The sequence below is a fragment of the Montipora foliosa genome, chromosome 1 (assembly GCF_036669935.1).
Source record: "Montipora foliosa isolate CH-2021 chromosome 1, ASM3666993v2, whole genome shotgun sequence".
In the NCBI taxonomy this organism is placed as follows: domain Eukaryota; kingdom Metazoa; phylum Cnidaria; class Anthozoa; order Scleractinia; family Acroporidae; genus Montipora; species Montipora foliosa.
This window is the reverse complement of record NC_090869.1, coordinates 65,510,837-65,582,925: the sequence shown is the minus strand read 5'-3', so window position 1 is coordinate 65,582,925 and position 72,089 is coordinate 65,510,837. Positions and strand designations below refer to the sequence as shown.

Genomic DNA, 72,089 nt, shown 5'->3' with positions numbered 1-72,089 from the left:
AGGAATAAAGGACGTATACAAGGAATGCGAAGTAGCATAGTTTAACATTGTCTTAGACTTCCTTGGAGGATACAACCTTAAACTGGAGGAAAACCTCAACACACTGACAGAAGGCAAGAGAGAAACACTGTATCTACTCAAGAAAGCCCAAAAATGGATTATATCTCAGAACACTGAAATGCAGAATTTTAAAAACAAAAGAAAAAAAAAAGAAGAAAAAAAGGATGAAGGCCACAAATTAGCAATTACATCCCGCTTTGTTGGTCTGAGTGAGATATTGAGAAAGAAACAAATTAAAGATGCCATAATCATAAATAAAAGAGCATAATAAAAATAAAATCAGAATTGGAAAAGGGCCGTTATCCCAAGAAATTCCTAATGTTTACTTTAATCAAATGAAGTTAAGTTAGGGCTGTGACGAACACTGAAAGGAAGATTGTTCTAACTATCAACAATTCTGTTGAATTAGGAAAATTTAACATTACTGGCCTCGCAAAGTTTTTCGTCAATTTCAGGGAGTCAAAACCTCTTAAGAGTATAATGATCATCACTACTATACAAATGTAAATACTCACTCATGTCCAAGTTCAGATGTCCATTTACTAGCATCTGCTATAAAGCGTCTTTGTTGAATAGATCTCAAGTTCAGTTTTTTAAGCCTAGTTTCATAGTCACCATCTGACTTCAGGATTATTTTTGTCGCCCTTCTCATTCAATTTTATCAATGTTCTTCAGTGGGTGAGGAGACCAAACCACTGAGCAATACTCCAACTGTGACCTGACTAAGGAGCAGTATAAAGTCTTAAACCTCTTCACTTCACACAAACCCTTGCAAGTGCGTTTTATTAATCCCAACAATTTGTTGGTCTTACATACAGCGCGATCAATGTGAGAGTTCCATGTAAGACCTTTCGTTACAAGTACTCCTGGATCCTTAATCCTCTGTTTAAAGGTGAGTCTTGCATGAACAGGGTAGTATCAAAAGTCTGTTTTTTTTTTCATGAAATCCTCATGCGTTTACACTTTTTGAAGTTAGAGTCCATATCATTAAGCTGACTCCAGTTGTATAAGTTATCGATATTATGTTGAAATAAAGCATGGTCAGCGGCATTGTCAATTATGCGTGAGGTCTTGCAATTTAAGTCTGCATTTAAGGAAACTGTGTTCTCTGCATGGGCTAACCCATTCAGGTAAGTCGTTTATAAAAATGACAAAGAATAAAGGGCCAAGAATGGAGCCTTGGGGAACCCCAGAGTTAACCGTTTGCCAAGAAGAGTGATGCCCATCGATGACCACTCGCTGTTGTCTATCAGATAAGTAGTGCACACCATTTGAAGAGTGGACCAGATATTCCAAAGTTACATATTTTCTGCTGCAAAATGTTATGGCATACACAGTCAAATTCCTTTGAGAAGTCCAAGAAGACAACATCAGTTTGGTGACCTTCGTCTGATGCATGGACCAATGGTAGAAGGTAAGGACAAGCTGAGTAGAACACGATTTTCCATAAACAAATCCATGTTGCCATTCTGAAAGGTAGGGTGTCACATGATTTTAGAATGCGGAATATACAATCCTCTCCATACGTTTTGCTAGGATAGACATGCAGTAATGAAATTGGTCGGTAGTTTATTAGCAGTGCCTTCTCACCATCTTTGTGGACCGGTGTGATATTAGCACTCTTCCATAGTAAAAGCAAATGACCGTGTTGGAAGGAGAGGTTAAATAACATGTTCAAGGGCTTTGCCATTTCCTTGTAACAATCTTTCAAGATCCTTGCTGGGATGCAGCTCCAGTGGCCTTGTTGTGGTCAAGATTGTTCAAAATATTTTCCACTACCTTGTCTGTTGCCGTATCACTTGTCAGCTGATCTGGATTCACAACATCCATAACGTTAACTGATGGAATTGAAAGGACCAAAACTGTTTGAGGTCTGTTTTCAACTTACCAGATAGTCCCTTGAGAAAGCGATAATAGTTGGCATTGCTGAGTTGCATTGTGTGTTTTCTCAAGGAGACAAACCGCGTAGAACGTTCTTCAGATGGCGCTGATCTAATTTTCTTCCAGAGTCTCTTCTTCTTTCGCACAAGCTTCATTAAAGATTCGGCAGACAATAATAATTGAAGATTAAGTACCTTATTGCTTAGACTCCGGGCGTTAAGAAGCAAACATTTTGGATACTTGTTTTGTTTACCCCGACTTGCCATTGAAAAAAAAGCTGTCAGAGTTGCTATTTCGGTGTTCATCTACCAGGTCATCCTGAAGCAATAAAAAAGAGTCCGAAAAATTTGCTAGACCTCAGTCACAAAAAAACCACGGATTGTAAGAGCGCGCCAGTGCACCATAAATGCTATGATCCATTACAATTATATTACAGTTGATGTGATGCCAATAATTGCATTGTTCACAGAGAATTCCACTTGGGTTGCTTTTTACTAGTTTATCACAGATTATGCATGGAAATTTGTATTTCGGCTTGCACCTTGAGCGAGAGCCCGCGCCTGTGGAAGATTTTGAACAATCCGCGGTTCCTCCAGGCCTTCGATTGGGTTGAACATCGCCACATCTTAATATAACGTTTTCCAACCGGAATCTTGAGGTGCAGTTTGAATAATAGATGATGGGCCGCGATAAAAAGTGCCTTTTTGTCCAAAGATGGTGGCATGTAGGGGTGTAACGATTCATGTTCCTTTCGATTCGATTCGATTTCGATTATTGCCTTTCGGTTTCGATTATTTCGATTCGATTATGCAAAATATTAATGATTTTTAATTCTTGCAAGATGATACACAATGTAAACAACATACAACCCTAAACTCTCAATGCCCTTTGCAATGAAAACTCCAATAGACTTCGTTATTGCCGTTGCTCTGTTGCCCGACCGCGGCAACTTATTCTCCAGAACATCCTGAATTTTTGACTGTCCAGTTTCAGTACTGTTTTTGGTACCCGGCGAAGTTTTTGCCGTCTTTGACTGCAACACTTCTGACTTTTCATCAATGCTGTGTTGACTTTTTAAGTGTGCGCTCATGCTTGAGGTCGAACCGGCACAATACTTGAAAGTTGCGAAGCAAATTTTGCAGATAGTTTTAGACTTTTCTGTTGTTCCGTCTTCAGTCGGAAAACCATAATATTTCTACACTGCGGATCGAAAAGAAGTAGGCGGATTCACAATCGCTTGGTCATTCGTCGCCATGTTTGAGAACGTGACAATGAATACGCACATGGTTTGCCTTATTGGAAATTCTCAAGGGGTGGTAGAGGGGCAACATTTTTACCTAGCAACATGGCGCAAGAACTGCAAGTTAGCGTCTTTGATCGATTGTCAATGAAAAACGCACGTCTTATTGAGATCTAGATTCTAAGTTTACAATATAATGACTCACTGAGGGCACTTTTGGAAAGGTATGCAAAAAATCGAACCAAAATCGAAACGTGGAATCAAATAATCGTGAATCGAACCGAACGGTCATAATCGCGATTAATCGAGAATTCGATTAATCGTTACACCCCTAGTGGCATGTGCTGTTCGTCACGTGGAAAAGTGAAGTAAAATCTGGATCAGCATACGAACTACTATCTTGTGAAATAAAAACTCTAGAATTACTCTTCGCGAAAACTTGATTCAGCAGAGCAGTCACCATGCATGAGCGAGAAAAACGGTAGTAACTTCCAGAAATAAATAGTTTAAGCGGAGCTCATTGTAACACATCCCAGTGTGAGACAAATCCATCTTGGTTGAAAATTTCAACCACTTTACGTTTTTTAGCAGTTGCGACTCATCATAAGAGTTTTTTCAACCTATCTCAATTGACACTATGCGATTCTTAAATTTGCATACAGCTTGGATCTAATTGATCAATCAACCAAGCGACGCGAGCGAATCGAAAATCCTTGCCATCTTATTGGTTGATTAAAACGAGGGTCGCAACTCGCAGGACTATCAAGGAAGTGAAGCGAAGTGAATTGATTCAGAACTAGTGTTGTTATCAGTCTCTCCCCTCGTGACTTTTCACACACTAGAAATTAAAGTGTAATGTTACGAACGCAAAAATGTAAAATTACACTTTGTTACTGTGTAAACTATTACACCAAAAAAATCTTCTAAAATTACTCTATATGTAGGGTATTTTTACTCTTTTTAAAGGATAAAAGTTTGTGGGTATTATCAAGGATAAAATTACACAGTTGGTAGTGTACTTTTACACCAATCTTAATAGTAAAAGGCCAATTAATCTAAACTATGTTAGAGTGGTTTTTTGAACTCATACAGTTGTGGGCTTATAAATAGTAATTCATAAATATGATATACTGGGCCGAACAAACTGTCCTCAGGGCTTATTTATTTGTACGTAGTTCTCATTGCAGTCTGGCTCAATTTGTTACACTCTCTAGTTTAAGCAGAGTTAGTACTAACTCTGGTTTAAGTATGAATATATCAACGTTTCAAAGACATTCGAAGATGTATCTCTCGTGTCATTCTCTGAGTCGCTTTCTCTCTCTGAACTGGGCGAATGTACCGGATCATCTGAATCATCATGAGAAAGAATTTCGTTCTCTTTTCCTTCATCCGTTTCCTTAATAAGGTCAGGATGGTTGCGGGAAAAATGAGATGCAAAACTTGGAAAGAGTTTGTAAGTCTTGCTGTACCCAGGCCTACCACAAGTGACAAGACAATCTGGGTCGTGCGAATGCCGACTGCTAATGTGAGCCAGTAGCGGTAGTTTTTTTAAGCTCCTAAAAATCTGGTTCGTAACAAGCATAGATGTCAGCTGCACGGTGAAATTCAAAAGGTTTGTTTCCGGTTACAAATGTCACTTCGAACCATGTGATTGGCTGCGGTATTTACCTCTTTTGACAAAAAATTCCGGTCAAAAAGGCGACATAATTCTCCGCCAATCAAGATGCATCATTGAACAGCGATAAAGAAACTTGATGACCCTCTTTGTACTCCTTTTCATTTGGCCAGTCTTCGGAGAAGGTTTTGATTATGTGGAGGCCCTGTTTCTTGTGTTATTTTAAATTCAATGGCTACTCATGGATGCTCATATGTTAAACTATGGACAGTAGAGGAAGTAGGCGAATGGCTTACCAGTTTAGGTGCCCCGTACTACGAATATGCTGAATCCTTTCGTGGTGAGTAAACTGTGTTCGTTACTTCTACTGTTACCTTTTGAAGGTCATGATGTTCTCATCGCTCTTTGGTGTGCATTGTAGTCGATCCAAGTGTTTTTGGATCGACTACAATTCGCACCAAAGGACATTGTATTAAAATACATAAAAAAATACAAGCTGTTTTCTGTTACGTTGAAAACGCAAGAATTATTGCAGTGGTTTGACGTTCCTTAGATTTGAGACACAAATGGAAGGCACTGTTAGCTCGTTATGTCACCCAAATCAAGACCTTGGGTCCCGGCGACGGTCAGTTAGAATACTTCTCCCGGAAAATGATATGCCGGCGCGCAGAATATAGGTGAAATCTACCTAACTTCATAAACATAATGTTGTGGTATTCGGTCGTCGGCGAGGCGACCGCAACTTCCCGCCTTAAAATTTAATATAAATATATGTTTCTATCATGCATGGAAATTGAAAGTGGAGTTATACCGGTAGTGATTTGGGAGCATAACTTATTCGTAATGTTGGACCAAAATTGAAATTATATGTAAGGAAAATTGATTTCCTCGCGCGACAACAGCGCCAGGTAAGTGTAAAGGACTGGTACTACCCATGACTAACTTGGGGCGTGATATTACAAAAATGGCGGCTTTTTTTTTACTGAGATATGTTTAGAGGAAGACATACGTGTCACGAAGTGAAAACATTCGTGAAAGGCTAAATAGAAGAGAACTTCATGAGTAACCCATTGGTGAACCCAGACTGTGAAGTGCTGGCCAACCTATAGCCCAGATAACTTTATCTCTGTTTATTATTCCATTGGTTTAATTGGTGTACTTTGTCTACTTTTGCAATAATAATATTATTGTTTCATTCTTAGTTCGTTTTCTCTGGTTCAGATTCGGTTTTTTCCCACGGTCCACGGTCACCACACAGGCTAAATATAAAGTGTTGTTCAGTGGACTTGGACTGATTTTATTCAAATATTTGGCTCTTTGATTCAGGAAAGCAATGAATAGGAGAATAAAGAAATTAATAGAGCTGTGCAAGGTTAGATTACAATTCAGAACAAATATCCCTTAAAGATTTTAGTGTAAGGTCTCCATTTGTTCTTACTGATGAAGATACACCTATTTATTCCTCAGCAACATAGTGCGGCCAGCCAATCAACTACAGACAACCACTAGCAACACTTCAGTCTGCAGCGAAAGACAATTGACAGGTAAGAACTGTTCACTCCACGTTGTTTTCCTGTCCGACTTATTAGGCTAGTACTCCTATGGCAACAGTTTTTCCTTTGGAGTTTACCCTTTTTTTCTATAAGTTTAAGTCAAATCTGAACTTTCTACAGTTGTATGTCATTAATTCAAAGAAGATGATCTGGATTTGGGTTGTTTTAGGGTTGTTTTAAAGATGAAATGGAAGTAGTTGAATACAGAGGAGAACGAGAAAGAATTATGGAAAGCTATAACTTTCTTATGTAATCTTTATTCTTTTGGTCTTGAAGTTTTGTCTTGTGGTGTGTTTTTGTCATTATGTGGTGAGATTTGTTATTATGTCACGAGGTTTGATGATTAAGTGTTGTGTTCCATCGTGATGTGATAAAGTTTGATTGTTATGTATTTGTTTCTATCATGTGTTGAGGTCTTCTTTTGACCTACTCTAATTACATTACGTGTGGTGTGCTTCTTTTATGACATTGAAAGTAAAGTAGATCTCACCATGCAGATAATTTAAATGTTATAGTAAGTGTGCTATGTAGTATAATTTCCATCTGAACTGGCGGGTGGCGCACCTCGTACAGTTCGATGTAACTTGTAAAGTAGATCTAACCATGCAGTTCATTTAGTTGTTATATTGTACTATGTAGTATAATTTCGATCTGCACCGACGGGTGACACACCTCGTACAGTTCGATGTAACTTGAAAAGTAGATCTAACCATGCAGTTAATTTAGTTGTTATAGTGTACTATGTAGTATAATTTCCATCTGCACCGGCGGGTGGCACACCTCATACAGTTCGATGCAACTTGAAAAGTAGATCTAACCATGCAGTTAATTTAGTTGTTATAGTGTACTGTGTGGTATAATTTCCATCTGAACTGGCGGGTGGTGCACCTCATACAGTTCGATGTAACTTGTAAAGTAGATCTAACCATGCAGTTAATGTACGGTAGTTGTTATAGTGTACTATGTAGCATAATTTCCATCTGAACTGGCGGGTGGCGCACCTCATGCAGTTCGATGGAACTTGCACCTTTTATAATGTTTATAACATCTGTTCTTTTCCACTTCATTTTATATATGCAGGTTGTGCCTACTGAACAAGAGCTACCTGGGTTGAAGCAAGATTCTCCTCCATTTATCCTCCTTGCGGGCGAACTCCTGAATTATGATGAGAGGCGGGATGGGAGGCGATCATGATCGCACAAGATCGCAGAAGGTATAACGGAGTTCTGTTGCATTGACAGGAATCTTGTATGAATGGAAGATTTGGAGAGCGTGCTTCGGCAAGAAAATGTATGTATTTGTGCAGACTTGAGTATAATAAAAACAAACTAAACATTTAAGAGCAACGAGGTGACCTCACGCAATCCGCGATGGTCTGCGATCATATGGAAACCAACCTTAATGGCCCTAGGCTAAGTTATAAAAATGTGAATCTAGAGTTGTGCATTTTACGCTTGAGTTTGTTACCCATCGATGTAGCGTCATTTTACTTATAAATTGATTTTACTTATAAATTGATGATAAATAAACATAATTACACTTCATTTTATGGTTAAATTATACGTTTTTTGGGGGTAATTTCAAGTTTTTTAGATGGGGTAAAATTACACCTTCCAAAAAGGGTAACGGGGCTGGCAAGATCATTACACCGTCATTCGGGGTAATTTTACCCATCCTCTCTGATATTATTACCCTTGCTAGATGTGTAGGTTTACAAGTAAAAGGTTGTAAAATACCCATTTTACACTATTGCGAGTAAATGTACCATCCTTTTGAGAGTTAAACTACACTTAAGAAGTTGGTGTAATTATACACACAACTGAAAAAACGGATTGCGGGGCTGGCAACAATTTTACACCATTTTTAAGTGTAGTCTTACACTTTAATTTTTAGTGTGCAGGATTAATTTATGTACAACGCTTTATGTAATCACTTCCGGTATTAAAAGTTGAGGAATACTTTCTCATTTGATAACCGTTCCCATGATTAATGCATCAAATGTCAGACAAACATAGCTCGCGTTCAGTTCAAGCTAAGACCTCTTGTGATCAAGATCTTAAGAGGAGAGAAGTTAGAGGGAAATTCTCGTAGGATAATGAGGACCCGCGAACGTTGATAACGTTTGCTTTTGTTGATAGTTGTATTGTTACGTTAATTTGTACAAGTTATCAATATCATTGATGAAATGATATAACTGTGGATATGAAATCAAGTGAAGCTATGGTGCTCGCAGCTATGAACGCAATTTTTGCAATTGGGTAGAGAAGCCTGAAAAAATGAGGACTTCAACGGGGTTTGAACCCGTGACCTCGCGATACCGGTGCGACGCTCTAACCAACTGAGCTATGAAGCCACTGACGTTGGGAGCTGGTCATTTGTGGGTTCTAATGTTCCCGTGAGGAATGAATCAATGATGAAATGATATATGAAATGGATCATATATGAACTGCGGATATGAAATCAAGTGAAGCCGTTGAAGTCCTGAAATTTTCAGGCTTCTCTACGCAATTACAATTCAATCTTGGACAAAACTCGTTGGGAAAATGTGACGCTTTAATTTGTCTGTGTGATAGAGTCAATTCTTCCTACTTTCCCCCCTCCCCCCATTCCAATGTTGGTATGGGGGGAAGGGGGGAAGGACCAATATATTTTGTGAGTGCGTGCCAAATGATGCTTAAGCTAGAATTTTTCCCAAGAGTTTTGTCCAAGATTGTTCGTCTAATGCATGGACCAGTGGTGGTAGGTAAGAACAAGCTGTGTAGAACACGATTTTCCATAAACAAATCCATTCTGAAAGGTAGGGTGTCACATGATTGTAGACTGCGGAATATACAATCCTCTCCATACGTTTTGCTGGGATAAACAGTAATGAAATTGGTCGGTAGTTTATTAGCAGTGCCTTCTCACCATCTTTGTGGACCGGTGTGATATTAGCACTCTTTCATAGTAAAGGCAAATGAAGGAAGAGGAAGGAAGGAAGGAGAGGTTAAATAACATGTTCAAGGGCTTTGCCATTTCCTTGTAACAAGCTTTCAAGATCCTTGCTGGGATGCAGCTCCAGTGGCCTTGTTGTGGTCAAGATTGTTCAAAATATTTTCCACTACATTGTCTGTTGTTGTAACACTTGTCACTTGATCTGGATTCACAACATCAATAACGTTAACTGATGGAATTGAAAGGACCAAAACTGTTTGGGGTCTGTTTTCAACTTACCAGATAGTCCCTTGAGAAAGCGATAATAGTAAGCATTGATGGGTTGCTTTGTCTGTTTTCTCAAGGAGACAAACCACGTAGAAAGTTCTTCAGATCGCGCTGATTTAATTTTCTTCCAGAGTCTCTTCTTCTTTCGCACAAGCTTCATTACCCCTTTGTCAACCCATGGTGGGCTGGACCGACGTTTTACTTTCTTCATGAGCAGCTTAACTTGGGTCAGGAATGTTGGTCCCCGCTGTTTAGGTAAAAAAAATTACCTAAGTCTCAGTGGGAGTTGTAACAAGGCTCACATGAAAAAGGCAGAGCAAGAGATCATAAAGGGGGAGAAAGGTGTTAATCTCGACACGTTTGTTTGGCCGACTTCGTCATAAAGTTTTTAATAACGACAAATATTTCAAAGGACTTTAAATTAATTTTGAGTGACGTGTCAAAATAGTCCAGAGGCACAATAAATCAATTTGAAATATTTTCTGGCACGGCTTACAACGGCCAGCATCATGCAATTAAAAAATGGAAAATTATTTCTTAACTTTCAGGCTACCGAGATGCAACTTGTTTTGCCTGGCATACACTTTTCTCAACAGCAACGGTGAATTGGTTTTATTCTGATTTTAAAGCAAACCATTTTTAAGTTTTATACTTATGGAACTCGATAACTGAGGAATAAAACTCAACAGCTATGACAGAGGGGGTATAGAGTATTTTCGTTATCTATCCCATTCCGGACACAGCTAGTGGCCGCCGCACTGAATCCTTATAAACCCTGACTTCCTGTCAAAGGTCAAAGAACCTGGGGATGAACCTTCCCCCATGGCCCGGTTGTTCAAAAGCCGATTAGTACTAATCCCAGATTAAAAATTAAACAAGGAATTTATTTCTCTATTCGTGAATGCTGTTCAAAGCTAATATTCGACAAAACGTTTCATTAGAAGAAGTCAATCTTGAAAAACAAAAAAACAAGCAAAAGACACTTTCACCAGAAACTTGAAAACGTGAAACAAAAGTTTACGCTAATTCTGGATTAAGTTAATCGGCTTTCTAACAACCGAGCCCAGGTCTCCCCTGTAGGTTTCCACAGTCCCCAGGGTCTTGTGTGGGAACAGTTTCAATATGGCGGAGGTTTCGGAAGTCTTGGAAGTCACATGTCTATGTTTTGGATAAAAAAAACCAAACAGAAGGTTTAAGTCCACAAAGAGAAGAACCAGAGGATGAAAATGTTAGTGCCTAGGAATCGAGTCAAGACGTTGGAGGGAATAACAGGGAACTGAATTATCTTTTTATGGCTCCGAGAACACGATCGGGACGTATCATAAAAAGGTCGTTAGGGCTGTTCTCACCGCTGTGAAATACCCAGATGTTTTTGCGTTACTCGTGAAAATGCGGTTTTTAGCACGTCAAACGCGAAAAGCCCGATTTACGCTAAATGTCAAACGTGGTCTTTACCGCCCCCCCCCCCACCCCCCCATATCCCGCTCATCCCACCTTCGAACATCTGCTTCCCTAACCCTAACCCTAACCGAACCGTAAAATGAAAGCTAAAATTTTAAACGAGTGCTTAGGCTTAATCAGTAAACGAGTGCTATATTCTTCACACGGTCTCGGTAAAAAGAGTAGTTAACCGAACCGTAAAATAAAAGCTAAAGCTTTAAACAAGTGCTTAGGCCTAATCACTGAAACCAGTGCTTAGGCTTAATCAGTAAACGAGTGCTATATTCTTCTCAAGGTCTCGGTAAAAAGTCAAGTTAACCGAACCGTAAAATGAAAGCTAAAATTTTAAAAGAGTGCTTAGGCCTAATACTGAAACGAGCGCTTAGGCTTAATAAGTAAACGAGTGCACAAGATCTCTGTTTTCAGGTTTTCACGTTGTTAATAGGCTGATTTAGCAACAGAACGGGAACGTCAGTGTCGACAGCGCGCGCGCAGAAAAAACACCAATGAGAATTCAGAATAGAATAGACTCCACTCTTATCTTCTCTATTCTAAATTCTCATTGATAGTTTTGCTGCGCGCGACGTCGCCAGTGACGTTCCCGTTCTGTTGCTAAATCAGCCTAATACTGGTGACGCGCGCTCTTCCGAGTCCACAGTTCCAGTCTCTTGTCTGTCGAATTACTTAGGCTTTGACGCTTAAAGAACGAGGAATGCACAATACTGTGTCTTTATGAATTATCACAGCGTACCGCGTACCGCGTAGCCAGCACAAATAACATTGCTGCGCCATTTTGAATTCATTTGTTTATATAACGCTCTTACGAGTCCACAGTTCCACAGTCTCTTGTCTGTGGAATTGCTTAGGCTTTGACACTTTAAGAAAGAGGAATGTCACGGCGTACCGCGTACTGCGTAGCCAGCACATATAACATCGCTGCGCCATTTTGAAATTTAGTTCATTTGGAATTTAGTCCAAGTGGCGGGGTATTCTACAGTATTGTGCATTCCTATTTCTGGGTACCGCGTACCGCGTAGCCGGCTACGTGTAATATAGTTCGAGTGGCGGGGTATTCTGCAGTTAAGCCTAAATTCTGACAGTTCACATCAAACCAATTTCGAAAGAACCTTGACCGTAAATAATAAAGCACAAAAGAGACAACAAGCTTTCATTCAAATAATTTTTCACTGATATATTTCCAATTTTTTTTACCTTTGCAGAGTTGAGTCATAAAATGAATGTAACTTGCCAGACAACTTAGATCCGACTTCAGTAAACAGTGATGCATTGAAGGCGTTCCATTCCTCCAATGTTTGTTAAATCCATAAAAGAATTGCCATTTGACTTCAGTGTTGTATAATATACCAAGTTAGTAAAATATAAGAAACAAAGCGTACTTGATATCCAACGGCGAAAAATGAAATTGTTGTCGGAAACCATTACTCGTCGCTTTAAAGATTCCAGATATTTATTTCTCACCTCTTAAGTTGCTTATCCAATTGACGTTCCATTCTTGAGTTCCATAAGGGTATATTTTGTTTAAAGATGCACTAAAACGCCATTCGAGTTGCAATGACTTTCGACGCCATTGCAGGTGAACGAAATATTCTCCCGTGTGCACCGGAGAAATCTACGCATTACCCCAGCCCCCTCAAACCCATTCTCGTACCAAGAGGATTGCAGCTCTGGGTACGAGAATGCCTCAAACCTAACACAACACGTGCAGAAGACTCTATGCACAAAGACACCACTTAGCAGGAGAGTGACAGGCAGGACTTTTCATGACACGGAAAAAAATAAAAGAAATAAAACAACGCAGAAATATACCCATTTCCCGACTGGGATTGCCATTCGGCAATCCAGTAATTAGTAGGCACCGTAACACAGGCGAACACAGGCAATTAAAGCCAGTGTCATGAGTTCGCACATGTGCAGTTGATCGATCAAAACTTGAAAAAGTGGGGCCGACGTTTTCAAAGTTTGAGAGGGAAAAACAAAATGGCGTCCACAAGTGGTGGTGGCCACGATGGTAAGTGAGCGAGAGTTCTCCGGTCGGAAGAGAAACGTTTCAGGTGCCGTACAGAGAAGAAGACAATTGGAGACGTCTCACAAGAGGATTTATTTGGATGAGACAATTTTTCAGTCGTGGATTGAGGCCAAATTCGACGCAGGATACACTGGTGGCAGCGACACTGATGAGTGTGTACCTTCCCTGGTATATCGCAGAAGGTAATAAGAATCTATTGCCTACTCAATTTTGGCTAATCAATTTTTAACACTCTTTTTAATTTGCATATTTTGTATCGCACAGAGAATCACTGAATCAACTCGACTTGCGGCCAAAAGTTCTTTGCAAACAACTGGCTGTACTTGCGCAGGGTGAGGAAAACGCTGAAATTTTATCAGGTACACAAGAGAAAATGATTGTTCAGGTATTCGTTATCTTTCTGTAGTCAGCTGTCTTGCTATAGATTTTGATCATCTCTGTTTAATTATCATAGATCCATAAACAGTGATAAACAATTGACCACATTGGAGGAGTACTGATATTTGTTCTTCCCAGTTGAAGAACTTCATAACCGAGCGATACAGCTCCTCAATAAGGACAAATACAACGATGATAACGAAAGTGGGGAGTACTACTGAGTATTACCGGAATTTCTAATTCCATTATAATTCTCTTGATTACATGAAGATAATCAACACCCAAAATAATAGTGGCAAAATAATTCATAATAACTGAGGTTAGGCCTAACAAAAAAAGGCAGAGCAATACATTTATTATTTACTGTGAATCACAGCTACATTCCCTCTAGTTATTGTGTTCTTTTATTTCAAAATTTATAATAATACGGCATGATGTTCCGTAGAGTAGGTTTTGTCATTTCAGTACTGTTGTTTTGTACTTAAAATGTCCTGTTTGAAATCAAGTATGTGTCTACAATTTTCCTCACTCAGGGATGGCGCAGTGGTGAGAGCACTCGCCTCCCACCGATGTGGCCCGGGTTCGATTCCCAGACTCGGCGTCAGATGTGGGTTGAGTTTCATATCTTCATATAGGTATTGTTGGTGTAGTTTTTATTTTTAATTTCATCTCAGCTTACTATAATCTGAAACAAAGGGACCAAAAATAGCTCTGGCTTGAAAATTTTAGAACTAGAACCAATTATTAGTTTTTTCCACAACTGGGTATAGGCTGCTTTTTGGAAGGCCCTTGTTCTGTTATCTTCCCGATCATTCCTGATGTCTCCTATATTACGAATGCAAAGTTCTAATATATCAAGATCAAGACATAATTTAACAAAACGTGCTGATGTTGTTGTGCAAGTTCTCAGCTGACAGCATTTATTTTCAACTGCTTGTGGCATTTGGACTTCACCTGTAACATACACGTCACAACCAGTTGGGCACTCCCTGATGGGCCAGCATCAACTTCAGCTGGGTGTGGTAACTGTTACGGACAGTATGGTGTTACCCGTGACATCGGGTCACGTGAGTAACACGTCTTGCAAATCATGTGAGTTCGTAGTTCGTTCTCGTTCGAGTTGTTGTATGTACTGTGAGTAGTGGGTGTTTGATATTATATCGATGTGAAACTTCAAGATTTGAGCCTCTGAATCCAGCGAAACGCCCTATAACGTTACCTTCTCATACAGGTAAAAGTGCCGTTGCTGTGGTGCCTTCTACAGATGTTGTTTCCGTGTCTCTACCCTCCTCATCCAGATCATCCTCCATTATCAAGAGAGAATGGATGTGATCCATACTCCACATCCCTTTGCGAAGGTTTTCGACTTTCCAATTTCCTAACCATAGCTTCCCTGAGGGTACCACTAAATGCCTACCAAGAAACAGTACAAAGCAATTTTATTACTTTGCAGAATACCCCAAGCCAACTAGCGTTATCTGTTATCATTTTTTGGTACAAGAATACAAGGTGTTATCAGTGAGAAAACAAGACGTTTTCAATAAGAATATCACGCAGGGGAAATATGGAAACACAACTCACAAAAAAAAATATATGTAAGCTTGTATACTTTACACACATTTTAAGAAATAATGTTGATGGAGCTGGATTATGCTGCAACGTGTATATTTTCCTAACTCATAATTACTTGTGCTGTGATTCATTGTTTTCACACAAGGTTTTTGCACGAAGGTACAGTATACTCCCACCACAGGTAACCCAGGCTCACTGTGTGCGTCACGTAGGTATTAAAATATAGAGAACATATAAGGCGAAGTTTAGGTCTGAAAATTTGCTAGAAAATGGAAATAAAAATCGATAACACTTACCATGTGGTGTGCTGTTGTTGTCTTTAATACGTACACAAAGTCTCGGGAAAAATGGTCCCCGTTCACCTTCCTTCATAGTATAGTGACAAGGTAGGAGACAGAAGCCAGCTTAAGGACTCCGATCTACTCAAAACAAGCACGATTTTTTTCGTAAAAATCGAATCCAGTCGCTAAATAAACACGCCAGGTTCGTGGAACAGGAATTTCTCTAAGCCATGAATCCACTGAAGCACCTCCAGGTAGCAACGCGAAGCCACCAGGCTCCGTAGAACTTGTAAGTTGACCTGCTAAAATGGCGGCCCGAAAGCTTTGTCCTCGCGAAGTGCCCAATTCAAAATGGCACTGAACTCGGGACGCCTGGTGACGAGGGGAAAATATGTCCCCCTGGAGGGAGGAGAGTCCCAGATTGCTCAGTGAGTTTTGTTTTTAGCAATTTGGGACTCACCTCCCTCCAGAACTTATCATACTCGTCACCAGGCGTCCCGAGTTCAGTGCCATTTTGAATTGGACATTTCGCGAGGACAACGCTTTCGGGCCGCCATTTCAGCAGGTCAACTTACAAGTTCTACGGAGCCTGGTGGCTTCGTGTTGCTACCTGGAGATGCTTCAGTGGATTCATGGTTTAGAGAAATTCATGTTCCACGAACCTGGCGTGTTTATTTAGCAACTGGATTCGATTTTCACGAAAAAATCGTGCTTTTTTCGGGTCGATCGGAGTCCCGACGCTGGTCTCAGTCTCCTACCTTGTCACTATACTATGAAGGAAGGTGAACGGGGACCATTTTCCCCGAAACTTCGTGTACGTATAAAAGACAACAACAGCTCACCACATGATAAGTTTCATCGATTTTTATTTTCCATTTACTAGCAAATTTCCAGACCTAAAACTTCGCCTCATATGTTCTCTATATTTTAATACCTACGTGACGCATACCGTGAGCCTGGGTTACCTGTGCTCCCACGCGCATATTGCTAACTCCAATTCCCTCTTCATCAGTTGTACATCAATTACAAGGTACAAAAGAAAAGAGATTACATTTTGCGTCGTTGTTGCTCTTCGGATTGAACATCGCCGACGCTTGAAATGTAAAATCCTTCGAAGCTTCGAGTATTGCACTCTTCTTTCGATCCTCGAGTGGATGGGGTGAATTATCTTGTGAATCCTGAAATGAAAGCCCAATAAGTTTACAACTTGGCGAACCTGCTTCAAATTCAATCATTTCTAACCGAATACATACCCTATAGAGGTTTTGCACGGCAGCCATGTTGCATGGCAGGAACAATAGATTCTTTTTCCCATGGGAACAAATGTTCTTTCTAATGCAAAACATTTTAATTGTTCCTGGCTGCCGTGCAAAACCTCTATTCTTGGTAAAATATAAAAATGTTACACTCGGGTTAAAAAATATTATTGAAAAAAGATCTTGAAATCCCAACGTTTCGGCTACTAACATAAGCCTTCTTCAGAGGTAATAAGAATATACAACGAAGTGACAAGTGTATTTAAAATCGCGTAGATGCTAACCAGTGTAACATTTTTATATTTTACCATGCAACCACCTGGTTACAAATCAGTTTTTAAAACCTTTATTCTTGCAACGTTTCTCTCTTGTTCTACATCGCACAATTTGTTTCGTCCTTTACAAAGGCATTCTCTGTTGCTGTTCTCCTTGAAATCGCTTTGTACTGCAAGCACTTTCGCATTTACTAAAAGTTTAGTGATCCGGAAAGTTCTTCCTGACAGGTTAATATTAAATCCTGAGCGCTATGTTTGACATAGAATTCGTTAACTGCGAATGTACGTGACTCACGCGTGAATCCATAATTGCGGTTAGAATTTTCCGTGAACGCGAGATCAAACAAACTCGATCATGCGCAGCTATGAGTGAGTGAGTGAGTGAAGCTATTAGTCTCTCCCCTCGGGGCTTTTCAGGACTAATTTACAATGTTTTTCGGGGGACTTTAGCCAGACTGCTTATTACACAGTTTACAATTTTATTTTAGGAAGTGACAGATGCCCCCGTCCAGATAAGGTCAGAGCACAACACTTGTAAATAGTTTTTGGATTTCCGTTTCTTTATTTTTCTCGGCTTATTAGCATATTTTTCTTGCTAGAGGTCTAATCAACCTCATCAATCCCGAGATTAAATAAAGCTTCATTCATTCATTCATTCATTCATTCATTCATTCATTCATTCCGGGGACTACGTCCCCTACTCTTATCGAATAGAGAGTGGGTTCTTTAACGTCCCACAGTATTTAATTTCCAACAAAGGTTATGAGACGGGACCTCCGGTTTACAGTCCTTATCCGAGAAGACTCCACTCCGAGAAGACTTGAGAGTCTAACCATTTGCAGATGTGATTACAAAGGTAGCACATTCTCTTCAGTTATTTTAAGACTCTGAGTGTTGGTCCGGGCCGGAGTCGAACTCACGACCTCCCGCATGACAGCCCGATGTTCAACCAACTGAGCCACCGGTGCGCTATGACACTGTCCCTTTAATATGTTGTACAACGAGGCATGGAGAGAAACAGAGAGAGAAAAATAAACATGCTCAACGAGAAAGAGAGCGACTGAGAGCACGAGAAAACAAGAGAAATATCGTTTACACGAGCGCGGTTTCATTTGTAACCGCATCGTTTTCGATGCAATACGCCTTCTGTTTGCATCACACCGATCGCCACCGTTGCCGAAACAGGGTCGATTTGGAAAAGCTGCCAAAAGTGGAGCGTTTTCAAAACGATACCGCTTCATCTGTCGTGTAAACAGCGAAACCGCATCGATTTGAATACGGTTACTATTTTGACACGAAATTTGCATTGTGCGATTCAAAATGGTGGATTTAGTACGTAGTACAGCGCTCGCTTATACCATCACGACTTCGATTTCACGCCACTTGAAACGGTTCCCTGTAAACACTTCCAAACCCGCGTATCGATCTTGATGCGGTTTCGAAGTCGTGAAACCGTATCGATGTGAAACCGCGTTCATGTAAAGGCTGCCTAAGAGACGAAATTACTGAGTAGCTTAAAGTGATGAGCAGCGCCGGGAAGAAATTGCAAGCACCAGCACTAATGAGCGGGCCATACTGAAGCAGACATTTAGCTGCACATGTAGTACTCACTCGTAGAGCTTTTTGTACACAACCAGGACCTACAATTTGTTCAAAGAATTGTTCTGTCTCTCTTCTCATAAAAAAAAAAAAAAAAAACAGGAAGGCAACGAGAAAAAATAGTTTAATAAGATAAAAAAAGGGGACTGAAAAAGCAGTCATTCTGTTTCAATTCAGTTCTATGGAAACACTGATATAGAACCCGTCAGGTATACCTCTTGTTTTTGATTGACGCGCAAGAGAGAGAAATTTGGCTTCAAGTGAGAAGCCTCGGTAAAAGCCAAGATCATAAAAGAGTGAGACATCCTATTAAAATTGGCGATGGTGAGTAAATGCCAGGACTCTTATTCCGCTTAAAGTGCCCCTGTGATCAAAAACACCACTTTCTTTTTTCCTTCAGATTTTTAAAGTGTGTTTGCTTAACATCTATCTGACTGGCAAAATTTTGAGCTTTGATATTTATCCAAAGACCGTTTACTTTGAGTGTAAGTTTTGGATTTCACGGTCCGCCATTACTCACGTTCAAAACTGACCGATTGGACCTCAGACGGTTGGATCCAGGGAAAAGTGACGTCAGAGGCTCACTAGCTTAAAATTTCAGCGTGTGAACGCAGCTTATTATATATGCAAAGCGTGAGTTTAAAATTCTGAAAGCTCAAAACCCCCGTGCTGCATATTAATTGTACGGCATACACACGTATTGCATTCTTAAACTAGTGAGCCTTTGACGTCATTTTCTCTTCGATCCAGCTCTCTCAAGAACATGTTAGTAATGGCGGACCATTCAATAGGAAAATTACAGTTAAAATAAAGAGGTGTCTTTTTGAAATCAAGGTTTAAAACTTGGGTCACTTAGTGTTTTGTTAAAATAGTTTTGAAATCCAAAGAAAAATATGAATTGATTTTTTGGTCACAGGAGCACTTTAAAGGGGCTGTGTAACGCAGGACGATGTAATTTCGTAACACCCAAAATGCCCAAAACGTATAATGAAACAGTTCAATAACAACTTTAAACTGTTGAACAACATAAAAGAAATAAAGCAAAACGAAAAGGGAGCATGGATGGATACAAAAATGGACAAAAAGATTGAAAGAGGTTGCATGTTGCATAATATTGAAAAGAGTCGGCCCGACGTTTTTCAAGTTTATGGCAAATCGCCTGGAGAAAGGTCGTTTTTGGTTCAGAATCATCTTGTTTGTGATGTAACGATAATTCAGTATCAGTAAAGGCATTTCGAGTTTTAAACTTGAGATTTTAGGCCCTGCTTACAAGCAGGTAGGGTAACCCTACTGCTAGTACCCTAGCTAGGGTAACCCTAGTGCTTGGGTCACCCTGGCAAGAGGGTTACCCTAGCACTTACACATTTTTTCTTTTTTTCATCGACGTGTTTACAAGGCAGCTAGGGTTACCCTGGCGCTAGGGTAACCCTATTTGAGTGCTAGGGTCACCCTCCCTCCTTGTAAACAGGGCCCAACAAACGATTTCCGAGAAAAATACCATAAAAATCACGTGACACGGTCCCTTTGATGTGGAAACTGCAGTCAAGCGCAGATTCAACGACATAAAGCACGATTCACCAAAATTTGGAGAACGTTGAGACTTAACTATACTTTAATCAAACTACCGGAAATATTGAAGGTAATTACTTGTCTGCCCTATTTCTTGACGCTTTTTTCGAGAAATTGCCCACTTTTAAGGAAATATTATAAATGCTACATGTATTGATAATTACAGATTAAGCGACGGTAGATGTTGGATCGTGAATGCTTTGTTGACGATTCTCAGTTTGTTCTGGCTCGGAAACAGGCGGGTGAATATCGGAAAGCGAGTTAAAAACGACATGATGAAATCATGAATAACAGCGAAACTGCAACCGAGAAAATAATGTGCGGGGTAAAACGTAGTTTACAATTCGTGCATTGAATATTAATCAGTATATAAGTGCCCTTAACAGAAACGAAAAACCGAGCAAAGGACTGATCCGTGTACCTCGTGGAATTGTCAACTGAGCTCAGTTAGCTTCAAAGATTCAAGATGACCATTCAGTAATCCTACGAATTTGTTTCTATAAACTTTACTCCATGTTTTTCCGAAGGAAATCTTGTGTATAAAAACAATTGCGCATGGGAGCAATTGTCTGAATTCTATTATAATGGAGGAAAATATTTAATTTATTTTAGCTTTAGAAAAAAGAAGTTTTTATAAGCATTCTAACATATTGACTAAATTGTTGTTTGGTCAAAATGTGCAGCTCGTTAAAGCAAAACGTATCGATGACACAAAATGCGTGACTTGCATTGATTTTCTACTTGCTGGTTATTTACACGCACGATAAAGTATTAACCAGTTGATAATATCCTGACATCTGCCAGCTTGAATACATAATGAATACTAAAATCATGTAAAATATGAGAAAAAGCAGTTGTAATGGGCCGATTACATGAGCCGGCCGGTCAGCCGGGCTGGTCAAGTTTGCCGGGAAGAATTTCAGCCCAGTATTACATGAGCTGAGCCAGCCCGGCCTGGACTTTAGAAGATGTCGCGTGAAAAAAGATAAGAACAACTAGACGAAGTGGAGAGACGTTTGTCTCGCTATATTGTTATTAAAATTCACTATTCTACAATTTAAAAAAGCCTTAAGGTTTGTTATCTTATACACCCTTTATTTGAACACAAAAAAACCGACTATTCCTGAGGCCATTTTGCACTAAAGTGTTGTAAAATGTTTAGAAGTCGCTGGCCCGGCTAACCGGGCTGTCCCGGTGAACGCGATTACATGGAAAAATCTCAGCCCGGTTAGCGATGACGGGATCTCGGCTAACCGGGCTGGGATTTTTCCATGTAATCGCAAACTTGATTTTTGGTGTTTTTCTCAGACGTACCGGGATCTCGGCTAAGCGAGGCAGCCCGCGTAACCGGGCCAGCCCGACTCATGTAATCGGCCCCAAAGTCAGTCGGAAATGAATTTTTCGCTGACAATTGCAAAAAAAAAAAAAAAAACCAACCAAACAAAAAAAAAACTTAGCTATACAAGAACTTAAAACGCTTACATCGCAAATGGGTGGATTGTATTTCAGGTATTTATTACCTACAAGCCATTAAAAGATTATGCAAATACCTTTCTCAATAATCAGATTGAAACACTTTTGTTGAATTGAAAGGTGCGATAAGACTAAGCGAAAGCATTGTGGAGGATTATAATGGCTATTGTTTCACAGGTGCCAAACAGAAGAGGACGAATAAAACAGTTAAACGACCAAGCTAGAGTAGTCTCGAGGAGCGGCTACAGCAAGCGGCTTGATAACGACCAAGAAGGATGGCCAACAACACGACAAACGATCTCTCTATTAAACAGCTTGGCTTTGTTTGGATCGATGCGATTTTCGTCATCGAATTTACCGTCATTTTAATAATGAACGCTTACACGATCACCGTCTTTGCAAGAAACCACCATTTGTGCAAGCGAACGACTTACCTGATTATAAATCTGACCGTAGCGGATTTACTGTCGGGAGCAGTTTCAGGACCCTTGGAATTATTCTACATGAATCGTAAATCGGACCTCCAACCTGGTTTCATCTGGCAAAAATTGAGTAGTGTAACATTTTTGAGCATATTTACCATATCGTCGTTGACTAATCTCTCTTTAATCTCCTTAGAACGCCTTCATGCAACAGTTTATCCGTTTAGTCATTGTTCGCTTGGGAAAAGAGTGTATTTCAAAGCTATTATTTTTGGTTGGCTTTCGTCTTTCTTGATCTCATGTGTGGACTCTGTACTTTTTGTCTTTATGCCGGTTAAATTTTTTTACGCCTGGGCATCACATATCGTTATCGCTCTTCTGATAGTCGCGTTGTCTTACATAATTATCATAGTTAAAGTTCACAAACATCCTCCTCCAGTGCCTTATGGCACGGCTGCTGATTCGGACACCAAATTATCAATAACACTTTTTATAGTAACTGTTGTATCCGTGGTGACGACTCTACCGTGGGCCTTATATGCAGCCATCAAGCCTATGCATATTTGGAACAGAGAATCCCAAACTGAGAGTGGAGTCACTATTAACTACATCGTCCATGGACTCTATTACGCGAGTGCAATTGCAAATCCATTGATTTATGCCATAAGAATGAAAGAGTTTAGAAAAGCAGTGATTAAAGGACTCCCTTGCAAGAAGGCACTCGAGGAGTCAAGACATAATCAAGCAATTGAACTACACGCAGCCTGACGTAACAATCTTCTTCCCAGGAATTCTCCTAAACAGAGGGAGAGGGTAAGATTAGAGTCATGGTACTGTAGTGTAGCACGCACATTAGGATTGCGAGTCTTTTTCCTTGTGCGCAGGCGTGCTCAGAATCGAAAACATTCGCACACTCGTGCGTGTATATTTGTGAAAGGAATGTATATTTCAGAGTGCGGAATATTGACGAAAGATGGTAGTGATCCCACTTATCTGACCATGATTTAAGCAACTGATGAAATAAATTGTCCAGATAAAAGGTATTTGATTGGTAAAAGTAAAACTGCAAAAAGGAATTTGGTGGAGTTCTCAGTTGAAATTAGGGTAATATATTCGGGAACCCTTCATTGCATTTATTGTCGTCAGCGTGCGTCTGACCCATGTTTGACGCAGATAAAATAAGTGAAACATACTCATATCATTAAACTAGTTTTAAAAACTTATACACAGTACTTATAGAAAGTTGAAGCGTACGAGCTTTCGGCTCCTTCTCGGAGGCTTGTTCACATATAAATGAAAAACAAGAATTGGGAACCGGTAAACTGTTAACGGTACTGAGTATAAGTTTTTAAAACTAGTTTAATAGTATGTTTTCACCAGTACAGTGTAACATTCATAAAAGTATACTCATATCATTTTGTGTGAAACAAGAAAAACTGATTTAGGATCCATTCTAGCACAACATATGAGTTATGTGAAACCAAGACGGCAAATGCCGATCTCGTGCAAAAATATTCAAACCTATTGTAACAGTAAGAGATAAAAAAACTACCGGGAAAGGTCGTTCATTTTAATCCTTAGAGGCCGCGATTCTTTCGGAACCGGGAACGAATCAAGAAACTAAAATTAAGGTTAACCTTTTTTTGCTATTAATGAAATACAATGATCATCCATTTGTGTGTTCATAATTATTTTCTTTCCTCTATGCCTGTTAAGCAGCCTACATTCTTCTGTTTCTTTTTTTACTTTGAGAAATACCATTGTAACCTGCGAACGACCGAGACGTTTTTTCTGTCCACCAAAAAAAACACACAATTGTCACCAGGCTACGTGTAAGCGTAGTTCTTTATGCGTGCAAAAATTGCAGACCATCGGAGATTTCTGATCGTCCAATTTTTCCTGAGATACTGTGAAACGGAATTTTTTAGAATTTTATATAGAGTTGCATGTATTTGAAGTGTGGAAAAGAATGAAACGATAGTTGGAAAGATCAGCGCCGGTAGCTCACCGACATGAGCCTCTATCTCCATGCACTAATTTCTTGAGTCAACCCTTATTTTTTAATTCCAAAATTATCGTATTTCCAGTGACACTGAGATAGCTCAGTACAACAGTGGGCGTACTGATTCTCCCAAGGGAGGCAAGGCTGCTGCCTAACGGTCGCCCGGTCGCTTGGGGCGCCTTATTAGGGAGGATTTTTAGGGAGCTTAAGCAACGACAACAGCGACGGCAACGAGAACGTCATCTCAAAATATAAATTCGCGTTATTTTAATCGCTTCGTGACCCTTTCAACGTTTTTAATATGACAAGGGTGTAGTAATTCCTCAAAGATGAGACCAGTCGGAACGGCACTTCATTTTAGGCGAGAAAATGAAAATTTATCCTCAAGTGCTGACGTTCTTAATAAAATCAAAAACTTGGCTATTTCACGTTGTTGTTTTGCTGACGACGGCACAAAATGAACAAAAGTGAAAAACGCACGTGCAGGGCGTGCAAAGCTATTGTTTTAACCCACTAAATATGCAAATTTGTAACGTTCTCGTTGCCGTCGCCGTTGTCGTTGCTTAAGGACGTTCGCGCTAATTGTTTGTGCGCAACGTTACTGCGCAGGTAACGCGACTGTATTATGTCACGTATTACTTCGAGCATTAGTGAAGTTGAGGTTTTAAAACCTTTGCAAAAACCGTGGACGATAAGTCTTGCACAGCGTTGGATCAGAGAAGATCGTGATCAGTCAAAATTGATTTAAAATATTCATGAAAGTCAAGTAGACTACTTCACGACCGATATTCGCGAGGTTTTATCAGTCGTGCACTAGTCTACTTGACTTCCATACAAATTTTTCAAGCATCAGTTAAAATAAAATGGCGACAAAAACGCCGAGGAAATTCCAGGCCGGCAAAAGAATAGCACATTTATTTCCGAATCATCATGAAACTTCAAAGAGAAGTGAGCGGGAGGATGGAAAAGCTCTGGAAAAGGTAGCTGATCGAGTAGACTAGTGGCTGAAAGTTTGGCAAATTCGAGGACGAACCGTTGCGTAAATTTAATGGGGCTGTTTCTTTTTAATGTTTTTATTACCCTACGAACTTAAGTTCAAAGTGAATGCATGTTTTTAAAGTTCTTTTCCTTTACTTTCGTGAAAATTGAGCAGTATTTTCGTCCTCGTCGCTTGAATAGTGCGGACCTGCGTGGAAACAATCAGCGATTGAATTTCACAAAAAAACACACTCCAGAGGATGAGCATGACGGCAATGGAGAGATATTATACAAAACACCAACGAAATGAAGATGACCCCTTCTTAAAACTTCGTTGCTATGCTCGAGAAAGGTTTTTTTTTCGGTAAAAGCCTTTCACCTCTTCAACGATCGATCCTTTCTTGGGTTCCAGTCCTTGCCCGACAGGTCACGCAAAAGCGTGACAAACGAACTTTTCCAAGAGCTTTGCAAAATCACATCGATTTTACTCGTTCAGATCATCGATGACCCCTATTTTTTAAATCATGAATCACTTACTTTACTTACTATCTACAAAATATGATGAAATGAAAAAATTCTCACCGTAAAAAGTTATCTTTTTTTAACATTTTCTTTCCTCATGCCATCGAATTCCAATAGTGGTTGCAACGGATAGAGCTCACGAAAACGCTCGTCGAGGAAGAACTCTACTGTTTACCACATCCCTAGCGGCATACAATTATCTAAAAATCTCACTCCTAAAAACCTATGCACGGAAACTTTCACTCCAACAGTTTATTTTTATGATTTTCGATAGATGAGCAGATGAGCCTACATCTCGCTATTATGACCGATTTCTCGAAATTAAGACATTTTTCCACTGCCATTTTCTCCGAAACAAAGTCGGTGACCCCCATTTTTTTTTTCATTTTTGGAGTAAGTACTTTATGACCTAACTCTAGGCGAGAAATGAAGAAAATCTCACCGTAGGAAGATTTTGGCGCGAACGTCCTTAAGCTCCCTATTTGCGAGCGCGGGCGACCAAATTTCTGAACGAGTAGCCCGAACGGGTGCCTAACTTATCATTAGTTGATTCATCCTCACTTTTGATTAATTAATTCTGGGCTCTTGAAAAAATGACTCGGGCTACCAACTTTTAGTCTTGGAAGCCCCGAAGGGCTCCAGAAAATTTTTCTTAAGCAGCAGCCTTGGGAGGCGTTCTATAAAAAGTAGGGAGCTTTAGCAATGACGACGGGAACGTCAACGAGAGCGTCATCTCAAAACATAAATTCCCATTTTTGTAATCACTTCACGACTATTGCAAGCTTTTAAATGTGACAAAGGTATGACAGTCCCTCAGGAATCAAAACATTATGAGCGGCGCTTAATTTAGGGGTGAAAATGAAAATTTCTCAAAATTATCATGGCTTCAGATTCAGATTAATAAGTTTGTTTGACAAACACCAGGTGTAGGGACTTTTAAGATCTTGGACGCCGACGTCGACGAAAACGTCACTTCAAAATATTATAAATTTGCAATATCGAAAGTCTTTCGCGATTGTTCCGTCTCGTTCACGTCCTACAATGTGGACCAAGCATCCTAAAAATAAATTAGTACGAGCACTTTCAGAGTGAAAATAGAGAATGAAAGATTCACTGTTTGTACGCTAGCGTTGTCGGCAAAACCTCAAATTTGGTGATTTCACGTCGTTGTTGTGAACAGAACCGCAAACACATGTGCAGCACGATTCTTATTCCTCTTGCTCTTTTTGATGTATCCATGGAAATAACACTGGGACAGTTTCGGTCTAGGGAAAGCGTTAAACACAAAAACGTCTTTGCCCGTGCCGGGACAAATGCTATTTACCAATATGGGTAAAAGGGCTAGTGTAACCACAACTCAAGTGAAGCTATGATCTTCGCAGTTATGAGCGCAATTTTTGCAATTTGCGTAGAGAAGCCTGAAAAATTCAGGACTTCAACGGGGTTTGAACCCGTGACCTCGCGATTCCGGTGCGACGCTCTAACGAACTGAGCTATGAAGCCACTGACGTTGGGAGCTGGTCATTTGTGAGTTCTAGTGGTCCCGTGAGGAATGAATCAACGATGAAATGGTATATGAAATGAATCATATATGAACTGCGGATATGAAATCAAGTGAAGCTATGATCTTCGCAGTTATGAGCTCAATTTTTGCAATTGCGTAGAGAAGCCTGAAAAATTCAGGACTTCAACGGGGTTTTTCGTTTAAACTCAAGCATGCGCAACAAGACCGGGACCCACGTTTTCTGAGAAAATGGAGTCCATTATCCTAGGATTTTGCCTGGCGCTCATCCGCTGACCAAAAGGCCCGAGGACTCTGGGTACGAGATTGCGTTCGCCCACGAACAGGGTCTCTGATTGGCGCGGGCTCGGATTTTTTGATTGACACCTCAGTCCCTCATGTCAAAATAATGTATTCCCCGTAGCAAGCGAATAACTCAGAGAAAGTTATTCGCTTTTGGCGGACTGATTTTCGTTTAGCTCGCTGAAATCGCTCACCACGCAGGCTAAATGGCGAAGAGATCTTCTTTTAAAGAAATGTTACATCGAGCATTTTGCTCCGTTGTCGATAAAGGATTTAGCGGTGGCTTAAGAGAAGAAAAACAAATTTCAATTACTTAAACAGTTCGTCCGAGGGGAAAATTTGCTCCCTGTTCTTCCCGCTGGTTTCGAAAAAAGCCTTATTTCCTACATTTCCTACAAAAAACAATGCCTGCGTATTAATTATTAGCCCTTTCAAAAGTATTGCGAGCGATCAAATCAAGGAAGCCTTCAATGGGGATTCGGCTGGCTAGTAAAAAGACTCCTGAATGATTTAGGTTCTATTTACAAGCAGGTAGGGTAACCCTACTGCTAGGGTTACCCTAGCAAGAGGGTCAAAGATAGCTCGGGTTTACAAGCAAAATTTCATAGGTAGGATTACCCTACCACCCGGGACAACTTTGTGTGCTTGGTAACCCCCAGTATCGCAAACGAAATGGAAACCGCTAAAAAGTTGTCGCGGGTAGACGAGTTGTCCCTAGAAAAGCAATTACAAGGCAGCTAGGGTTACCCTAGAGCTATGGTAACCCTAGCACTCAGACAGGGTTACCCTAGCGCCAGGCATAACCCTAGCTGCCTTGTAAACACGTCGATGAAAAAAAGAAGATATGTCTGAGTGCTAGGGTAACTCTCTTTCAATAAGTGTTTTTAATCTATATTCTAATGTTCCTAAGTAATTAAAAATAACACCTGTAATTGTAATTATTGTTCTGTTCTTCCTGGAACACGTATGCCAGATAAATTTATGGAAAAGGCGACGCTTATGCGCGTCCTTTCCTTCTCTTATCTATTATTTAACTCCGTTATGTAAAAATCATAAATCGCCAGTTTCTCTGGGAATTTACTATGTAACTTGGTTCTAGATATTGTAACTCGTTTCTTGTAATTTTTGTAACTTGTCATACTGCGTTCGTGCTAACCTGATGTTGACAAACCTGTAAGATCCCTATGAGACAGACGATTTTCTTTGTTGTGGAAAAAATATGTTAATGTGCTGATGCGCAGGCGTAGTGCGTCTCGCAGGCGCCATTTTGACGTGTGATTGGCACTTGATTGTTCAGCCAGACTAAGAACATATAAAAGGAGCCGTATACCTAACAAATGGAAAGTTAAGCAAGAACTAGTTGACCGAGAGCGGTAAAATCGACCCGAGAACTCCAAATAAAGTAGTGAAACAAGTGGAGTGTTGAGGAGTCTTTCTTCCAGATTTCCATCAACACGCTGGTGGAGAATCCGGGTAAGCTCTCGATCAGTCGAGTCCAACAAAGATGGACTAAAAGAACTAGTTCCAGCTACATCTCATTGGCAGTTTTTCCGACTGACGCTGCCTATCAATTTGATACTAGTTATGCCTGTCAGGCTGACGAAGTCGATGGTGATAACGGTCGAGAGACTATGAGTTGTAACAGTCCATCTCTTGTTATTGTGAAGATTTTGAAGCTCTCGCAGTTCGAGAGAGTGAGGTACCGTTGAGGTACCCTTATCAAGCGCTTTGACTTTCAGTAGACAGAAGTGCGGGACTGTAGCAGCTAGTTGTTTCATGTCACTGCTGTCAAGGGTCCTAAAGGCATTGGAAATGATGGCAGAGATTGCGATAAAATTATGTCTGTAGGTAATCCGACAGGAACAAAATGGCACTTCACACCAAAGAATGTCAAGATATTCATACCAATGTGTGAACATAGTTTCTGGATTAAAATCCGTGGTTAAGCTTATTGTGCCAAGTTTTTAATCCACACAAGTTGTATTGTTAGCCTCCATTTATAGCCAATCGGAAGTTGCAGATTCGTTGCTTTAACTCTAGCCCCTAAGGAAGTTTTAACTTCATGTTTAGATGGTCTTGCTTTGGCTATGACTGCTACCTATGAGTAGAATCAGAGGTGTAAGGATGCCGTGAAACTTCATTTTACAATGAATTTGCCTGGGGCTCATCAGTTCTTCCAGTCAGGCTGATGAGTTTCTATTTGGCGGAGAAACGGCAAGAGAGTTAGAATAATAGCAGAATTTACAAGAACTACAACTACGTTTGTTTTCAGTTAGTACGAGTTTATTACTATATGCACAGTGACTGTTCCCAATTGGTTCCCTGGTGCTGGAGAATTGGTCACTTAAATAAAGTTCACTATTAATTAGGAGCTTTGCAAGTATCCATCCTCAAGGCAGACCAAGGTTTAACCCTTATTCTGCTTGAGGTAGTTTTCCGGAAAGGTATAGGGGTAGGTGCTTCAGAGGTCGTGGTACCCAATGGCGTTATGTTACCTCCCCATCTGTCCAGCCTTTCTGGATTGTGGTCCAGCCAGACAGGCCGAGGTCCTTTCCCGAGGAAACTAACAATTTTTGATATGTATGTCCAGATGAGGAAGTCTACAGTTTGTTTCGCAACCAGGTACCCTTACTGGTGGGACAGACTGAAAATTGCTTTTCTGAGTGGGTGAAGGTCACCTCAGATCCAGAAATCTTGGACTCTGTAGAACGTTGGCACATAAAATTTACAAATGATCCTTCCGAGCATAGTTTTTCTCAAAATGAATGAAGGGGTAGTTTCTAAAGAAACTGTGGTGCTGCGTCGGTGGGGAAGTAGTATACAAAATTTTGGTTTTATCAACGGAGTTGATAATGTAAATTGGCCACCGTACAGAGATTCTAAAAGCTGACGTTTCGAGCGTTAGCCCTTCGTCAGAGCGAATCGAGGGATTATGGGTTACGTGTAGTTTTTATAGTAGAGTAGGAGCTACGCTATTGGTGGTAACATGGCAACGTGAAAAATAGGAATATATTAGTTAAATGAAAAGCGTTCGTTAATACCGTGAGGATTAAGGGTGCCGATTTGAAAGATGAATCTTTGTTCCAGATTCTTGCGGCTTTCCGTCGTACCTAGATGTAGGGAAAGGCCGCAGATAGCCATGAGTTTTTTGGAGTGGTTAGGCAGATTAAAATGGCGAGCGACTGGCTTGGATGCATCCTTGTCATTCTTCTCAACATCGCGAAGGTGTTCGCGGAATCGGTCACCTAGTCGTCTACCTGTCTCACCAATGTATAATTCATTACATAACGTACAGGTTATGCAATAAATGACATTTGCGGAGGTACATGTGAAACGATCGGTCATCGTAACAGATCGCTTAGGTCCCGATATCTTGCTAGTGTTAACAATGAAAAGACAAGTTTTGCATCGTGAGCGCGCGCATTTGAAAGTGCCGGGTTGCTCGTTAGTTTTGAGCGCGCTTCTAATTAAAAAGTTGCCTACGTTTTTGTCGCGTTTGAATGAAATAAGTGAAGGTTGCGAAAAGATTCTACCAGTCTCGGGATCATTTTGGAGGAATTTAAAATGACTAAGAATGATGCTTTTGACTGCGTGATTATGCGGATGGAAAGTGAGGGTGAATGGAATTCTGTCATTCTTATCTTTTTGTGACGTTTGTAGTGATGACTGTCGATCAAATTGTTGGGCGCGATGATGGCCCGCTTTGACCACAGAGACAGGATAGCCACGTTTTTCGAAGAACTGGCACATCTCCTCTGATTTGCTGGAAAAATCGGAGTCATCACTACATAGACGTCGAAGTCTAAGAAATTGAGAATATGGGATGGAGTTCTTGACATGTGACGGATGTGACGATGAATACAACAAATAACTGTGAGAATCAGTAGGTTTGTAGTGCACACTAGTACATAGCATGTTGCCTCTAATAGAAACTTTGATATCTAGAAAAGCCAATGAAGTTTCCGAAATTTCCCAGGTATATTTAAGAGCCGGATGAAAAGAGTTGACGGAGGTTATAAATTGATCGAGTTCTTCTCTGCTGGATGAAATAGCGCCGATGCAGTTGCCGATGTAGCGGCCGTACAGTTCAGGTTTAGCGCCGTTGTACTGATCAAAAAATTGGTGTTCAACATATCCTACAAAAAGATTAGCATAGCTAGGTCCCATTCTTGTGCCCATCGCTACACCATTAATTTGTTTGTAATAGTTGCCGGCGAATGAAAAACAGTTAAGCGTTAAAACTAGTTCGGCAAGGCGGAGGAGCGTTTCGGAGCTAGGTTCTTTGACAGTACTAGTGCGTTGATCGAATAAGTGTTTAAGTGCTTGAAGACCTTCGCTATTAGGAATGACTGTGTATAGAGATGTAATGTCTATACACGCTCCTCCGCCTTGCCGAACTAGTTTTAACGCTTAACTGTTTTTCATTCGCCGGCAACTATTACAAACAAATTAATGGTGTAGCGATGGGCACAAGAATGGGACCTAGCTATGCTAATCTTTTTGTAGGATATGTTGAACACCAATTTTTTAATGAGTACAACGGCCCCAAACCTGAACTGTACGGCCGCTACATCGACAACTGCATCGGCGCTATTTCATCCAGCAGAGAAGAACTCGATCAATTTATAACCTCCGTCAACTCTTTTCATCCGGCTCTTAAATATACCTGGGAAATTTCGGAAACTTCATTGGCTTTTCTAGATATCAAAGTTTCTATTAGAGGCAACGTGCTATGTACTAGTGTGCACTACAAACCTACTGATTCTCACAGTTATTTGTTGTATTCATCGTCACATCCGTCACATGTCAAGAACTCCATCCCTTATTCTCAATTTCTTAGACTTCGACGTCTATGTAGTGATGACTACGATTTTTCCAGCAAATCAGAGGAGATGTGCCAGTTCTTCGAAAAACGTGGCTATCCTGTCTCTGTGGTCAAAGCGGGCCATCATCGCGCCCAACAATTTGATCGACAGTCAGCACTACAAACGTCACAAAAAGATAAGAATGACAGAATTCCATTCACCCTCACTTTCCATCCGCATAATCACGCAGTCAAAAGCATAATGCTTAGTCATTTTAAATTCCTCCAAAATGATCCCGAGACTGGTAGAATCTTTTCGCAACCTCCACTTATTTCATTCAAACGCGACAAAAACGTAGGCAACTTTTTAGTTAGAAGCGCGCTCAAAACTAACGAGCAACCCGGCACTTTCAAATGCGCGCGCTCACGATGCAAAACTTGTCTTTTCATTGTTAACACTAGCAAGATATCGGGACCTAAGCGATCTGTTACGATCACCGATCGTTTCACATGTACCTCCGCAAATGTCATTTATTGCATAACCTGTACGTTATGTAATAAATTATACATTGGTGAGACAGGTAGACGACTAGGTGACCGATTCCGCGAACACCTTCGCGATGTTGAGAAGAATGACAAGGATGCATCCAAGCCAGTCGCTCGCCATTTTAATCTGCCTAACCACTCCAAAAAACACATGGCTATCTGCGGCCTTTCCCTACATCTAGGTACGACGGAAAGCCGCAAGAATCTGGAACAAAGATTCATCTTTCAAATCGGCACCCTTAATCCTCACGGTATTAACGAACGCTTTTCATTTAACTAATATCTTCCTATTTTTCACGTTGCCATGTTACCACCAATAGCGTAGCTCCTACTCTACTATAAAAACTACACGTAACCCATAATCCCTCGATTCGCTCTGACGAAGGGCTAACGCTCGAAACGTCAGCTTTTAGAATCTCTGTACGGTGGCCAATTTACATTATCAACTCCGTTGATAAAACCAAATTTTTGTATAGTTTTTCTCCAGCTACGCATTGTCAATGTTCATTAGCAGTTTTCTCAAGCTAGAGAAACTTGGTGTGATCCGAGGTCACTGCATGAACTAGGGGAATGCTTGGCCCCTATTTTACCAAATTGGGTGGATGGTTCGCACAGATAGATTTTTCATTTTAAGAACTGCAATGCAGCTTTTCGCTTTCGGCGTTTAAGTTGGATACAGTCAACGCAGTCCTCATTTTTGTTTACCCCCCGGGGACCTTATTTGCCCGTCTTAGTTTTTGTAAAACGTGCCTATTATGCTTGTCCCGTTGACTTAGAGCACAGGAAATTCCTTAAACCTTTCTTTTCATAGGCAGCTCTATCAATCGAAGTCCTTACTCACGAGTTTGACTTCTGTCTTCCCCGGGGATTTTTACCAAGGCAGGAGCCCATCTGGAGCGTGCAACTTCCATACAGCGTCTGTGAAACGGCGTTTTCACAAGTAGGCTTATTTTTAGACTAGCCCTTCCCGCGAATTAGGTCAAAAAACAAAGGCAGTTCCGGTTCGGTGACCCTATGACGTCAGCTTAATTTCTTGTAATTGTACATATCTAGAGAAGATATCGTTGACGTCACCTACTGTCATTAATGTGCCAACCATATCCTCATTGGCGGTCGAAACAAAGGGTCTTTTGTTCCTGCGGTTGGCACATTTGAATAACAAGAGCAATGTTTGTAAACAGATAACTCCCCTATACTGAGTTCCCCTCTATGCCATTCGGCACTGATCACTGCTAGATCAGCTTTGTCTCGTTTGATTAGCGCTAAGAATACCTAAGTTGGCCAACATCCAGTTGTTCATCGTTTCTTGGAGGGTGCCTTTGGGAGTAAGTCACCCTCAAATAGATATTATGGTATTTGGGATGTGCAGCAAGGGCTGCAATTTGGGAGATTCGCAGTGGCCTTAATTAAGGGAACTCGCGTTAATACTAGCCATGTTATTAGCGTTAGCAACAATACTTTGCTACGACCTAATATAAGCGCTAGTTATCTGAAAAGTTTCAAGATGAGTGTGTGTTTGTTTCTTGGTAATCATATCAGCAATGCTAACACTGTTTGGAGCGTTTCGAGCTATAACTTAACTTTGTTTATTGGTTGTTTAGACGTCTTTGGTATTCTAGACGTAAGGTGCAGTTAAATAAAATGGATTAAATTTTAGGACGTTGTAATTGTAATCTTGGAGTCTGGTTGGTGTTTTGGGCTCCTCATAGTGTCCTCACACGCTTTGAAAGCTTTATGTCAGTACCGGAGGTTACGGTTTATGAGATAGAATTGGAAAGTTAAACGAGACTTTCCTGTAAGTTGAAGTTTGACTTGAATTCTATCTCATAAAGAGTAGTAACCGAAGGTGTCTGACATGTTCACCTCTCCCTCCTTATGCTTGTTTCGAGCTCTCAGGCCTTGGTTACTCTTTCTCTTTATGGAATTACTTTCTGTGTTTTATTGTTGCTCCACTATGAGGAGGAGAATTTGAAACTATGATTGTGACGTCACTCCCAACAGACTAGGTTCGTTCTTTATGTCAGACACCTTCGGTTACTACTCTTTATGAGACTGAATTCAAGTCAAACTTCAACTTACACATAAGTCTCGTTTAACGTTCCAATCAAATTTTCCAACAGCTTGGAAAGTGGCCCAGAAAACACCGAGTCCTAAAATTGACAACCCTCTTCATGAACAAGATCTGCGAACAATATCAATCCTGCCAGCCCTGCTCAAGATATTTGAACGTCTTGTCCACCATCAAGTGATTGAATATATTGATATAAGGACATTGTTTAAGAACAATATATATGGTTACAGGAAAGGACACTCCACAGCAACAGTTTTACTTGGAAAACGAAATGATATAGCGAAAGCAATGAAGCGTGGTGAGGTAACCCTCGTAGTTCTGGCTGACTACTCGAAAGCATTTGAGACTATAAAGTTTACAACTGTTTTGGGAAAGATAAATTCTCTCGGATTCTCCAAATTATTTCTTCACTGGACAGTCAACTATCTTACTAACAGGAAACACTTTGTGCAAATAGATGACAAACGATCTGAGATGTCTATGGTTTATTTTGGCGTACGTCAGGGATCGATAATAGGGACTGTTATTTTTAATATATATGTGTCTGACCCCAAGCATGCATAGGACAATCAAGCGATTTAACCGTGTCGTCAGTATGGTGACGATACCACCTTCTATGTACGTTTTAAGCCAACTAACATAAAAGACGGCGTTTCCTTGCTGAGTACAAGTATTGAGAAGCTCGATAAATGGTCAAGGGAAGCTAACCCTGGTCCTAAACCGTAGTCAAACGAAGGGGACAGTTAGCAGTAGCACATTCCTTGGATAAAGCAGATGTAGATCTCAGAGTCAACAGTGATATATTGACTGTATACACAAAAACTGCTTGGAACTTTTATTGATCAGCACCTTAAATGGGATGAGCACGTTAAGCATCTTTCCTGCTCCTACTATGCAACTCTAGCTACCCTGAGGAAACTCAAAAACACACTACCATTGAACATTCGTAAAATCGTAGTACAGTCTTGTGTTTTATCTAGGTTGTTTTATAATGATTGTGTACTCTATCCAATTCCTTTGGGTCTAGTCAAAAGCATGGAGAAAGTACACAAAACGGCTGCCAGTTTTGTTTTTGGAAGATATGTGTCCACGGATGATGTCATCAAATATAAAGGGTGTCAGGGTGTCATAGTGGTTATCTATCGAGCCTCCCACCACTGCTAGCCGGGGTTCAACTCTCGCCCCGGCTTGCATGTAGGCTGAGTTTTAGTCGATCTCAACCTGACTCGAGGGTTTTTCTCCGGGTACTCCGGTTTTCTCCCTCATCAAAATCGACTCACAGCTAATTAACATCTAGCTGTGGTACTGTGCTGCGACATCAACATGGACTGTATAGCGGCAGCCAGAGGCGCCTTTGTATGCTTTCAGCCCGATATCGTGAGCCGCGCCCTTCGTAATTCAGTCCTCAATACTGCAAGTAAAGGGTGATTAGCACTGCCAATTATTATTATTATTACAATACAATACATACCTAATTAAACACAACGAAATGACGGAACAGAATAACAACAACAACAACAACAACAACAACTGTTAAGAATCTCAACTGGCCGGAGGCAAACCAGTTGGCTATTAAAAAGTACAGCTGGGGAGTTCAACCAGGGACTATCAGGATCAAATTCAACGAGTGGTCAGAGTGGGTCTTGAACCCGGGATCTCCGGATCTCCAGGCAAGCGCCTTAACTACTGGGCCGCACTAGTTACCTGTGTAGCAACAATTCCGGCGAATGACATACTCTGAAGATCGCACACAAAGCACTGCACTGGATCCAAAGTGGTTTAAGTACTTTGATGTTAAAAGGTTTAAGCATGAAAGAACTCTGAGATCAAGTGCAGAAACATTGCTGGAGATATCCTTGATACCAAACACTTTTCAAGATCAAGTAGCGTCAAGTTTTAATAAACTTCCCATTACCATCACAAACTGTAAAGACCATAATCAGCTTGTAAAACATACTTTTAATTTTTTATTAGCGTAAGCTAAGAAAGATCGCATGTAGTTTCTGTTTTTTTTTTATATATTTGTATTATTTTTACATATTTTTGATTTTATATATCCTTATTATTTAGACATTGCAAGTGAAGAGTCATTCTCGTGGATATACTGCAATAAAATAATTATCATTTTTGTGTTCAGTAATATTTATATTTATTTGCTCATGTATTAATACCAGTTTGTTTTGAACAAACTGATACATTTTTAGCAGTTTAATATAATAATAATAATAATAATAATAATAATAATAATAATAATAATAATAATAATAATTATTATTATTATTGTACACTGCGTGGATAATATAAACAAAACAGGGCTGAATAACGTCTGCACATGTGCAAGCTGTCATGGCGCGAGTGAGTGCAATCTCGACCCCAGAGCTCTGGTGACGAGAATGGAGTGATTGCGCCTAAGTACCACAACAACCCTTATGAAAATGGCGGTGTTTTCAAAAATTCTCGTGTAGACCCTGGTGTTTTGTAAAAAAGGAGCGTTTAACTGAAAACGGGAGCTTGATGGTTTCAGAAGAGGTCCGTCGAAAATTGGTCTTTCAACACAGTTTTGTACAAAAGTGTTTAAAGTATGTACAAAAGGTCAAAAAAGTGCGGGAACAACTTATCGATCGTCCATCGGAGAGATGAGTTTGTTCCTCTTCATTTCTTGCACACTCCACGCAGCTGTCTAAAAGAAGCATCCCAAAGAGATTTTACCATCTATTTGACAGGTTAGGGGCTAACACCCAGAATTATCGGCCAGGGATACGCTGGTGTAATAAATGCGCTACGATAGCAGACAATGCCTTATCAAAGGAGTCTGATTACATTCCTCCAAAGGTCAGTGTACAAATGTTTATTCTCTTCCTCATTTTCTTTTTATCCACAAAAGTAAGTCTTCAATACTAAGGGAATGTGAAAATTATTACATAAAATATATATGTAATAGATAAATAAATTAAAAATAAAAACAAAAACACATTTGATTTATTTATTTCAGGCCTTCTGATATTACGCGATGGTGCGATTTCGCACAATGGACCTCAAATCGCATCCGATCGCACAATTCACGAAAAATCGCATAATTCACAAAAGGACGCACAAAATTCATAAAATGAAACATAAATCAAGACGTTTCTTAGAAATTCCTGCATAAATACGCCATTTTTAAGATGATTTATCTTGGAAAAAGGCTAAAAAATCTTGTCACCTTCGATTTCGTAAACATTCGAAGTTCAAGGCTTTATTTTTCATGTCGGGGACCTGGTACGAGTCTCCTTCTATTGGTGCAACACAAACACGCCCTTATATACACACCACTGAAATGACACAGTTGCCTTCTCTTTTTGAAGAGATTTGTGAAAAATAAGCGAAGTTGTAAGTTTTTCGGCAAAATGTAGTTTCTTTCGTTGAAAACTGATAAAAACTTACTTATGGATAAGTTTGTAGTGAAAACGCTCGCTTTTTCTTCGACGAAGAAGGACGTTCCCACAATCCGCCCGATCTGACAGCTCACAATCCAGCAAGAAAGTACCTCACAGGTACGCTCCACGTGGACGATGGACTGATGTTTTTCTCGTCGTGCAATATTAGGGCCTTTTCTTCCAGAGAAAATAAGCCGCGGCTTACTCTGGCCACGGTGTACAAAATACGCAAAAGGAACTATTTATACGAATATATATTCCCAGGTCAATTAAAGCCGTGGCTTGAAAAAGACGCGAACGTAGATTTTGTACCATTTATACGGGGGGGAACATTCGAGTCTTCTGTAAGCCGCGGCCAGAGAAAGCCGCGGCTTATTTTCTCTCGTATAAATGGGGGTATGGCCCTATTGTGATTGACCATCTTCGGAAGTTCGTGGTTGACGAGCACCTTGATCATTCATTTGGCATGTTAGCTGTATCCTTTCAACTTTTAATGTGGTGCACCGGTAGTGCAGAAGACCTCATTTTTTCTATTTATCCCAACTAATGTCGATCGAGATACATAATTACTGTTCCTTTGTGTTCAAAATGTCTTTAGGGAAGTAAAAAAGTGTTTTTCTTAAGCTGAAACCTTATAAAATAAGCTCAAAATTGCTGAGAAAAAAATCGCATAATTTACATTATTTATCGCATAATTGGCCTTTCTAATCGCACAATCTGCCCTGAAAAAATCGCATAATTTGCATTTTTAAATCGCACCCTGTCAGAAGGCCTGTTATTTGGTGTTACGTAAAACAAAATTAAACCTTTGTACTGCTTTTTTTATTACCTTTTTTATTGTTATGCTACTTTTTATAATTTTATATTTTAAAATGTAAAGTGCTTATGAATATTTTATACAATTAGCGCTATATAAAATTTAATTATTAATCAAACCAGTCAATAACATTGTTTGGCTACGAAACTTCTCTTATTTCAGAAACAGACTAAGAGCACTACCTCCACCTCAACCAGAACACATTCGCCCAACAATAAACAGGTATAGTTGAATAAAAAAACACAATTTTATTCATATCAAACAGTGTAAAAATCATGAAAAAGGCACAGGAATAATGGTCTTGGTGTGTATCTTCGTAGGACACTTCTTCAAAGAATTCCAATCAACTTGAGACAGCCCTGGAAAACAAGGAAAGTACACATTCATCTTCAGGTACACTACCAAGCACAATTTTCGTATAAAATTGATGCATTTTGCTTTACAAAATGGCCAGGCTCATACTAAGCTGTAAAGGAAAACAGCGAGTGACTTAAACTAAAGCAAGGCACAGCAAAATGAAAAATTCTGTAAATTCTATTCGCAAACATACTTTTTGGCAGTCTGAAAATATGTTCCCTCCTAACTTGCAACAATTTTGTTTTTAGAGCTCAAATTAACAAGCACGATTTGGAAATATTTGAGGTGAGAGATAGATATTTAAGCATATTTTGTACACAAAATAACTATTACCTTTGTTTGTTTTGCAGGCATCACCTTTGACCAGCTGGTCACTCAGAGCCAGATCCTATGACAGCAAACCTCAAGCACCTGTATGATCCAGTTATGATGAGGGAATTTTGCGAGGAAAAGCCCCTGGGCTGTTTGATCTTCTTTTAAGATCCATTACAAGAAATGACAGCAGAATATCACCAGACAGGGAATCCCTACAAAGGCAAAGAACATTGTCCCTGATTCAGTTTTCTTTCATATTTTAGGTTTGTAGTTGGAAATTTGTTATTTAGGGAATTGAAGAAAACCTGTGAAGTACAAAGTACATGCATTTAAACATATCTTAGAGTTGCAAAACGACAACTTAATGTAATGAATCTGAAAAATAAAAATCATGACAGTGTCATGAAAAACTGCTGTGAAAAAAATGAAATGAATGTACAAGTCACAGAAGACATGCCAGCTTCAAAATGACAGTGGTTTAAATATACTCGTCACTTACTGGACTATCCTTACAGGGATTGTCTCCTGGACCAGTCCTTGATCCTTGGCTTTTCAGTCAACCCTAGAACAGTACAAAACCTGATGAAAGGCATGGCTAAAACACACTCTGAGCAATGCTCCAAACAGTTACAAGAAGTTCTTAATGTAAGTGAATAATAATTATCAACAAAATAACACCAGATAGTTTTAACATAATTCCCTTAAACATATCTATAATTAATAATTGTTATTATTAATGCAAGTAGATTCATACAGTGACTGTAGATGTGTAGTTAAATACAGGACACTATTTAAGATCAGTAACAAAACTGTGAATTCATGCATTTTTCAGCTTGACTGCTTGATGATCAACTTTCTTAATGATTACCACAACATCCACAAAAGAAAAGTTCCAACTGACCTGCAAAAGACCAAGCTGCCACATGTGGCCTCTTCAATAGCAGACATACATCCACACATTCCTGTAATAAAGAAAACCAATGTCAGTCTACATCGAGAAGTCAAAGGTAAGATCAAAGGGGAAGAACAGCTTGCATTTACATCATCAGCTACAAGACTGTGGCCGTTATTCCCACCCAGAATGGGATAACTGTTTTCGACAGTCACTTCCACGGTACCAGTGGAGCATTTTTGGCGATAGCCCCAGCTGATGCAGCTTTTGAATTCCTTCTATGGTTCAAAACTTTCAACAGCATCCCTCATAACTTAGCGACAGTAACAAGTGTTAGATTTAGTTGAAGAGAAAACAAATAAGATTAAAACTGACCATCTGGAGTTAAACAAATATAACATCTGTGAGAGGATTTTCTAAAAGAATGTGACTTGTGTCACACATAGTGACACATTTGATCATAAAAGTTCGTTTGGTTGATAACGTGCGTTTTTAACAGCACATTTTTAAAGCTTTGTATGTACAAAAATGTTTTAAAGATACTTCAGCAAATTGTTGATGAAGGTGGTGATGATACACTTCATAATCTAAATTTCTTTTAGCAAACCGACTTAAATGTAAGCTTTTACGTGTAAAAGTCGTTACGGCAGGTACAAAACGCAGGTCACAGGGCACAGGTCCCAGGTCATTGTTTTACTTATAAAGAAAGTGTCCCAAACATTCATAAAAGCTAACCTTAGCCTTAAAAACTCCTTTTTAGGCCTAATTAGGCCTAAAATTAGCTTTTATGAATGTTTAGGAAACTTTTCTTTAGGCCTAATTAGGCCTAAGGTTAATTTTTATGAATGTTTAGGATACTTTCTGTATAGGTTAAGGTAATTCCTTAGTATTGCATTGCGCATCCCTACTGCGCAGGATTTTTGCGTCATTAGCGCGCGCACATGAGCATGTGCGCATACAAAACGTAAGAGATTACGCTCAAACTAAACCCGATAGCGAAATAAATGCTCCTTTTCTCTCAAACGAGCACGGTGAGCCCCGATTTTTTTTTTTTTTTCAGGTATTTCAGTGCTAAGAGCAGTCTAATAAAGAACATATTTGAAGAAGAAAAAACGTTTGATAGTAGAACAGGAATTTTTTTTGAAAAACAGTTCCGTACTGGGGTGTTTTACCCAAGGCGAGGACTTCAACCTAACCACGGAACTGTCCCACAACCAGGGAATCAAAGTCGGCGTAAATGAAGCATTACTGCTTATGTAAATAAAAGAAGCTTTATTTTTAAAATAACATTGTGTCTTTGAAGTAACCAAGACTTAATTCTGTATGAAGGTGATTCGAATTTTTAACGCGAACACAGTAAAAATGCCCCATTTTAAGAGCCTGCTGACGCGTAAATAAGCACGGTGACCCCATTTTTTTCAATGTTCATATCATGAATGTTAATTATGCCAAGTTTCCAAAAAAGTTTGATAGTAGAACAATTTCAAGGGAATTACCTTAAATATATAATGACCCGTGACCTGTGACCTGCGTTTTGTGCCTGCCGAAGTCGTTAAGACTTGGTGTTTTCACCAGGATAATTACTGTATGTACAATCTGGTACACTTCATAAAACTGTAAACTTATGTAAACAAGCACTTTGAAGTTGACTTTCCGAGCTTTTTTCGATCGCAACGACTCGTCAGTTACAGCTTGCTTTTAGAAGGAAGCTCATGTGAAACGATTCGAAGAACAGGCTCAGGAATACAAGAAGCCGGCCAAAGGAGAGTGAAATTTAGAGTAATTCGTTATTCTATACGACAGCAGCGTGTTCAAAAGTATACGCTGACCACACAAACAGTGGGTTTTCTTTGAAAAAATATTTAACTTAAGTTCTGGTATATACTTACCTTTTTCAGTATTTTTTCAATACAATTCATATCACCATCAATGTCCCCAAACATCATTTCACCCAAGCAGAGGATCGAAAACGACGTAGATACTAAGGTAGCACATAGCTTCTTTGGCTTCGCTTCGTGGCGTTTGAAATCAATGCGTCAAAGAAACATAAAATGCGTTGAAAGAAAGGTCATAGTCACCGGCACTTCCTAGAAGAAAATATTCGATGCAGATCATGAAGTCTTCAAAATATTACTTGTGAAAGTTGAGAAAAAAAGCATTCCCTTTTTGAGTCGAAAACGAAAGGAATCATCTTCCTTTCTTTCTCTTGCCTACGTTCATCAAGACGAAAGAACAACATATCACCTTCGCGCCGAAATTTGATCACTGTTGTCATGACAGCTTGCACATGCACAGACGTTATTCAGCCCTGTTTATCAACAATCACCACACATAGCCTCGATTTCATGCTAAGAGGGCGGTAATTGAATACCGGTGTCGCAGTGATAATATGTGTACCCCCGTGATATGTGTATACCCGCACACATATCACTAGTGATATGTGTACCCCCTCCAATATGGCGGCCAGTGATATGTGTATCCCCCACCCACTTCCCCTCCAAAAAATAAATAATTACGGCTAACTTGTGATCGGTGAGCACATATCAGACATGATTTTTTCAAGGTACCAACACTAGAAACCATTTATTTGCAACTGAACCATCTTCCACAATCAGAACTGTAAAGACACGACTCGTGAGTCCGACATGTCCGTGTAAATAAAACCAAATGGATTTCATGCTTTGGCTGATAATACTCTTGTGGGCCAGTAGCAAACATCAAACGATCCACTGGAAATATAAAGGAATCGAAATTGTCATTAAAACAAAAATATATCCTGGGGATAAACTTCTGTGTGAATGAGACCACAATTGTGTATAACAGCCAGAAGTCAGGCTACTTAGCCAAGTGCTGGACCCTCACTCAAGCATCAAGCAAGCATCGCTGGTTACCGCAATCGTAGTGATATATGTATCCCCAGGCCTATCGGCGTTGTCGCCTGTCTAGCAAATTACTAGCTACTAGCTTTTTTTTCTGGCTCCATCAACTGACAGCAAGTATTATTGATTCCCAATTATCACTGACAACTAAAAACGAGACAGACGACACTGCGCTAGCCAGGGAATACACATATCACTGAGATTGCCAGTTCAGTGATATGTGTATCCCCAACATATCTCGGGGGTACGCATATCACGGTAATCGTAGTCAGTGATATGTGTATCCCCTGGTAAAGCAAACGCTGTCCAGCAAAGTACTAGCTAAGCTTATATATGGCTAGTAAGTATATTATTGTTTCTAAATGAATAGACGACAGATATCACTGCGATCGCTGTTCTGTGATATGAGTATACCCTGATGTGGTCAGATATATCATGTAACTGAACGGTGATTGTAGTGATATGTGTATCACGGCCTGTCTAGCCTAGTGCAATTTCGAGTCAATAAAATATTTCAAAATAGCACTCATGGGTGCAGTGCCAAGCAAACGTTTTGTGATACGTTGGGATACACATATCACTGAACGGTGATCGTAGTAATATTGGTTTTTCCTTGCCTGTGAGCGCTGTCGTCTGGCTAGACACTTCTTCGAATCAATACACAATTTCGAATTCAATCAAAAATATTTCAATTCAGCACCTATAGGCGCATATTTATAGAACTAGGATCCCTTTTTCAAATACAACGAATTAGTCCATCAGCCGTGGATAGCAACACATATATGCTACGTCGTTTTAACTGTTGTAACGCAACGCTCCTATCCACAGAAAATCCTCTATTAAAAAACGCCCGAATAGGACGTTGGGCCTTGTATACACGTGACCTATTTTCGCGGGAAATTCGCATTTAACGAAAATTGTTAAGATGGATGCCACAAAATATTCCAATCTTGTTCATTATTTGAGAGATAAAGAGTATCCAGAGGGCGCAAGCAAGCCGGAAAAAGGAGTGTTAGGAGACTTTCGAAACAGTTCACGTTTGATGTACAATCAGGCTCGCTTTTCTACGTCGACCGGAGTAACGATGGGTCAACCTTTAAACGCATGGTCATTCCAGAGCAGGAAAAGGCAAGAGTTTTCGAAGAGTGTCACTCTTCACCTTTTGCCGGCCACGCCGGGCGGGACAACACCATGCAGAAAATAAAGGAGAGCTACTACTGGCCCTCTTACTACAAGGAGACTGTTGAAATGGTAAGTCAGTTTAATAAAATGTACAAACGTTTTTGTGTCGCGTGACATTTTATGCCATCACGGTCTATCACAATTCATGCATCTTAACACCAGAGTTTCAATGACAGTTACTATTTTGGATTTTTTTAATGTTGGGATTTACTCAAATAAGCGCCGCGGTGCTTTCTTGCGTCTCAAATGAGGCGCAGATCAGAGGGCGGTGCTTTTTTGAAACACAACTGTTAAAAATGGGTATTTTTGCTCCCTCTTGCTTAGTACTTCTTGGTAGGGAATGTACAATAATCAGCCTGCCTCCTACCAGTCGGGACTTTTAACAACTGTCAGTCTATTATATTTGTTTGTTTGTTTTCAGTGTCCTCAATTAGCACACCAGTACTAGTGCTGAATACAGACACTTAAATAAAGTGATTTATTTATTTAATGGGAAAGAAATTCAAAGGAGTTTTTTCGTTTATTTTCGGTTCGCAGCTATATGTGTTTTTGTTCTCTGACCGCGACAATAGGCCTTTTGCAACTAACGATCACATGGTACAAAATCCGCCATGCTGGAGGGCAAGCTCATTATTATTCCCCCACTGGGACATTAAAACATAGAGACCTGAACCAGTCAAGCTTGACTTGCCTTTGTTTTAATGTCCCAGTGGGGGAATAATAATGAGCTTGCCCTCCAGCATGGCGGATTTTGTACCATGTGATGGTTAGTTGCAAAAGGCCTATTAGACGTTACAAAAATAGCCTGAGACGTAATACGCAATCTGATATCCTTCCATTAAGCGCGGGTTTTAAAGCTAAGGTCATTCAAACTTTCTTTAAAATGAGATTCTATTATTAATAAACGGGTACTTTTATTTTTGGATTTACTCTGACGAAGGGCTAACGCTCGAAACGTCAGCTTTTAGAATCTCTGTAAGGTGGCCAATTTACATTATCAACTCCGTTGATAAAACCAAATTTCTGTATACTTTTATTTGCTATGCTTTGCTAACAAATAAACGTTATTACAAGGTATTACAACAATAACGGTAAAATATTTATAAAACACTGACTTTTCTTTACTTCTAATAGATGTTGTAATAAAAGGATCTCTATTACACTAACAGATTCAAAATTGTGACCGGTGTCAACGTAATACCAGTGAAAGCAAAGGTTACGACGTGCTGCATCCCGTGAAGACGGTTTCTAAAGTTTGGTGCCTAGTCGGTATTGATTTAGTGGATGCCAGAAAGGTTTCCGCTAAAGAAAACCGCCATCTTCTGACAATGACGGATTACTTCAGAAAGTATGTAGAGGCAATTCCTCTGCCAGACAAGAGTGCCGTAAGCGTTGCAAAGGGCCTTTACAAAGCATATTGTCGCCATGGATCCCCTGCTCACATCATTTCAGACCAGGGGCCCGTTTCTCGAAAGTCCCGAAAACTTTTCGGGCCCGAAAAGCCATTTGTGAAATTGCCAACCACTTGTTTTAGAAAGCCAATCTTTTAACATGTTTTCAAGGCAACAAAAAGAAAACTAACTGTGAAGTTTGGCGAATTAAATCCTCTCCGTTCTTGAGATACTAAGGGAACTGTGACACCCGAAAACGCCCCGTAAAGTTTCGGGACTTTTGAGAAACGGGCCCCAGGGTAGAAAATTCGTTAACCAGGTAGGTCAGCGTTGTAAACAAAGGAAACCTTTGAAAGACATCGGTGTAGCGGCTTGCATAACGTTGCTGCATTGTATCTGTTGCAGGTGTGCGAGCACCTCATGACAACATTTGCAGTCCACCAGAGGATCGCGTCAGCATATCATCCGGAGTCTAATGGCCTAGATGAGAGATCAAACCAGTCAATAAAGAAGTGAGCTTTGCAATCATTTTACGGCTAAAAATAACTCTGACATCATATCAGTGACATGAAAGGGGGCCTGACATTGTACCTAAATCATCATTTAGCTAAGCTAGCGCAATACATCACCTAATTACCCCCTAACATTCATTTTATCCTATTTTGAGCACGTTTCTTTTACTCTTTACTTCATGATGTATGTAAACTAACTGCTTCTAAATCTTGTCACTTATGTTCAGTACCCTTAGGAAGATTGCTGATGACAACGATGAGGATTGGGACGAATACACGGACGGTGCTCTGTTTGCAATCAACACCAACAGATCAAAGACCACCAAGTTCAGCTCATTCTATTTAATGTATGGTAGACATCCACGTTTGCCTCTTGAAGTCCAAAAGTATGTAGAGCACGTCGAACACGGCGAAATTGAAAAACTGGCAAGGGAATTAACCTCAGAGGATGTCCTCCAGGAGCATGTGCAAAAAATGACAGCCACAAGAGATGCACTTTTCCCAAAAGTGCAGGGAAACATAGAAGCTGCACAAGAAAAGCAAAAGGAGTTCTCAAAAAGAAAAGGAGGCTTCCAGTGCACATTTCAGAATGGTGATGCTGTTCTACGCCGCAATATGCTCCAAAAGACCAAAAAGGGGCATAAAATGGAAGACCAGTGGACTGGCCCATATACCATAGAAGAGGTTGACTTACAAAAGGGAACGTGCAGAAGACGTGGAAAAAGTGGCGAGAAACTAAGAAGGATAGTAAACATGAAAGACCTCAAAGCGTACAGGGTCCAATACACAGCTCAGCAGACAACACAACCACCATTGTAGCAGCCTCATAGTTCTTCTCAGCATTAGGCGACAACACCCCAACATTAACAATGGGTGCACTCACAGCAGCCAGTAACATCTCAGCAGCCTGCAATACCATTGCAGCAGCCAACACAATCCCAGCAGCTACCGCCAACCAAATCGGCCACAGTAAACAGTCAATGTCATCCCAACAAGCACCATCCAAGCAGCCTACACCACACCAACCACCAGCACCAATGCCACGGTTAAAGGTCTCCCAACAAAAAGTACCATATAATCAGCAAGCACCTTCCAACCAGCCAACATCACCTAATCAGCAAGCGATTTCAAGGCAGCCAAAACTAACTAAGCAGCCAGGGGCTCAGCAGCCGGCAAAAGACCAGCCCTTTGAACCAAACAAAAAAATACAGGACATTTCAAAGAAGGAAATCACTTCCTGTTTTGACAATGTAATCAATGATCCCATTTCGGAAGTACTCAGTGTCACCAAGGAAAGCTGGCGACATGAAATTTTCCATGGAAGAATTGTATCAGACAGGGATAAAGACATGATCGGAAGGGAAGATCTAAAGTTCAATGTGCCATTTGGGGACTTTGAGGAAAATCAAACATATCACATGGTAAATCTAATAGCAAAAAACTTCCCAAAGGTCAGTGAAAAGTACTTAATGGAGGTACTTTTACCAGAGGCTCTAACTACCCTGTGTTGTCAGGAACTACAAATTACATACAACCAGGCTGAGGATCTCCTAGAAAGGGGTGGAAAGCGTGAGGCAGATGCATTCATGCAAAAAATGCAACAAAGAAGAAAAGGAAATTTCTTGAAAAAGAAGAAGGCCCAAAAAAGAAAAATGCAAGCAGCCGAAGAAGCTGAAGATGAAGTCAAGTTTTTGAAACAGGCAAGGATGGACCAAACATCTATTGCTAAAATGCAAAGGCCTACATTTAAATTGCATCAAGAAGATGCAGACATAATTTTAAAAAAATGCAATGCTTACAGAAAATCAAATACAAATGGCCCAGGAACTGTTGCATCGCCAATTTCCTTATATCGAGGGACTGCTGTCTCCAACAATTGGGAAAGCAAAACAGTTTCCAGTGATACGGAACAACTTCATTCAAGTGCTACACACTGGTGGTATGCACTGGGTCTGTGTCAGTAATACTGGATGCAGGCACAACACCCAAGTGAAACTGTATGACAGTCTGTACAGTGGAATCGCGCCATTTACCAGAGAGCAGATTGGTGCCCTTCTTTTCAACCAAGACAGTGATGTCATTGAAATTTGTGTCCCTCCTGTTGACCAGCAAACAAATGGGACAGACTGTGGAGTCTTTGCAATTGCATTTGCCACAGCACTCTGCTATAATATGGACCCTACATCACTTAAGTTCAACAGGCAGGCAATAAGGGCACATCTCTTAGATTCCCTTAAAAATGGATACATCGGTATATTCCCCTTTGAGGAAAAATCAAGCGCAGGCTACGAAGAGACTGTTTCCATGCCAGTGTACTGTGACAGCTGCCTTCCATACAATCCAACCAAAGACCAGATGGCAGAATGCACCAATTGCAAGAAGTGGTTCCATCAAGCCTGCCAAAAAATTCCTGACAAAGTTTTCAAGTATAAAAGGTTTCAATGGAAGTGCAATAACTGCCAAATTGCTTAGACACAGAAATCTATTTTTTAAGGCAAATGGTTATTGAAAATATCAGGGACTGTCAATTTTTATGTGGTGGGCCGGTGGATAGTCGCTATAATATATGATGACTACCCCTTTTCATCAGACATTTTTCCCTGCCCTCCCCCCTTGTTACCCCAAATGTGTGACACTTAAGAGTAATTAGTTGGGGTAAACCCTTCCTCTCCTAACAGACCATTTTAATTTAGTTGGCTCTACTTTCAATCCAAATGTTCTGGAATGACCCCTGCGAAACCTACTGACCTCCCTATCTCATAAAAAAGAACAGTCCCTTATAACAGTACCTTTTGTAATGAGCGTTCAAAACCACTTTAGTGCACCAGGTGTATGTTTCCAAAATCACTTGGGCAGGAAATGTGAACATACCCACTAAAGGTCAGGTGTAGTACCCTTTGGTGAAGCATTCTGTTGATCTTCTTTGATAATCACTTGTGTCTTTTTTATATGCAATCTACCACTAAGAAAAGAGTTTACCAGCATCAAATATCTGAGTCCCCAAAAAGTCTAAAATTGCAATTCGCCACTCAACATAAATGTCAGGCCAACACACTTCCATGTCAACTCAAGCTAAAATACTAGCACAAGAAAAAGCAAAGGGAAAGGATTTTGGCAGTGTTATTTCAATGAAGCCATTGTGCTAATTGTCTACTACATAAAAATCTATTTATTATGACAGTACAATAATACAAGAGTTTTACAAATTAAATCAATACCATGGAATACCTCATTCAAAAGAATCACAATTTGAAAAAAAAAATCACTAAATGTTAGTCATTGTTAACAAGCCTATCCATAAATGCCTATTTCAGAGTTTGTTGATATTTTTTTGCATTGACCGATAGGTTGCAGCTTTAGAGTAATAGCCCTTGATTTACAGGTGGCTTGTTATTTTCAGAAATTAATAAGCATTATTGTGCTTTGGAACAATGTTAAGTTTTTTGTAGTTTTATTGCTGTTTTGCAAGAATGTGTGACATTTACAACGTAGAACAAAAGTTTGCTCTGAAATTTTTATTTTGGATACAGTTAGTACACGTACATTTCACAAAAACTGAAACATTGCAAGCAGATATTGCTTGTAAAGAAGTGGAAATCACCTTTATTAGTAGTTTAATACTATCAGTTAACAATCCTTTTTGATTTATTTACTTATGTTGATTTATCAATAAAAATACCTGATCTTTCGCATATAGTTCAAATTGGTTGGCCTGTTGTTTTTACGAGCACTTATTAGACACAACATACACGGTGCTCGGAATTAGAAAAAAAATTCAGGTGGTCCATACTGGCAAATACAGGACAACCCAGACTTCGGTTGCCCTGATAAGGACTTGGTTGTCCAGGGCCGCACAGATTACAAAACAAACAAAGAACAACAACATAGCCCCTTTAAATATGAATTCAAAAGGATTTGATGTATTGATTGATGTAAACTATGGAACGTGAACACGAAATAGTTTCCACACGCGGTACAGTTCTAGACCTTTGATTTACCAAAAACATTATTGCGTAAACACACTTTTTCGCCATCGCAAAAGACGGGACAAACGCTAGTTTCGAGCAGTGGCTCAAGTTGGTCCTTGTTAAGTTTAATTAAATGTTGGTGAAACAACTGAAATCCATGAAACTATTTTAAAGGTTTTGGAAGAATAACAACACCTCTTACCTTGTTATTCAGTTGCAGTCTGATCTTCTTCCGTTTATATTTTGGATCGGTTGAAACTTTAAAAATCTGTCCCCAGTAGCCTCCACTTCAAGGCTTTGGAGGCCCGGGTACAAAGCTTCAGTGTTTTTTTGTATCCCTACCGGGGGTGACCGGGGGTACACATATCACTAGTGATATGTGTGCGGGGATACACATATCACGGGGATACACATATCACTCTGACACCGGCGTTTGTAATGCTACAGTTTACATTCATCGCATTTACAGTCGACTCTCCGAGAAAATCATGCAATATGGTTACCTTATCGCTGCCTTGCTAAGTCTGGAAAGTTGCATATTGCTCGTATACATTAACTCGAACGGGAACAAGCAGGCAATTCCAGACGTACAGCCAAATCTCAAAAGAGGAAAGATACCTAAAAAGAGTACAGAGAATGTCAATGCACGCACGTTTACAAAGCCATTTGTTTACCTTACCCAGACTGAAAAATGTATTCCTTTACCATTACGGGAGTCGATTGGAATCAATGACACCTGTAATTGCGATGTTATAGCCCTCAGTTATCAAGCAGAGTGTACAGAAATATCTTCGGTAAATATAGCAATTACCTATTCGACCGAAACAGTACTTGGTCATCTGGTCGAAATGCTCTCTACTTCGCTGCAGTGAACAGAACACCAGGCTACCATTACTACATATTTCTGGATGATGACGTGAAATTCATGTTTAACAAGTTTACACCGCCTGACTTGAAGAAGAAACTGCCACTGCAATCATTTCAGCAATGGCTTTTACATTACGAGAATGCAGTGGGTGTTGCAGATTATTTTAGCCGTCACGGTGCAGTGTGGACTTTCGAGCAAAGGAAGGTGTTATGCGGCGTTCGAAATGACACATCTTTATCTCTGCCTGTGATGTGGTATGACGCCGCTTTCAACGCTTTTCACTACAAGGCTGTGGCTGACATTTTACCATATGACACAAAATACGATGATACGAATTGGTGGTTCTCCCAAGTTGTCGTCTTTACGCTCGTTGAATTGAAATTCAGAGGCCAAGCTTTGCTATACGTACCGGTAAGCGTAAGTAACCCTAAACATCGCCCATATCCTCGTCAGATGCGTAAGAAATCTTTCTCTTTTAATGAAGTAATTCGAACTTGTATAGAGCAAGCCGAACGGGATGCACCTTCAGTTTATCAAAACCGCTCTCTGTTTAAGGAATTTAACGCGAATTTACAGGAACATGCCTTTGAAGACTTCAACATACTGCATGAAGGTGACTCCACATCTCCCTATTATGCCGTACGCACATTTCAACCGAACTTCAGGATGAAAGGATAGAACGGCAGGTTGTGGCTTAAGTATAAAGGAAGGTGTTTCCTTTTAATAAAAGAACTCAAAATGGCAATTTATTTCCGCATACATGTAGGTCCGTACCTCATTATGCATACATTGCTTTTTTCCACGAAGACAATAGCGATAGCGATAACAATAGACGTCCTTTGGGACTGTGGCGCTTTGTTCTTTTTTCTTAAAGGCTCTTACCATTTTGCCAGTATGGCAATCCTAGTAGAAAAATGGGTGAAATTTCTGTTTTCTTTCATCTCTGTTTTTTTTTCCGTGTCAGTAAACATCTTTCCCGTCACTTCCCTGCTAAGTGGTGTCTTTGTTCATAGAGTCTTCTACGCGTATTTTGTTAGGTTTGAGCGGTTAGTGGAAATGGGTAGATTTCTCTGGTGGACACATGAGAATATTTAATTAACCTGCAATGGCGTCGAAATCATTGAAACACAAATGGCATTTTGGTGGAACTTAAAATATAACTTTATGGAGCTCAAGAATGGAACGTCAATTGGATAAACAAGACAGGAGGTGAAAATAAATATCTGGAACTTTAAAAGCGACGATTAATGGACCTTGACAATAATCTTTTACCCATCAAGCCGTATTTCGTCGTGATATTATGTACAATGCTGCACCGCAAAAAAAGTTGAGTAAGCAAAACCCAAAATATTGAGTTATGTCTAGATACCCGGCAGCCGGCAAGTACTTTCAAAAAAATAGATACAAGGCGGTCAGAAATTTTAACCAATTTTCTCCAAATAGCTCGCTTAATTCCTCTAAGAACATAAGATACTCTGGTGAGGTTTCGCTGGTAATTTCTGTGGATATTCATCGGGAGTTGACTTAGTGTGTCAGAACTTGAATATTTTCTAAGTGTCAAAAAAACTGAGATTTCACTCTATGCCCAAGCTCAACAGTCACTTCTGCTTTTAACCCAAGGCAACATTTATAATCGCTTGAGATTTCTAAACAAATATCTTATGTTGTTAGAGGAATTAAGCGAGCTATTTGGAGAAAATTGGTCAAAATTTCTGACTACCGGATATCTAGTTTTTTGAAAGCACTTCCCGGCTGCCGGGGATCTAGACACGTCCTTATATTTAATTAAGTTAGCACAACAGAAAAACACTAACCTCATTTTGACACGAAAATGCTTTACTATTGCCATAAAAACTATCCAGTTAAGCTCGCATATTATAAAACATGATGAATTCATAAAGGCCACCTCTTCCAGCGAACAATTTTTTGAAACAAACAACATATTTGCTCTTAGAGGCGAAAACCTCTTCCTATTTCATTGCGTGCGTGAAGACAAGAAACTCAATCCTGTCAAATTACCATGTACTTCAGGTTCAAACCCTTTCCTGAAGAACATTTTCCTTGAATAACAAGAAAATGCTTTACTATTGCCATAAAAACTATCCAGCACACATATCATAAAACATGATGAATTCATAAAGGCCACCTTTTCTAGCGAACAACTTTTTGAAACTAACAACATATTTGCTATTAGAGGCAAAAACCCCTTCCTATTTCATTACATGCGTGAAGAGAAAAAACTCAATCGTGTCAAAAATGCGCAAATTATATTACAACAAACTAAAATTTCAGGATCAAACCGTTTCCATGAAGAACCTTTTCCTTGAATAATGAAGCACAAAATAGACAAGCTTTCTTTCAAATAATTCTTGGCTGTCACATTTCCAATTTTTTTTTTTACCTGAAGACTGTGCAGAGTTGATCACAGATCCACTTAAGGTGTTCGATTCGTTCTCTGTCTTTGTTGAACCCATAACTTACCAGAGAATTTTCCATTTGGTTTCAGTGTTCTACATAACAGCACACTTGGTAAATATTATTTTAGAAATGCAGCTCACTTTGATTTCTGCTCGACGGGTGACAGATTGTCGTTGAAGTCCATTACTCGTCGCTTTTGAGATTCCAGGTGTTGGTTTTCACCGCCTGCCTAGTTTATCCAACTGACTTTCCATTATTGAGCTCCATAAGGGTTTATTTTGTTTAAGGATCCACTAAAACGCCATTCGCGTTACATGACTTTCGATGCCATTGCAGGCTACAATAGGTTAATGATTCTACTGTGTCCACCAGAGAAATCTACGCAGTTCCACTACCCTCTTGATCCTAAGGAAATACGCGCAGAAGGCTCTGAGCACAAAGATACCACTTACCAGGGGAGTGACAGGCAAGACTTTTACTGACACGGAAGAAAAAAAGCAAAATAACACCGAACAAATGCCATCCACTTTTAGACTGGGATTGCCATACGGCAACCCAGTAAAAAGTTGAATCCACATTGCCTCTGTATATTGAGTAAAGTGGACCCTTTATTTTGAGTAACAAGTACACAAAATAACTGGTAAAGAGTACTTATTTGTGAGCGAAAAAACTCAATCTATGAGTAAACATTACTCCGTATACTGAGTAAAAGCACTTAGAAACAAAATCAATCCACAATGAGTCATTATTTTGAGTAAAATAACAGTAAACTCATAATGTGAGTAAACTGTACTCAGAATACTGTGCAAAACAAACTCAAGAGAACTGTAGGAAAAGGATAGTGCTAAATACAGTTTTACACATTTTGACAATTGCATGATCTTCCATCAAAATTCAATACATTCACTAGAAACTAACCTATAATTACCTGAATAAAACTGATTTGTTTTGTACTTAAAAGATTTGATTTCTATGGATATCCAAAACATCCATGATTTTGTCATGTTTGATGGTATTATATATCACAAAAACTCCACGAAACGGCTGCAATGCAGTAGAGCTCTAAAGCACAGTAAATATCACTTGAATCAAGTTTTGAACACAGAATTGACGGCTATTAACCCTGGCCTTCAAATGAAATTGAGGCTGGAGTTGACCTTGCTTAGATAGAACCCCACTGCTTTTCTTATGTTAATGATGTTGTTCTTATGGTAATAAGTAGGAATTTACATAAGAAAAGCTGTGAGGTTTCTATCAAAGCAAGGTCAACTCCAGCCTCACTTTCATTCAAAGGCCAGGTAACTAAGCACACAATTGTAAAATGGTTTATTGCCCAATACAAGCAACACTCCAACAACGTACAACTCTGTAGCACAACTCAAATACATAATTCTTACAACAGTGCTATAACAGACTTATGACTGGCCTTTTTTGGGCAAACTGTCAATTTCATTGACAAAAGTAATCACAGATGATGGAATTTTCTTGCCATCACTGATTTTCAAAATGCATTTCTGCAGATACAAAAAAAAAATATTTAAAGATGGCAGATAATTGTACATAAAAACATAATAAGAGGCTAGCAGCCCAAGAGTTGCTTCTAAGAGGTTTCCCCTGAAATTTGCATAGAAGCTCCCTTCCTGCTGCCAAGTACAGTTCTTCAGGTGCATCAAGCTTACCCTCTATAATTATGAAGGGAAAAGGCTCTTTCCTTTCCAGTGCAACTTGCTTTGGTGATTTATCCCCTTTCTCCTGTAAAAGAAGTAACATAATGTAGCAATTAAGTCTAGTCCCTTTGTTTATGACCACTTTCTTTGCACTGTGCATGCAGTCAGCTTGGTGATGCATTTGCAGGTGTAATCATTTCTCTTTATTGGTTCAGGACAATGAAAAGAAAAGCAAAAATAATTGTTATACTGTAGGATTCACTTCTGTAACATCTGTTTTACCCTAGTCATCAGGTGAGAGCATCCTCAATATTGACAGATATCACAAAATATGATCCAAAAGATAACAAACATTATTGTTCATTACACGTTTATGTTATGGGAAGGAATGTTTTAGTGGAAAATAAACCACTCCTACACTTTGCACAAAACTACATCCAGGACTCAAGCAGCATACTTCCCATATCCTCATAGTTAGCAGTCACAGAGATCATTGATCTTGTCAATTCACACTTTTTCTTTTCTGTTTGTGCAGAGCAGTCTTGTCCATGATATACATTGTAATTACATGGCATGTGGCATCCCACGTCTAAAATCCACTATAGTTTTTTTTTTTCAGGTTCTCCGGGTTTTCCCTCCTCAGAAAAAAACAGCATACAGCTGATTCCATCTGGCTGTAAGCTGTGCTCCAATGTCATGCATGGACCGTATAGTGGCAGCCAGAGGCCGGATAGTACACAATGTATTCTTGCCTAATTTCCTCAACTTAAGCACTTTGACCACTCTGTTGGATAACGGGACATACCTTAGTTTCAATGTAAAAAAAAAAAAACACACAAAAAGACTGTATCAAAATGGGTGTGATCACAGCATTAGGGGATATAACCCTGCTTAGAAAATTAAGCTGGTGATGCAAACCAAAAATAGCATACTCCTATTTACTTACAGGGTGAACCTGGAGAAGTGCTTGTATATTTTGCAAATGAAGTTTCTCCGACCTAATTTTACTGGTAATCTTTGACCCATCCCTTTCTTGTAAGGCCTGTGCTACTTCGGATCTGAAGGTGGAAGGTAAATCTAAAACTGCAGGCCATGGTACATGTAGCCTTGCATTGAGAACCACAGCCCTAGCACTTTCCACAGGGACAATAGCTGGCCGCTTCCTTCAACAAAGAATTAATGATGACATGATACCCTATCAGATGTAAACTATTCAAGAAAGCTTGTTTTGCTGAATCATAGCCATCGGCTAGTACTTAAACATGGAATGCCAGAACGCTGGAATGCCGGAACGGCGGAATACTTAAACACGGAATGGCGGAATACTTAAACAAGGAACGCCATATTATACTACAACAGTTTACCACATGAAATGAATAGCTTGATGTCAAGTACACCAGTGCAGTTAATTAATCTATAACTGAGAATGCAGCAAGCCATACATAACCCCCAGAGACAAGCTCCTGGTATCCCTAAAATTAATAAAACCCAGTAAAAATCGGAATGGTATTCAGATGAATGGCATGTTTAACCTTGCAGATTGAGAACCATTTTCACAGACAATTTTTTTCTGTGTTGCTGTCTGTGCAATCAATATATTTCTTTCTTTTATTATTTTTGTTACATGTTTTGACAATAAATTCATGTAACTGTAGATTCTGTTCATGAGTGTCACTGAAATCAAAGGTGACACACTTCTCTTTCTTCAAATTATGGCCTTAAATTTGCTGTAAGTTCATATTTGGAATTAACGCACAACTTCAATTTGGTTATTAGGCTTTGGAAACTTGCATTGTGTATTTTAAAATTTTTTTTTTTCGCATTTAATGAATGACTGAAGACAAAATGTCATTGTTTGCATTAACGTCTAAAAGTTTATTGTTCAAGAATTGATATAACCCAGCCAGTGACTTTCAAATAGTTCTGTTGTGCCTTTTAATCACATTGTTATTATAAATAAACAAAAAAAAAAAGGTTAATTACAAAAATCAAATTAAGTTCAGTAATATGTATCAGGATTGACATAAGCTATTGGTTTGCAAACTATTTTTTTGTTTCCTTTTTTGTCTCTTGCAAACAATGTGTTTGGGCTTTTTTGTCCTTGCAAAGATTTCTTCCGAAGATTTTCCATCACCCCCTCCAAAAAAAAGGTTCCGTCCCTTAACTTAGTGTAGAGAAACAAGGATGAGAAATGTGTTGATGCTTTTGCTTGCCTGAAGTACAGAAAAAAACCAGCATGCAAGGACCTAGAGGTTTAAGAAATTTGCCGTTTTAATACCCAAAAACATAACAACCTCTTTAGCCAAGCAAGATTTATTACGTTCTTATATGTGGGTTACAGGTAAATTATGATTTGTTCTGCATCTGTTAGAGTCTGCTTGCATTCCCTTCTGAGTTAGTCGAACCGCCCACTTTGGTCGCAAAAGTGAGAAAATCTGCCGTTGCACCAGCAATGGGAAATTCAGATTGGTTCGTTGACAATGGACCAATCTCTCTCTCTCTCTCTCTCTCTCTCTCTCTCTCTCTAACTCAGAAGGGACTGTGAGCAGTCTATGCATCTGTCAACAAAATTCAGTTGTTTAACAGGTACTTTTGGATCACGAATGGCAACCAGCACACCATGGCTATTTTTCCTGTTTCCCTTGACCAGACTGTTCCAAAAAACATTGCTCATGCAATTTAGAGCCTGCCATTTTCTCAACCAATGAAAAGCAAACCAAAACCGATAAAATTTTTTTAACTTGCATGGTTGGTCAGGATAATAAAATAATTCTTGCTTTGGTTTTACAAACCATGCAATCTTAAAGATCTATGCTATTTGGTAATGAAAAAGTGCCCACGATTTGCTTAGTGAATGTACATGTATTCCAGTTGCCTGCATCCATGACTCAAGTAAGTCCACTTACATGTGGCTTCCATGCATCCAGCCCAAACTCTTATTAAATAACATTGCCAAAGATTAATGTTAGTGAGATCTAGCAGAAATTATTGCAGAGCAGAGCAACTGAACAAGAACATTAATTTTGTTTTGTGTAATTTGTTTTCAACTAGTTTCAAACTTCTTCACTCTTGGGAACAAAGAGCCACAGGTAATATAATTTATAAAAAAAAGTTTTCCCTACTTGCAAGCAATTTAAAACAAACTCTTTAACTTTAACTTATGTGTCATATATGCGGCGGGTCTAATTTGCAGGTCACAGGTCGCAGGTCGCGGGTTGCAGGTCATTGTTTTACCAATACAGAAAGTATCCTAAACATTCTTGAAAGCTAACCTTAGGCCTAATTAGGCCTAAACAAAAGTTTCTTAGGCCTAAGGTTAGCTTTTATGAATGTTTAGGATACTTTCTGTATTGGTGAAACAATGACCTGCAACCTGCGACCTGCGACCTGCAAATTAGACCCGCCGGTCATATATGTGTCAAAATATTTGACAGCTACTGGACATGACGTAAACTTTTCCAACAACACGGTACCAAATCTTCCTCTACCTAGCTCATGTGATACATTGTCTACATCTTCAAGCAAAGAAGGATCTATTTTAAAAAAAAATTCTCTAATTTGTTAGCCAAAGCTAATCATGACAGGTGGCTCCATTTTGGCGATAACAACAACAACAAAAATAATTCTTTATTAGATCCAAACAACAATTCTTTATTAGATCTAAACAATTTGCCCGCAATTAGCGAGGGCTATTCAAGGCAGGCAAAAGAGGAAAAAAGAAAATTTAATAGACCCGTAAATTATATCCAAGGAACAAACCTAGAAGCAATATAGTTTGACAACCATTTAATATGAGCCTAAAAGTTTTGATATTATTCTTTCTTTTTCAGAGGCTCTCCACATTTCAAAGTATTTCTCTTTGATAGCTGTTTCTACATTAAACTTTGCCATCAAAGATTCATTTTTTTTAAAATCTTGAATTAATGTGGTACATGCATGTACATGTGACTCCTCTTTTCAAAAGCTTTTTCTCAGCCCCCTTGCGTTGGTTGTGGGCTATAAGCTGCCTTCTCCTGGTTTCCTAAGAGTGCTTAAGAGTTTTCTTCTTTCTGAAATTTGTTAGGTAAAAATTTATGTATCTCCTCTTTGATGAGACGTGTGTTAGTCAACATTTCACTCAAAAGAGGTGTTAGTAAAGGGCGTTATAGTACCACCTTACACAATACAGTGTAGAAGAGCTTGCATCAACACAAATTTATACAGCCTTGTTTTGTGTTCCTAAAGTTCTCCCTTACAAGCATAAAATAATTACATGCGAGTGAGTTGTTGGGTAAAGGCGAACAATTTCACCTTACTCAACAGCCATTCAATTAAGCACCATAAGACCAGAATCAAGACTGACAAGTAAACAGATAGTAAATGTTCACTTGCAAATTAATGCTTGAATGTGCTTTTAGATTTTAATCTTTAATTCTCTGAAGTCATGCATGATCTTATGTTCTGGCAAACAACCTTTCCTTGTAAAAGAAAAAATGGAGACTTCTGGTTAAATTGTACTCAAGAGGCCATAATTTACTCTATTGTTTTTAGGGCTAGGGTCCATCATTGATTTGTTGTTTGTTTCTGCCCATTGTCTTCAGATAATATTAATTTTAAGCTGAAGAAGTAATATTTTTTTAAAACAAAGAACAAGTTTAGTTTTTAGTTCTTATTTACAGCCGGCGGGATACCATACAATATTTATTAGGTTTTGGTTAATGTAAATACCTTGTCTGATGCGAGGTTTGTAGCTGTTGGCTAGCACTTGGCCCTCTGTCAACCTCCTCAATCTCAGCAGGAGCAAGGTAAGTCTTGCCTCAGGGTCGCTGTTTTTTTGCTTTCCTCACTCTGTACATTCTTTAATAGCTTGAGGAACTTCATTCTGTGACCCATAACAGGTACAAGTGTTTCAGAGGCCCTTTCTGTTAAACATAACAGTGCCTCACCATCTATCTGGTTTTCTGTGAAAAATGAAATCAAAACACTAAATCCTCAAATTATTATAAACACTGTTTTCATTTTTTAAAAATGGTATGAGCAATAGGGTGGATTCCTATATTTTTAGCCAGAAGACAAACAACATTCTATTCTCAGATTTGGCTGTGAGATAAGCGATTATAAAAAATTTAATATAAAAATATACAAGGGTCGCACTAGTGTAAAAAGTTGTTTGTTTTACAAAAAAATCTGTTAACAGGTACTTTTTTCCTGTGTGACCAATTTGTCAGACATTGTCAAAAATGAGCGGAATGTACCAAATGTTCAAAGATTCCGGCACTTAAGGGGGGTGGCTCTTAACTACCAATCCGTTGCCATAGACCCCTACAAATAGTCATTTCTCGAATTCCTTTAACTCTTCAGTTATCTTTTTTTGCCAAATGTGTTCTATCTAACATACCTTTGTATGATTCGACTCACAACCATATTTGGTCAATCACGTGACCAAAACAGAAAATGTCTAAAAACTCAGTGAGTTAAATATGTTGTTCTCAACTATGTTGCAACAGTATGAGAACATTCTAACACAAAATCTGTAGCATGGATTTCAAAAGAAAGTATTTCAAGTGCCACCCCCCTTAAAATGCCAAACTCTGGACCTCGCCAAAATGTCACAAAAAAATCAAAAAAGCTATCTGTCACTCATGACGCAAATAGCAAATGACAAACGCGATAACGCGATAAAATCAAGTTTACTTGTGATTTCACACTTAGAAGTAGATGGATCCATATGCGAGTTCCAGTGCTCTTTATATGCCATTAAGAGCGATGACTCCAGATACAAGTAATTATTTTGGTCAGCAAGAAGTCACCTTGAGTCAACCAACGTTGGGTCCGTCTATGCTGTCTGATCTGACGCTCGTATTCCAACAACGCCAGGTGAATATTTAAGTTATGAAGTCTGTAAATATACAGTGCAGATTGTACAGATTTGCCATTCTAGCTTGCATGCAAGTTAAAAACAATAAAAGTCCAACAAAAGCGAAAGCCGCATCTTGTCTTTAATATAGCGTGATATCGTGACACACTTCTAGCGGGAGTGGGAAAGTTTAATTTCTTTTGTACACATTGATGAGTGTATGACAGGAATGCAAATTGCGTGCGACCCAGAACACAACAAAATAAATTTTACCGGAAACAGATATTTGTCTGAAATTTTATCACAACAAAAACAATTTTGTCCACTAGTGCGACCTGGGCCATATATATAGCTCCGAACTTTGTATATACCACGTGATCATATACATAAGAAATGAACACGTTGTGAATATTAGCAATGCTTGATCGATTTCAAAAAAGCTTCGGCCTACGCCTAGGCCCACTAATAGACTGTATTATGATCTCTTAACAATGACTATTACTCTTAAATCGCCTTGAGGGCACCTAAACAGTTACACAAAGCACGCAAGCGGTGGACGTTTGTCTGTTTTCACTTACCGTGAAATTTACTCCCATATTCAGCAAACCGTTGTCACTGATCCATGACTGTACTTCGTCCACCGATTTGCTTGAAAATGCCATAACTACTTGCTGTTCAGACACAAAAGCTCATTGGAACACAGAGATAGAATCAAGGGACCTTCTCACACCCGCACAAGAGCGGAAAAGAGACTGAAAATGATCCGTTCAATTACGTGATCCAAGTTTTGCAGGCTTTTCCTCGTCAACCATTGGTCGGAAAATACACGTGATCTGTGTTCTTTGCTGTTGTTGTCATTAATTGCACATTTGTTTAAAATGCAGCATGTACCCATGTACATTTTGTGATGAATTTCTTGGCCATTCTTTCGAGAAGCTCCTACGCCACATAAAGTTCATTCACAGCCACGAGCCGAATTTTTTAACATGCGACGATTGTGGGCGATCTTTTCGCAAGTTCGCTTCATTTAATTAACTAAGACGCATATTCGAACGGTATGCCCCTGAAGAGGACTTCGACGCCTACGTTGAATATTTTGATGCGAGAAGTCATAGCGATGGCGACTCTGAGGAAGAGCGAGAAGCTGGCAACCAAGTCGCCGATATGACGAAATTTATAGCTTTGTTTATTTTAAAAAAAGAGGAAAATCGACTTAGGCAGCGGCAGCAGGAAAGTTATTTAACACTTGATTAAGTGGTAACAATATATAAGTTTGACATCAACATTAGATTTCCAGCAGCTGCGATTTACATTTTTTCAAATATTGCTTTGTAGAGCTATTAAGGTCGAAGTATCTTTCAAGTCCTCTCCAATATAATTTTTATGAAATACAAAAGAAATTGAATACTTATACTCCTTGAGAAGCCTTATTTACTGAAAGAATAATACGGTATATGAGATGCTATTTGATTAAAGGATGCTTTTTCACTTCTACACGTGCACCAACATAATATTGGGACTCTGGGTAGCAAATCAAATTATTCACGGCTCACTTCTCAGGATTTGCAAGATTGCTTGCAAGCACAGACATGCCGTAATTGATACGAAAAACTCAAGGTTTCTTTACATTTTGATCCACAAAAGTAATAAAAAAAAGAAGCACCTACCACCACGCACGCAATTACATTGTGTGGAAATAAAAACAGATGTTTCACTTCAGCTTCACAGTAAAATGTAGTGAGTTTACTTAGTGTCATACTACCAGCGACTTAGCGGCAAACAAACAGGGTAAACACGGTTGTCGCATATTTTACTGGTGGAAAATATATCATCATGACGGTTTCTGTTTACGGGTCTTGATAAACTGCGAGCCAACGCGAGAAAAGTAAACTCCTTTCTTGGCGCTTCTGCATCCGGGCTCCTTTGCTCGTGCGTGACTCAAAGGTGATCTTTCCCCAGGTTATAGATTTTTCAATTAGAACTACACGAATAGAATATGAAGTGCTCCTTTCCTCATAGTTTACGCCTATTCTCATATGCACTTGATTCTTGAATTCAATAATCTACACAGTCTGGTAACGACAAATAAAAGGGTCACGCGATTTATGAGTCACAGTCACATATACGAAGCCAGCGAATTACTTTTCGTAACTTCCAATGACCAAATCAGGCATAAATTAAGTGAATCTCTTTTCAAGTTGACCAAAGTGTGGATTTATTCGTAAATCCAAAATGAGGTTTGTTTCATAAATCTCGAGTGTTTTCCCGCCTTTGTTACTTTGCAGACGACTGCTCGTACTTTACGGCCACATGCAAACGAATCTTATTAAGAAATTCAGTCACTTATATAATTAATAAAACTTACCAGAATATTTAAGAATCTTGGCTTTGTACCAGCCTGTGTCTATTTTTCTGCCTTTGCCGACAATATGCCAAGCGACTCTTCCCGCATCTCCTTCTTTTACATCTCCCTCGGGTCAGGCATATCGTACATCCAGGGGCACCCAACGACCAATTTGTTGTAAAATGTATTATTATACCCCAGTTAATGAAAATAAATGTTATTAAGGCATTTTCAGGTGTTTTTCAGTGTTGCTAGGAAAACATTATCTGTTCCTTTTTCCCAGCAAGACACACAAGAAATTTCCCAGCCAGCTAGATAAAATTGGTTGGTTTCCCAGCCAGCTGATCAAATTTATTTCCCAGCCAGGAATTCCGCGCGCTTTCAAATCCCTCGATCCAAAACGACCGAACAAAAGCGAAAAAACCGGGACAAAACAGGTTTTTTCCGCAAGCGCAATCACTCTGACCAGCCGTCGTATATTTGGGAGAGGGAAGTGGTTCTTTTTTTTTTTTTTTTTTTTTTTTTTTAGTCGTCGTCAGTCTTCAGAGTTTCTACAGCCAGCTCGGATTGAAATGCTAGAAAAAGTCAGTAATTCCCAGGCAAAACCAGGCAAATAACATAATTTCCCAGCCAGCTCATCGAAACACCTGTATTTTTGCCAGCCAGCAAGATTCCTCTGGGGAACAGATAATGTGAGGAACAGATTCGTTGGGTGCCCCTTTACATCACTCATTGCTAACCAGGGACCGGTTGCTCGAAGCCTGGTTAACGCTAACCATACTTCCAGCAACCCAAGCCAGGTGGCTTAAAACCTTTTGACTTTAACGTAACTCACTGTGGAAAAAGCGGTCGTTGACCAGCTCGAGCGTTGGCGTTCCAATGATATTAAGTTCAAACTCTAAATTCCGCCAGTAGCCTATCGATTTCTTAGAGACCCCGATCTTGATTGGCGGATTAGTCGGAAGTATCATTTCCTCGCATGTTTCTGAACTCTTTCTACATTTCACAGTCACTGATAACAGTAGAAAAATGGTTGTTTCTTCATGTGAAGGTACATCCACGTACTACGCATTTGATACAAATAATAATTGGGAGCATTTATTACAACCTCACCTTAAGCTTTGGCGTTCGACCACAGATACAAGCAGACAGTATGTCTGGTGAACTTGGAGCCAAAATACAAGAGGACTGCGAAAAACGAGGGTTTAAATCAGTGAAATAGCAAAAGAAATTTCAGAGAATTATGTGGAATCAAGTTTTTGTGGATAACATTCAAAACAACATGGTCCTTCCCGTGTGCGCTAAGACACTTGTGGACGTGGCATCTTCGGGATGCTAACGACGTTCGTCGGCACACTCCTGAACTATGTTTATTTATAAAGCGTTTCTTCATGAAGGCAGTTTGTGGTCAAATGTTAGAAATACAGCTCACTTTGATTTCGGCTTGACGGGCGATAGTTGTTGTTGAAGTCCATTACTCGTCGCTTTTAAGATTCCAGATATTTATTTTTCACCGCCTGTCTTACTTAACCAATTGACGTTCCATTCTTGAGCTCCATAACGGTATATTTTGTTTCAAGATGCACAAAAACGCCGTTCGCGTTATAATGACTTTCGACGCCATTGCAGGTTAATTAAATGTCCTCCTGTGTGCACCAGAGAAATCTACGCATTACCCCAGTCCCCTCAAACCTAACAAATACGCACAGAAGACTCCATGCACAAAGACACCACTTAGCAGGGAAGTGAAAGGCAAGACTTTTACCGACACGGAAAAAAATATAACGAGATGCTCCCGTGAAGCATACACTGGGTTGCCTGTGGTACGTGTTACAGAAAATCAGAAGGCACTGAATTGTGTGGTATTGAACTACAGTATTCCAGTCTCTGAAGAATAACAAATAAAAGAGAAGCGAGAGACATTGGCTTCTGGGCTGACATGTTGATAATTTTCAAGTTCCCTGACAACTTCTTTTCACCACATGTTTAAGCGTGCCCTCTGAGCATCTGACAGCTTTGCAATACCAAAGTTCACTGAAGTTAAGCGCTGTCCAGCGGGGTTAGTATTTGGATGGGAGACCAAAACAATATACCCCTCATAAAACAGAAGCATCGGACCGAGAGTACTATTACGCTAACAAATGCGAACTCAGCAAGGTACATATTTTGTTAGCTTGCTTTATGCAAAACAAGAACATCATTCTAAAAGCTTATTCTACGCAAAAAGTAGGTTCTGGAGGTAATTTTGAGAGTGGAAATCAAGGTTACGCGGCAGACGGCAAATACAAACGCACGATTTAATTCAGTTAACAACCCAGAAAGACGCTAACCTCATTTTGACAAGAAAATGCTTTACTATTCCCATAAAAACTATCCAGTTAAGCTTGCATATCATAAAACATGATGAATTCGTAAAGGCCACCTTTTCCAGCGAACAATTTTTTGAAACAAACAACATATATTTTCTATTAGAGGCAAAAACCCCTTCTATTTCATTACGTGCGTGAAGAGAAGAAATTCAATCGTGTCAAATATGCGCAATATTGCAACAAACTAAATTTCAGGATCAAACCGTTTCCATGAAGAACCTTTTCCTTGAATAATGAAGCACAAAATACACGACAAGCTTTCTTTCAAATAATTCTTGGCTGTTACATTTCCAATTTTTTTTTTTACCTGAAGACTGTGCAGAGTTGATCACAGATCCACGTAAGGTGTTCGATTCGTTCAATCGTTCTCTGTCTTTGGTGAACCCATAAGTTACCAGAGAATTTTCTACATAACAGCACACTTGGTTAAATATTATTTTAGAAATACAGCTCACTTTGATTTCGGCTCGACGGGCGATAGATTGTTGTCGAAGTCCATTACTCGTCACTTTTGAGATTCCAGGTGTTGGTTTTTCACCGCCTGCCTAGTTTATCCAACTGACTTTCCATTATTGAGCTCCATAAGGATATATTTTATTTAAGGATCCACTAAAACGCCATTCGCGTTACATGACTTTGGACACCATTGCAGGCTAAGCCTTAATGATTCTCCTGTGTCCACCAGAGAAATCTACGCATTTCCACTACCCTCTCGATCCTAAGAAAATACGCGCAGAAGGCTCTATGCACTAAGACACCACTTACCAGGGGAGTGACAGGCAAGACTTTTACCGACATGGAAAAAAAATAATAAAACGGAAAATCTACCCATTTTCCGACTGGGATTGCCATACGGCAACCCAGTAAATATAGGGAGAAATGAGACGCGGATTCCGACTGGGTAAGGCAACCCAGTAACAACGGAAGTGACTTTAAATAATAAATTGACATATAATACGTTTCTTCGCGTTGGGATCAATTGTCCTGCCTTAAAAAAAGCTTCCCGATTCGGATTTCAGAGTAGCTACAATCTTGGACAGAATAAAATGGAACAGAAATGCCCCCTCTCCCCCAAATCAAAACGCGCCATTTTCCCATCACTGATTTTGGGGGGAGGGGTGGTCTCAATGTTCCATTTAATTTGTCCAAGATTGTTTAGGCTATGACGTCACAAATTCAAGATTTGGTCAATTAAGAGGTCATATGTCAACACATTAATCATCCGCAACCACTGGCCTCTGACGCAGTCACGCTCGCCGCTAGTGTTGCTATGTTCATGTACTACATGGAAGATATTTTAAGAGAAGCGGAGCGCATAAAAAGCCAAATCTAAAATGAAAATTTGCCAGTACGATCAAGAATAAGGGTATAACTCTACGTAGAATTGACGAAAAAAATGCCATCGAGAAAAAGAATACCCGAGGAAACACTGAAAAGTAAGAGTTAGAGTTCTCAAGCCCACTACTGATCTTACTCTGGAAGCATTTCTGGGGAGTTAATCGTTAAAACTATAGGGTCTATGTAGCGTCGCATCGCCGAGATTAAACGCAGCAATGGCAAAAGACTCAAGCATTAAAGTAGCGCCTTTAAAGCTTTGTAGAGCACTTGTATGGTTTAACATGACATTAAAACGTTTAAGGCACGATTCACGAGACTTTTTTTACGATTAACGTCTGTTTTGAGAAGCTTTTCAACGGTTAAGCACGGTTAACAAGCAATGGAAAAAAGTGTCAATCTGTTCTGTCACCTTTCTGGCCAGACGACAAAATCGTGAAAAATCGACAAAATTCGTTCCTGATAGCCCGCAAATCGTGCTCATCAACACTTTTGTGAACGTAAATCATGCTCTATTTTTCCGTATGGAAAAATCAGAAGATAGATCAGGTAAATATCGCCAACAAATTTAAGGAAGCGCAAATGCAGTTCTTAAAAATTCAACAAGTTTGCATATTCGGTATGGTTGACGCACGGATGTGTAGAATGTGGGTAGGTTGGATAGTTGGATGGGTAGATAATCTGTGGTAGAAGGTTCGAATCCTCCGTACATCCGATTTCTTTCTTTTTGTTTTTCTTTTTTTTTTCCCAATAGTTTTATTCTCTTTTTTGTTTGCAATTTATGTTCTCATTTTATAGGCCTCCTGCTTTAAACGTAAATATAGCTTATGAAAATAATTACAGTCAACTCTCAGGAATTCGGATGATCAGTAACTTTTGAGCGAACGAGAGCAGATTTCGTGTCGTGATTACCCCATATACTACTAGTAACGCCAAGCAGGGGCTCAAAGACAATCTTGGACAGAATAAAATGGAACAGAAATGCCCCCTCTCCCCCAAATCAAGGATGAAGGTGCGTGAAGGCCAAAACGCGCCATTTTCCCATCACTGATTTTGGGGGGAGGGGTGGTCTCAATGTTCCGTTTAATTTGTCCAAGATTGTAGTAGGTAATATCTACGAGCATGGAATATATACAACTAGACGCCCTTTGGCTCACACGTTGATACGACGAAACAGATCTTTTTCTGAAGTTAAAAACTTGGCTACCAGCGTATTAATCATTAATTTGTCAGAAAGAAAAAGTTCCCGTCATCTTTAGAAAAATAGACACGCATCGCGTACGTGTGGAAGTGCATTAACACAGCGCTTTATTCCATATTGTCAACTGAGCTGCGTTTTGTCTTTCAGGATATTCAAGTTCAATATGTACGTAGCTCTAATAGTACACGATATTGTTTTGGTATTGTATATAATTGTCGTGTCATTGTAAAAGTCTTAGGTATATAGCCCCCTGAGAAGACATGTGGTTACTAGCAAAGTGCTTAACCCAGAAAGATCGAAGAAAACAAAAGGGAATCGAGAAACATTGGCTTGTAGGCTGACATGTTGATCATTTCCAAGTTCCCTCACAACTTCTTTTCACCACAAGTTTAAGCGTGCACTCTGAGCGTCTGACAGCTTTGTAATACAAACGTTCACTGCAGTTAATCCCTGAACGACGGGGTTAGTATCTGGATGGGTAACCTAAAAAATATACCACTTCGTAACAGAAGGATAGGACCGAAAATGCTATTTTAACGCCCAAAAATGTGAACTAAGCAAGGTAGAGATTTTGTAAGCTTGCTTTATGCAAGACAAATATTGATGCAAAAGTAAATAAATATTGATACACAGTTTTTAGGAAGAGCAGAAGGATGTTTTTAGGATGGTCGATCGAGAATAAAATATTTTGTCATCAGCAACAAAAGGTGACATCGAATTCAGTGGGCGCCGTGATTGAGAATGTATGCTACGCAGTGTCAAATGACTTCCAACAGTCAAGAGCATGCCGACTTTTAAATCATTGTCCAGAGCCCTTTTCCATATTTCCCTTAGGTAATTCGGAATCCCCACTTCTTGTGACTTAAACGGCATTTTCACCCTGAATGCATCGCGCGCCCCGTATAATTTCGTGGATCACGAAATTCCAAAAATTCCAAAAATCTCAAACAGCCTCTCAGAATCTTCTTCGTTGAAGTAATAATAATAATAATAATGATAACAATGATGATGATGATGATAATGATAATAATGGTATATTCACAATACATCCACAAAGAGGCTCTTCGCTTGTGAAATCCTAGTAATACATTATGGTATTTTGAACCTATCCTAGAATAAATAGTAATGACTAAAAACGATGTATATGCCGAACACTGAGGTATCGAAAAATGGTAACAATGAATAGTAAAAACTAGGGCAGGGGTTTCAATAAAATTTGAAGTAGGCAGCTGTTTCAAGTCGAGTGGCCGACTGTGTTAAGAGGCCGTTAAGACCCTTCGTGTATAGGGGGGAGAGGGGGAACTGGAGGCATTCTCCCGCAGAAAAATTTGAAATCTGGAAGCTCTGAAATGCGATTTCCAGTGTTCTGGGCAGCCACCAAATTGAGTACAAAGATAAAGTGAGATTTCTTATCAACAGCGACACTGAGTGTGCAATTAAGCGCATTCTTTTCCCACCATTTCATATGACGTTTCGACAACTTCACAGGGGCACCCAACGAATCTGTTCCTCACATTATCTGTTCCCCAGAGGAATCTTGCTGGCTGGCAAAAATACAGGTGTTTCGATGAGCTGGCTGGGAAATTTATTATTGATAGAGGTTTTGCCTGGGAATTATTGACTTTTTCTAGCATTTCAACCCGAGCCGGCTGTGGAAACTCTGAAGACTGAGGACGACTAAAAGAAAAAAAAAGAACCCAATCCCTCTCCCAGAGAATAGTCACAAACATACGACGGCTGGTCAGAGTGATTGCGCTTCCGGAAAAAAAACCTGTTTTGTCACGGTTTTGTCGCTTTTGTTCGGTCGTTTTGGATCGAGGGATTTGAAAGCGCGCGGAATTCCTTGCTGGGAAATAAATTTGATCACCTGGCTGGGAAACCAACCAATTTTATCTAGCTGGCTGCGAAATTTCTTGTGTGTCTTTCTGGGAAAAAGGAACAGATAATGTTTTCCCAGCAGCACTGAAAAACACCTGAAAATGCCTTAATAACATTTATTTTCATTAACTGGGGTATAATAATACATTTTACAAACAAATTGGTCGTTGGGTGCCCCTGACTTCATGTCATCATTACTACCAAATTCAAGCGGCAAAGAACGGCAATCTTTTTTGCGCGTTTTTTCAAGCGCGAATTGAAAATTAAAATGTTTTTCTACACAAACCGCAATAATTTTGTTCGGGCAACATGAAAAATCAGCCCTGTCGAACGATAAGAATATGTCATTTTAATCTGAACGAACGAAAAGGCCTAACCAATGAAACTAAACGGAACGTTTACTGTTTTAGTGGAAAACAAGTCTTGCTGCAACGATTACTCAAAAACAACCTGTTTTGCATTAGACGCCTTGATATGTTTGAGAACGTAACTAAACGTACTAATTGAATTATGTAAAAAATGCGACGGTTGGTCTAAGCAAAAATTCGGAAAAAAGTTAGCTGTTCACTGTAGCTCTAAGATGGCAGAATCAAATCTGATAATTATTTTAAAATTGAGGTTAAAAAAGGAACATTCAAGTCCATCAAAAATGAATTTTTCTTTAGGTTTGAAGTAATCCTTCAATTAATTCAATTTAGGGGAAAAAGTTGCCGACTTCTCTGAGCAAAGTAGCCGACGCTTTTCGTCAGCCGTCGGTGCTTACTGAAACCACTGCTAGGGCAATAAAACAATAAATTTATATGCACGAAGATATCAATCATCCTTGAGTCTTTGTAATAAAAATTTCCTTGTGGCCTTAACAAATGAAAAATAATCAGTCAAATGTCTAACACACTCCGGCAAGATCTAGCAGCCATTGACTTGAAGGAAGGTGTACATCGATAACACTAAACACTTAAAGTTTTGGCTCAGTAACACAGAACAGTTAATTTTTTGGCATTTTATCACTAACAGTAAAAAATCCTCTGTAACGTTTAATTTTATCCAGAAGGAAACAAAAACGGCTCCAAAAAGGGCAATGTTACTTTGTTCAGTATATCAAGAAGTTTTCGGCCACTTTCCGACGATTCCCGATCTTTTCGGAATATTTCCGAAGATTCCCGAAGACAGCCGAAGATTTCCGGAGCCTACCGAAGATGTACAGAGACTACCAAAGATGTCCGAAGACAACCGAAGTTTTCTAAGGAGAATTCCGAAAAAATTTGACTATATTTTCGTTTTAATACTCACATGCCTCTCGCATGCGAAAGATGTATATGTTTACAGTGTAAAGGTACGATTTTTTTAGTGAGAGAAATCCTTGCACTTCACTATATGCATCATTCACTTTTTGTAAACACAGGATATTTATCATTTAAATAGGATACAATGCCCAAAAAATATGCTAGATTAATGTCATTCCTTCTTTGTCGAAAGCTCATGGATATATGCCTTACATGATCGTCCAGAAGTTCGTACAGATCAAGGCGAAAATGAGCGCGGATGGCACGACCAGATCTGCTGAACGTTATGTCAGGTGGGGGGGAGGGGGGTACCATTGCCCACATCGCTGTCTGAGTCGGTGTCGTATTCATCCCCTTACACAGGCAGTCGAAATGAACAATGATAGGGCAGATGGCCATTGCTATAGCTTTGCTTGGATTTAACGATCTTGGATGTTCGGTGACCCCTACTTTTCTTTTCAGAAACAGATTTTAATTACAATTATCTCCACATTGTCCAAAAATGAACAAACAATCAAAGTGGGAAGTTAAAAAGAATTCAAGATTTCTGTCCTCGGGACATGGAATCCTGC

General features: G+C 39.5%; 2 protein-coding genes, 2 long non-coding RNA genes and 1 pseudogene across 5 annotated transcripts in view; 4 read left to right on the top strand and 1 right to left on the bottom strand.

Annotated features, from left to right (window-relative positions):
* LOC137980377 (uncharacterized) overlaps positions 1 to 8,180 on the top strand; it is a 28,338-nt gene extending 20,158 nt beyond the window's left edge. Inside the window, exons 2-3 of the long non-coding RNA XR_011118507.1 lie at positions 6,264 to 6,340; positions 7,430 to 8,180. This is a non-coding gene — a long non-coding RNA (uncharacterized lncRNA). The remainder of the gene's footprint in view (positions 1 to 6,263; positions 6,341 to 7,429) is intronic.
* Positions 8,181 to 19,920: 11,740 nt separating this feature from the next.
* LOC137980362 (G-protein coupled receptor 39-like) lies at positions 19,921 to 23,535 on the top strand. The gene is made up of 2 exons (XM_068827780.1): positions 19,921 to 20,037; positions 21,618 to 23,535. The coding sequence occupies exon 2, from the start codon at positions 21,716 to 21,718 to the stop codon at positions 22,628 to 22,630; it is 915 nt and encodes a 304-aa protein (XP_068683881.1). The 5' UTR covers positions 19,921 to 20,037; positions 21,618 to 21,715; the 3' UTR covers positions 22,631 to 23,535.
* Positions 23,536 to 37,036: 13,501 nt separating this feature from the next.
* LOC138005171 (uncharacterized) lies at positions 37,037 to 39,654 on the top strand. Of its 2 annotated transcripts, XM_068851441.1 has the most exons (6): positions 37,037 to 37,168; positions 37,313 to 37,421; positions 38,985 to 39,044; positions 39,143 to 39,215; positions 39,428 to 39,464; positions 39,530 to 39,631. In XM_068851441.1, the coding sequence occupies exons 1-6, from the start codon at positions 37,104 to 37,106 to the stop codon at positions 39,540 to 39,542; spliced, it is 357 nt and encodes a 118-aa protein (XP_068707542.1). In that variant the 5' UTR covers positions 37,037 to 37,103; the 3' UTR covers positions 39,543 to 39,631. The 2 variants fall into 2 exon arrangements, with proteins under 2 accessions (XP_068707542.1, XP_068707545.1); XM_068851444.1 differs by lacking the exon at positions 39,428 to 39,464 and having other exon boundaries at positions 39,530 to 39,654.
* On the bottom strand, positions 39,091 to 40,458 carry LOC138005188 (uncharacterized). Its single transcript, XR_011123813.1, has 4 exons — positions 40,396 to 40,458; positions 39,994 to 40,056; positions 39,513 to 39,706; positions 39,091 to 39,181 (listed from the first exon to the last, which is right to left on the bottom strand). It is a non-coding gene; the product is annotated as an uncharacterized lncRNA (long non-coding RNA).
* A 10,079-nt stretch (positions 40,459 to 50,537) lies between these two features.
* Positions 50,538 to 55,268, top strand: LOC138005163 (uncharacterized; annotated as a pseudogene).
* Positions 55,269 to 72,089: the final 16,821 nt, after the last annotated feature.

Bases quoted from the DNA above. Each gene is read 5' to 3' on its own strand.
- LOC137980362 (XM_068827780.1), top strand. From the start codon at position 21,716: ATGGCCAACAACACGACAAACGATCTCTCTATTAAACAGCTTGGCTTT.
- LOC138005171 (XM_068851441.1), top strand. From the start codon at position 37,104: ATGGTTTCAGAAGAGGTCCGTCGAAAATTGGTCTTTCAACACAGTTTT. The intron at 37,169-37,312 runs GTATGTACAAAA...TCTATTTGACAG, and splicing joins TTTGTACAAAAGTGTTTAAA to GTTAGGGGCTAACACCCAGA. The intron at 37,422-38,984 runs GTCAGTGTACAA...CTCTTATTTCAG, and splicing joins CTGATTACATTCCTCCAAAG to AAACAGACTAAGAGCACTAC.